This window comes from Phodopus roborovskii, unplaced genomic scaffold (assembly GCF_943737965.1).
Source record: "Phodopus roborovskii unplaced genomic scaffold, PHOROB, whole genome shotgun sequence".
In the NCBI taxonomy this organism is placed as follows: domain Eukaryota; kingdom Metazoa; phylum Chordata; class Mammalia; order Rodentia; family Cricetidae; genus Phodopus; species Phodopus roborovskii.
Window position 1 is genome coordinate 25,192,739 of NW_026126459.1, and position 68,542 is coordinate 25,261,280.

Sequence of the window (68,542 nt, forward strand, 5' to 3'; positions counted from 1 at the left end):
GTCTCTGCAGTTGTCAGATCTCCGAGTGGGATAAGAGCTCCGTAGGTAGGAAAGGAAGAAGACAAAAACAGCTAGCTGTCTGCTGCCCGCTCCACACTGGCACCATGGAACCAAATGGGTCCCAGCTGCGGAGAAGAAAAGGGCTGGGAGAGGAACAGAAGAAGGGCGCCTGTGGAGAAGGTGAGCCCCCACCCCGCCTTGCCACGCCAGCCTGAGGTACCCACCTCAGGCTTAGAGTTAGCTGTGCTGCTGAAACTTCCTTCCTTGCTCTCCTGGGAAGCCAGAGAGGGCATTTTCTGCACTGTTCCTCACACTACTGAGACTGACGATGGAGGAAAGAGATACTCAGAGCGTGGCCTTGCCTTCCTTAAGGTTGAATGGAGTACTTCCCCGTTTTTCTGGGCTCTTTGTTTCCAGCAATTGCATCAGGCTTTTTCTTGCCAATGGCCTCATTCACTGCACGTATCACTCCCCCTTTTTGTGGCTCTACTCATGATTCTAAATATTGATTGGGAACAGAGAGACTGGTGAGCATAGAGAGCATTTTCCAGATCAAGGTCAGCTCTGACTGGAGCCCTAACTCCTCCCTCTCATGTGTTCCTTTTGGTTCTTCCCCCTAGGAAACACTAAGACGCAGCGCAGAGCCCCAGACTTGGTGCAATGGACCCGACATATGGAGGTGAGGGGTCACAGAGGACAGGTCTGGGCTGGGGTTGTAGTTCAGTTGGTAGAGTGCTAACCTAGTATAATAAAGACTGGGCTTAGTCCTAGCACCACATAAACCCAATGTAACAGCATACAACTATAATCTCAGCGCTTGGGAAGTAGAGACAGGAGACTCAGAAGTTTGGGGTCATCCTGGGCTACATGAGACCCTAAGAAATAAAAGGTGCTGTGGCACACCCCTTTAGTCCCAGCACTTGGGAGGTAGAGGTGGGCAAATCTCTGAGTTAGAGTTTAAGGCCACTCCGGTCTATGTAACAAATGTAAGGACAGCCAAGGCTACACAGAGAAACCCTGTCTCAAAAAAAAAAAAGTTTTCAAGCTGACAGAATTAAGGTTAACTGGAAGGCAGTGTTGAGGCTTAAATCACTAGTTACTGCTTAGCTTTTTTTTTTAATAATCAGAGATAAAACCTCTTTTTTAAAAATTAATAGTAGTAGTGTGTGTGTGTGTGTGAGAGAGAGAGAGGGTTCAGGAACAAAATCAAGTCATAAGCTTGCACAGTAAATGTTTTAAATGCTTTTGCCTTCTGGGCCATCTCACCAGCCCCAGTTTTTGTATAAATATTTTAAAACCTCAATTAAATTTGTGGTAACATTGTTCAGATACTGCTAACCTAGATCCCGCTGCCTCCCCCCAATTTAAAAATAATCTGTCAAGTTTGTTTACATCCTATACATTAAAAAGAATCAGGCTAACAAGGTGATGGTGGCACATACTTTAATCCCAGCACTCAGGCAGAACTCTGAGTTCAAGGCCAGCCTGGTCTACAGAGAGAGTTCCAGGATAGCCAGTGCTACACAGAGAAACCCTGTCTCAAAAAACAAACAAACAAAACACAAAAAGAGGAAAATAATTGGGCTGAGATGGAGTTGTTTAAAACATAGGTCTTTGGGCAAGGACAGCTGGTGAGAGCTTACTGTTAGCCTAGGTAGAGTTCAGGGTTAGAGAGTGGGGGTTGAGAGGATTGAGAGACAGTTCCCTCCAGCTGTCATTCTTTTTTCTTCCTTTGGGATGAATCATTCACTCAAACTGGACTAGAACGTGTCACCCTCCTCTGAGTAGCTGGGATTACAGGCATATGCTACCACATTCAGCTTCTTCTGAGGTTCTTTGTCCTCACAGTTGCCCCAAGAAGACAGACAAAGGCTGGGGAAGCTCTGGGGCCATGCTTACCTCTTCCTGTTCCTAGCACTTAACACTACATGGTGCAGAGAGAAGCCCAGTAATTGTGTGACAAGAAAGGAATGGCTGACAGGAGGGACAATGGGCTCTAGCCTGGCTTTGTCATATAGGTTGTGAAGGCCCAGTTTCTGGAACAAGCACAGAGACAGCTGGCAGAGCTGTTGGATCAGGCCATGTGGGAGGCTGTGCAAGCCTACCCCCAAGACAGAACCTCTACTGCCCCAGATACCACAAACAAGTGAGTGTGAACACCTACACAGGTGCTCTTCCAGCTGTACCCCTGCCCCTTTGCCAGTCTTGGTGCCACCCTGGCTTCAGCATTCCATCTGCTCTCCTGATTACCTGGTCTTCACGGCACTGGCCTCCATCTTTCAGGTCTTGCTCTGCCCCAACCCTGACCTTCTCCTGCTACCACTACTGCTTGTTTTTACCTTCCACGGGGCTCTGCCCTCTACTCTCTTTCATTGGGGCCTGGTTCTGAAAACTGTCTCAATCTAGGACCCAGGAGTTATCCCATGTGAAACGGAAAGTTTTCATCACCCGAAAGTCACTGCTCGAGTAAGTTGGGGAGAGGACAGGGGACAAGAAGAAAAGCTTTGTCTGGGAGTCCCACAGAGATCACAGTTCTCATGCATAGGCTTCGATGGTCTGCAGGGAGGGTCTGGAGAGGCCTCTGCCTTAGTGTTATGGAAGGGGACAAATCAGCAGGCAGAGATGCCCCAGCTGCAGGCTTGCCCTCAGCTGGGAGTTCTGGATTCCTGAGCCCCACACCTAGGGTAAAGTCCTGAGCTCCTCTGCAGGCTGCTGAAGACCCTTCCACGCTGACCCTCAGGCTCCTTTCTTCCAGTGAGCTGATGGAGGTGCAGCATTTCCGAACCATCTACCACATGTTCATCGCGGGTTTATGTGTCTTGATCATCAGTACCCTGGCCATCGACTTCATTGATGAGGGCAGGTAGGTCCCTCCCACAGATACAATGACCTGATCAGATGCCCTGCCCTACCTCCCACAACTGTTTGAGCCTTCTTTCCCTAATCTTGGATGACCCACTTGCTCTCAAATGATTCTCCGTGGTAATCTTGCTTTAAAACAAATGTAAGTGCTCTCTCTCTCTTTCTCTCTCTCTCACACATACACTCTCTTGCTCTGCTCTCACTCTCAACTACTCAGTTCAGGTAACTTACACTGACTTTCTACCAAGGACAAACCCTGGGTCTAGATAAGTGAGGGTAAAACCCATTCCTACTTTTGAGCCACCTCCTAACTCTTAGAGGAGATCAACAGACACAATCCTCAGAGGAAGATCCTCCCTTGGAGGTCTGTATTTTCATGTTCTCAATCTATCCCAAAGACAGGCTTAAGAAGTTGTAAGTGGGAGAGGATGAAGGGACCACAGGTTCAGCTACAGCCCTTCCCTCTAGTAAAATGTCTACTATTAATTATGAGTAATATACATCTTTAATCCAAGCAGTCAGGCGGTTGAGGCAGGTGGATCTCCATGAGTTCAAGCCAGCTTGCTCTACATAGAAAGTTTCAAGTCAGCCAGGGCCATATAATACAAGGTTATCTCAAATGAAAAACAAAACAAAAAGAATGAGAGCATTATTATAGGGATTAAAATGTCTAGAAAAATAAAGCAAAAACAAACCTGTACCAGACTTTTTCATTTTGGTCACCAACTAGTTCCCAAATCATGACACAGAGACTTATTAGTTTTGAATCCTCGGACTAGCTTAGACACATTTCTGGCTAGCTCTTTTAACTTAAATGAACCTGTTTCTCTTCACCTTTTGACTCAGGCTTATTATCTTTCTTACTTCTGTATATCTTACTTTCAATGCCTCCTCTATGTCTGCTGGCTGGTGTCTGTCTGGCTTCTTGCCTATTCTCTCCTCCTCTATCATCTTTCTCCTCTAGAGCTTATTTTCTCTGCCAGCTAGCCCCACCTATCCTTTCTCCTGCCTAGCTATTGGCCATTCAGCTCTTTATTGGACCAATCAGGTGCCTTAGGCAGGCAAAGTGAAACAAATGCAATCTTTTCATAATTAAACAAATGCAGCAGAAACAAATGTAACATATCTTTGCCCAGTTAAAATAACATTCCACAACATAAACCCCTTTGTTTGCCTAGGTTACTGTCTTCCCTTCCTCTCTCCTAGGCTAATGCTGGAGTTTGACCTACTCATCTTTAGCTTCGGACAGCTGCCCTTGGCCCTGATGACCTGGGTTCCCATGTTCCTGTCCACACTGCTAGTGCCCTACCAGACCCTGAGGCTGTGGGCCAGGCCACGTGCTGGGTTCACCTGGATGCTGGGGGCTGGCCTGGGCTGTGTTCTGCTGGCTGCCCATGGAGCGATGCTCTGCATCCTCCCAGTCCATGTGGCAGTGAAGCATCAGCTTCCGCCTGCCTCGAAATGCGTGCTAGTCTTTGAGCAGGTGAGGACCCTGAGGAACTCTGAGACCAGGTCCACAGGGCACTGGTATAGCCTGGAGTTTGGTGAGCCTGTGACTCTGAGAAAAGTACAATGAGGTTGCTAGGTAACATTGACTCTGCAGAGAGCTGGTGAGGTGAAGACTGTCCCTGTCTCCCTTTACCCTTTGTCCTAACACTGTCTATGTTAAGCAATTTTTAAAGTCATACGACAAAAATAGGAAATGTTAGCCAGGCCATGGTTGTATACACTTTTAATCCCAGCACCTGGGAGGCGAAGCAGGTGGATCTCTGTGAGTTCAAGGGCAGCCTGGTCTACAGAGTGAGTTACAGGGCTACACAGAGAAAACCTGTCTAGATAAAACCAAAAATGGGAAGGAGAGAAGGAGGGAGGGAGGAAGAGAGGGAGGAAGGGGAGGAGAGGGGAGAGCAGGGGAGGGGAGGGGAGGGGAGAGGAGGGGAAGGGAAGGGAAGTAAAGGAGGAAGGAGAGAAATGTTGATCCCTGCCAGGCAGGTCTTGATTGGTTTTGCCTCTCTGGTAAATCTGAGTACAGAGAGGTCAACTGATTTTCGCAGAGCTACACAGCAATTTGTTCTCTTTCACTACAGGTCAGGTTCCTGATGAAAAGCTACTCCTTCCTGAGAGAGACTGTCCCTGGGATTCTTTGTGTTGTAGGTGAGGTGTCCTGCTGACCCATTGTGTTCTGGAACCTCCTGGCTGCTTGAATGAAACCAGAAGATGCAAAGCTCTGCTTTTGCTAGCTGTGTCCAGCAGACACAGACCTGACCCTGAGCTGGACTAAATGGCCTTGTCATGAGCATTCTCAGGCCTCTTCTGAGAGAACAACTCCATTATCCAGACCTTCTGGGCCTTTCTGGTTCCCAGACCCAATCTGGAAAGGCAGGGACAAGAGAACCTTCTTAGAGGAAATCAGGATAGAAGGGAAGGAGAATGGGCTGTGGCTGCCTAATCAAACTCTGGCACAGCAGGTCTGCAAAGGCAGTCTGCAATGTGATCATGTGATTGAGTTCAGCCCCTTTGAAGGCACACCCTGGACCCCTTCCCATGCTAACTCAGGTCTCTCCACCCTGTGCTAACACAGCCTTTTCATTCCTGCCCAGGTAAGGGTGGCAGTGCTCCTAGTTTCTCCAGCTACCTCTACTTCCTCTTCTGCCCTACACTCATCTACAGAGAGGTATACCCCAGGTGAGACCTTGCTGCCCCTCCCCAAATGCCCAGGCCTACTGAGGGTGGTGCCTTCTCTCACAGGTACTGGCCACTTGTTCAAAAGGAAGTGAAGGGAAAACAGGTTCTCCCTTCCGTTGCCCTGCACATTCCCATGATCCACTGTCCTGAGCAATCAACCCAGTTCTGTCCTCCACACTCCAGAAATGGTGTATGGTTGGGCCCCTTCAGTGATACTCAAACTAAATGTCTACTTACTGTGTTTGCTCTGGGAAATCCAAAGTGTTCTAGACCCCCGCAACCCCAGGGAATCCACTCTGGAAGGAGCCTCAGCGAGAGGGCTGAAGGCCTAAGCAGTGAATGACATAAAAGGAAGATAATCATGTTCTTCTATCTCTGCTGCAGGACACCTAGCATCAGGTGGAATTATGTGGCCAAGAACTTTGCCCAGGTCAGAAGATGGGGTAGAAGATGGCCAGCTATGATTCATGGTGCCTTGGAAGTAAGGGAGGCTGGGAAGGAGGTCAAAACCATGTGTCCTACTGTCTACAGGCCCTGGGCTGTGTGCTCTATGCCTGCTTCATCCTGGGCCGCCTTTGTGTCCCGGTCTTTGCCAATATGAGCCGGGAACCATTCAGCACTCGTGCCCTGCTTCTCTCCATCTTGCACGCCACAGGCCCAGGTAAGACCTTCATCATGCATCATGGTGGGGAAAGGCTGTGCCCTGCCCTGGGGAAATCCTTTCAGGACAGGCCTCACTCTGTCTTTCTGTGAATCCCTTACAGATCTGCCCCCTCCTGTCCATGTTCATTGCCACCATCTTCATGTAGCCTGGAAATCTAGCTCCCCACCACTTGTTCCCCCTCACCCCTTGGGCCTGGCTTTGCCGCCCAGATGAAGTCCCTCCTGCAAATTAATTACCCATGACCCTGCTGCAAAAACCCTTCCTAGCCGGGCACTGGTGAAGCACGCCTTTAGTCCCAGCACATGGGAGGCAGAGGCAGGCGGATGGCTATGAAGTTCGAGCCCAGCCTGGTTTACAGAGCGAGTTCCAGGACAGGCTCCACAACAATACAGAGAAACCCTGTCTCCAAAAACCAAAACCCAAAACCCAAAACCAAACAAAAAGCCCTTCCTGCCTTCCTTCTACACTGTGTAGCTTTGGAGCCTGTCCTGAAAGTCACTGTGTAGACCAGGCTGGTTTCAAACACACAGAGATCCACCTGTTCAGCCTCCCAAGTGCTAGAATTAAAGGCCTATGCCACCACTGCCCAGATTTCCTTCCTTCCTCCCTCCCTCCCTTTCTCCCTTTCTTCCTCCCTCCCTTCCTCTTTCTTTTTTATGTTTGTTTGCTTGTTTTTTAAACACCCCCTACCTAGGCTGGCCTTAAACTCAATTCTCTTGGCTCATTATTGCAAGTAGCTAGTTTTGCAGGCTTGCCATACCAGGCTTTTCTCTACTTTGCAGCTATGGAATCAGGCTCCTTTCCGGAGTCCCATGCTAAGCTGCTCCCCTTTCTGGGAAGCTTCTCTCTCCCCCTCTTTTCCTTTTCTAATTTTTCTTTTATTGCAGATACTTTGTATTTTTTTTTATTTATTTGAGATAGGGCCTTGCTATGTTGCTACCTTTAGCCCTTTGACTCATGTGATCCTCCTGTCTCAGTCTCTCCAGTAGTTGGGACTACAGGTACATTGACTCATAGCCAAAGTCCTTTTAGCTCACTCCGTATTCTGTATTTATCCTCTGGAACATCCCTGGTTGTCGTGATCATTAGTTCCTATTATACCCGACCTTGATCTGAACACGGGTTTCAGCTTCTGTGTGTCTGTCTCAGTATTATGAATTTCTAGAGGTCAGGGACATTGTGAGTCTATATTTCTGATTTTCAGGCATAAAGTAGATATTAAGCATACCAGCAAACATGTAAATTAAAGAATGCATGATGATGAGTGAATGAATGCTTGCTAAGTGTTGGGGCCCTGATGGCTGGGCAAAGGCTCTCAAGAGCCCAGGGCTGCGGGGCTGCACCTCTTGTCCTGCCCGCCAGGCATCTTCATGCTGCTCCTCATCTTCTTCGCCTTCCTGCACTGCTGGCTCAACGCCTTCGCCGAGATGCTGCGATTTGGAGACAGGATGTTCTACCGGGTGCGGCTTGGACTGGGGCCCACTGAAAGCAGTAGTTGGGGAAGTTGACCAAGGGGAGGGTAGCTACAGTGGATGTCACCTTCCAGTGCTTTTGGTCTCCTGCATGAGCACTGTGGGCCTCAGGGTGTGGGGACGATGCCACTCCTACACCTCTGAGCAGCAGGGCTGACTGCTTTTGTGTGGATGGTGTGTCAAGAACCTTTCTCTTGAGTGGATAGACAATGGGGAGGGCCCCAGACTGAAAGAGGGAGCTGGGAGAGTCTTGCTGTTTCTTTTTGGCCAACAGCCAGCCCTTCTGAGAGAATACAGATGGGGTGGGTGTGGGACACAGCAGTAGTTGGGGCCTGAGATCTCACCTCTATTCCTCCCCAAATCCACACCCTCCCTAGGACTGGTGGAACTCTACTTCCTTCTCCAACTACTACCGCACCTGGAACGTGGTGGTCCATGACTGGCTGTACAGCTACATATATCAAGATGGGCTATGGGTATGAGCTGTGCATACTCCTCCACTCTCACAGTCCCAGCAAGGGCACTTCCTTGGGTGCCCTCTCCTTCTATTTTGCCCCACTAAAGCTGTTCAGATACAAGGACAGATATGTGGAGCTTGCTAGCCAGTCATTCTGGCCTACTGGTGAGTTTCAGACATACAAGTCCTTGTCTCCAAAACACAAAAAGGCACCACTGTCCTCTGGCCTGCATATGCACTTGTACATAAAACATAAACATGCAGTCGGGTGTTGGTGGCGCACGCCTTTAGTCCCAGCACTCAGGAGGCAGAGACAGGTGGTTCTTCTCTGTGAGTTCAAGGCTGGCCTGGTCTACAGAATGAGTTCCAGGATAGACTCCAAAGCTACAGAGAAACCCTGTCTCAAATTAAAGAAAAAGAAAAAAAAAAAAAAAACATAAACATGCACACAAAAAATAAGGTTTGGGGACAGGTATGGTGGCACACGCCTTTAATCCCAGAACTCGAGAGGCAGGGGCAGGAGGATCTCCTTGATCTCAGGGCCAGTCTGGTCTACATATGGAGTTACAGGACATCTAGATAGAGAGACCCTGTTTCAAAAAAATAAATAATAATAGTAATAATAACAAGACTGGGGACATATCTTAATAGTAGAGCACTTTCCCAGCAGGCATAAGATCTTATCTCCAACACTGTCAAAATAAAAACGATAGTAATAATAATAAAATCATAGCTAAGGTCCACTAGATTAGAACAACAATCTTAAATGAGACTGATGTGGACCCTTCTGAACCCAAGTCCCACGTTTTTCCATTGGATCCCACTCCTTCCTGGCTTCTTAAAGAGGGAGGGACTCTTGGAGAAGGTGCCTGGCAGTCGCTCATTCTCTTTCCCGCCCACCAGCTCTTGGGCATGCGAGCCCGAAAGGTGGCCATGCTGGGAGTGTTCCTGGTATCTGCAGTTGTACATGAGTACATCTTCTGCTTCGTCCTGGGCTTCTTCTACCCAGTCATGCTGATGCAGTTCCTTGTGGTCGGGGGTGAGCTTAACCTCTGACCCGAGAGCAGAGGCATCTGGTGGGCGGGAGGAGGCCTGGCTGTTCTTGAGATGCTCAACTGTCCTGGAGTCTGCTGGGTCTGGGTGGCCTTGGGAGGCAACAGGCATATCCTGAGGTTTCTAGTTACAGAGAAGCATTTGACCAAGGGCTGTGGAGGGAATAGGGAAACCTTGGTGTGGCTGGGAAATACAACATAAGATTCAAAAAATGAGAGGCAAACTGAGCTTCCCCCAGTCCCTTGAGACCTTCAAGAGTTTCTGCATTCGAGATCTTGTCTGGGGAGGGAGGATTTCCTTTCTGTTACATCACTTCCCAGCCCCTAGCATGGAAGGCAAAAGGAGACTAGCATGGCGATGTGGAGCTGGGATGACAGCCTGTCTCCTACTCTAGGGATGCTGAACTTCACCATGAACGACAGGCACACAGGTCCAGCCTGGAACGTCCTCATGTGGACCTTGCTCTTTCTGGGCCAGGGCATCCAGGTCAGCCTATACTGTCAGGAGTGGTATGCTCGGCGACACTGTCCCTTGCCCCAGGTAAGGCAACAACCTCTCCCAGTCCCTCATCTGAGATAGGGAATCCAACAGCCAGCCCTTTCGGGCTCTGATTCAATAGATAAAGGGCATGGCTGGGGTAGGGGGACTCATAATCTAGACTCATAATGTGTGTTATCAGAAGTGACCTCACTCACAATCTACCCTTCCACCACGGCACAGACAACATTCTGGGGGCTGGTGACACCTCGATCTTGGTCCTGCCATCCCTAGAAGTCAAGGCACCACACTGTCCAGATGATGGTATCAGCTCTTCTCTACCTGCAAAGCCCAGGGCTGGGCTCCTTTACTGCACTCCCTACCCCATTCGGAGTCAGGGACTAGCACACATGACCTGCCAGGGGACTCAGGTACACACCTCTGTGGACATCTGACCACAGACTCAGTATGGGATGACTCATCAGCATCTGTGGACTGGGCACAGGTTACCTTCTTACCTAGGGCTTTCCACATGTGAGGCAACTCCGAGGAGCAAGGGCCACCAAATCTGAGAAGTGTCTGGTTCTTTCTACTGCTCCCCATGCAACAATAAAATCTTTGTCTCCCTTTTCACTCATTCTCGTTATTTGTTGAAAACCCACCTCATTATTGTTTTGTGAGTTTTTTGTTTTATTTCACTTTGTTTTTAGGCAGGGTCTTACTATTTACATCGAGGACCAGACTGAAACTTGCTATGTTGACCAGGATGGTTATAAACTCACTGAGATCCACCTGTCTCTGTCTTCCAAGTGCTGGGATCAGAGGTGTGTGCCATCACACCTGGGGAAAATGGACTTTGTGAATAAGTGGCCTTATAAACAACTATATGACAAACAGCCTTATGTACCTTTCATACACACACACACACACACACACAAACCACACACACAATTGAGTGTATATCTCTCTATCACTATATACTTCCAAATACTAAATGAATATTTTCTAACAAAACAAAACAAAAAAAAAAGTTAAAACATTGCTCTGTGAGGGGCTGGAGAGGTGTGTCACAGATTAAAAGTTTGTGCTGCTCTTATTATTGCAGCTCTAGGAGATCTTATGCCCTCTTCTGGCCTCTGTAGGCAATGCACTGCAGTGAATACACAGTATACTTACACACATACAAACACTTGATGAAAAATAAAAATAAGGCACATGAATGGTGTGCAGACACACATGCAGGCAAAACACCCATACACACAGAAATGAAATAAAATGAGGAGTAAGACTATGCACTCTTCTTGAAGAGGAGTTGAGTTTGGTTCCCAGTGTCACTCCAGCTTCAAGAGGATCTGACACCTCTGACCTCCACTCACCTGCAGATACCTACATGCAGACACACACACACACACACAACACACACACTCACATGTGCACATGAATAATTAGAATAATTAGACATAATGAAAACATTTTAAAATCTTTAAAAGATAAAACAAATTACAATGAATAAGATGAATAAACAAGACAAACATTTCCATACTGCCCACCTTCCCTTAGATAGCACATGTGGGAGTGTGAGGAATGTGCTATTGCTCATTCCCAGGTCCTGATGACCCTGGGTTTTGTCAAAAATTTTAAATTAAAATTTCACTTTATTATTTTATAGGGACGGGTATTTTGCCTGCATATATAGTTGTACACATGTTCACCTGCTGCCCATAGAGACCAAAAGAAGACCCCAGGTCCCCAGAACTGGAATTACAATGTTGCCATGTGGGCGCTGACAAATGAGCCTGGGTCATCAAAACAAAGTAGTCAGTGCTCTTAACCACTGAGCTCTCTTTCAGCCTTTTTGTCAACTTTTTAATCTTTGCCAATCTGACAAGAGTGAAATCATGTACATTGTTTCTATTTTATATTGCAATCATTAATTTAAAAAAAAAAATGGGAAGCTAACCAGGCAGTGGTGGTGCACACCTTTGATCCTAGCACTCCAGAGACAGAGGAAGACAAATCTCTGTGAGTTCAAAGCCAACCTGGTCTACAGGGTGAGTTCCAGGACAACAAGGGCTACACAGAGAAACACTGTGTCAAAAATCAAAACAAGGGCTGGAGAGATGGCTCAGCAGTTAAGAGCACTGGCTACTCTTCCAGAGGCACTGAGTTCAATTTCCAGCAATCACATGGTGGCTCACAGCCATCTGTAATGAGATCTAGTGCCCTCTTCTGGCATGCAGGCATACAGGCAGACAGAATACTGTGTATACAACAAACAAATAAATAAATCTTAAAACAAAACAAAACCAGAAGCCAACCCCAGCAGTGGGAAAGCTGAACCAGGAGGTTGGAAAGCTCCAGCCCAGCCAGAGTTAGAGAGCAAGATCCTGTCTCAAAAACTAAGTGAGGTCTGGCAAGATGGCATGCACTCATCAGTCTCAGCTTCCTGACAGTGTATATACCAGCTTCAGGCTCCTGCTTCTTCACTTCCTCACCAACATGGACAGTACCGTGTACTGTGGAACCCAGTAAACTCTTTTTTTCCTTAAGTCGCTTTTGTCAGAGGATTTTACCATAGCAACAGGAAAAGAAAGTAAGACTGAACATTTTCTTTAATATTTTATTATTTTATGTTTATTTTAACTATTATTTTTTAAATGTATAGTGTATTGTGTGTGTGTTTGCACACACGTGTGTAAAAGTGTATGTGCACAAGCACGAGTTCATTCATGACCAGGGTGTACTTGCGTAGGTCAGAGTGCAACTTGTCAGTCTATTAGCTCTTTCCACCATGTGGTTTCCTCAGGTAATGAACTCAGGATGTCACATTTACCAGCAAAGCCATCTTGGCAGCCCAAAAATGTATTCTTAATTATCATCTATCTATCTATCTATCTATCTATCTTATTGTTGGGTTTTGTTGTTGTTGATTTTTTTTTTTTTTTTTTTGAGACAAGGTTTCTCTGTGTAGCTTTGGAGCCTGTCCTGGAACTCGCTCTGTAGACCAGGCTGGTCTCAAACTCACAGAGATCTGCCTGCCTCTGCCTCCCAAATGCTGGGATTAAAGGTGTGAGCCACCACTGCTTATAGAGCCCAATCTCTCCTACCATGTGGATCTCAGGGACTGAACTCAAGCTGTCAAGCTTGGCCTCAGATACTTTTCTTTTGCCCTGACAGGTAAACACACGCCTTTTCCACTGTGTGAGAGTCTGGGTACCCTTGGTTTTTGGCTTCCCACTTGCAGTGTTCTCTGCCAAGCTAATCCATTCCCCTTTGTCAATAAATTGTTCTGTCTAGAAACTGGATGGTGATTTTCTTTAACCTCAGAATCCAAGTGTTTCCTGACTACATGTTTCTGCTTTCTTTTCTCTTCTGTGTCCCTCCAGTCTGTAAATTTGGATATTTCTCTGGGTCAGCAAGGTATTTTCCTACTCTGTAATTATTGTCTTTCCCCAACTTCTTTTCTTCTTCTGGAGCCAAAAACAATTAGGTGTCAGAGCTGTTGGTATTTTTCTAATTATTTCCATCTCCTCGTATTTGCTCTGTGCTTTGAAATATTTTTTCCACTTGTTCATCCAAGCCACTGATTTGAGTCTTGCCAGTAACCATTCTGTCTTTCAGTACATAATGGGGCCTTTTGTTATTGTTATTCAAAATAGCCATTTTATTTCCAGAAAGTGATGGAGTTTGGGGTCTTGGCCTTGGTTTTGCACACAACTTGAATATATTTAAGTGGTCCTGACTGCTTCTTAAGCAGTCAAACACTTCTCCTGGGTGGTCCCTATGCTTTCTAGTGGGCAGGAGCCAAAGCAACTGCATCTCTACAGAGCCACAACTCTGAGTCATTTTCTTCCAATATGCCCAAGGCCCTGACCTCTGCTCACAGGTTCCAAAGATCAATGACAGTGACAAAACCACATGTAACTGTCCACAGCAGACCTTCTCTCCACTAACCCTGAGATCAAGCCCTCACTCTCCTCTGGCACCAGCAGGGATGTGACTAAGGACAGGTGTTTGGAGACCCGAGTGGGAAAGGATGGAAATTCCGTTGAACAGGAGCTCTCAAGCCTGAAGAAACATTGTGGGACTCGTTAATATTGTGTTGACCTTTATCTCATCCCAACCTCAACGCAAGAGTTTCTGATTCACTAGCTCACTATGTCTGGAGTGAGATCAGAATTTACATTTCTAACGAGTGTGCAGGGCTAGACAATTTGATGATCTAGGGACCACACTTTAAGAATTATTGCTTGGCTGGGCGGGGGTGGTACATGCCTTTAATCCTAGCACTCAGGAGACAGATCTCTGTGAGTTTGAGGCCAGCCTGGCCTACAATGTGAATTCCAGGTCAGCCAGAGCTGTTACACACAGGAACTCTGTCTCAAAGAAAAAGAAACCACTGCTTCTGAGGCTGGATGGCTTAGTAGTTAAGAGTACTTGCTGCACAACCATGAAGACCTAGCTCAGATCCCAGAACCACATATCTGGGCAAATGTGATTGTAAATACCTGCATCTTCATGGAGATGGGAAGACTGGACCCGGAGGATCACCAGGGCAGGCTGGCTGCCAGCTTAGCCAAGAAACAAAGAGATTCGGTTCAGAGAGAGACCCTACCTCAAAGTAATAGGCAGAAAGTAGTGGAGGAGTATACCCTGCACCCTCATCTGACCTCTGCCCAGATATTTTCCAGTAAGTGGTGGTGGATGAGCATTAGAGACTGTGGCATTGGTTCTTTCTGTCATGTGCAGCTCAGGATTAAACTCAGATTGTCAGGCTTGCAGTAAGTGCCCCTCCACTTCAATGTCAGGCAGACATTGCTTCCTGGTTCCATGTCCAGTCCTTCAGTTTGTTTCTGGTACCAAGGTTTGTAAACTGTAGCAGTGGGCTTTGTGGAGCCATGCTTCCTCCTGACTAGCCTTTGTGATGGCAGATGAGCCCTGTGACAGAGCCAAGCAAGGGTCAACTGTTGTGGACTATTTGAGTTGTGAAACCCAGAGACTGTTAACAAAATCAACCTTGGATCAGGGGTAGGAGCCATTGACAAGTTGACAAAAATTAGCTAGAGAGTACAGGGGAACTGGTAAGATGCATAGAGAGATGCACAGGAAGGAGTAAGGAGGGACTTAAAGATTCTCCATCTTTCTTGGTTTGGAACGAGTGGAGAAATGCTCTCTTGATGAGTCTCCAACCAAAAAGAAAGGTCAGCTGGTTGCTTCTTGGCTTCTCTGATCTAGCAGGTTTTCACTCCAATATCTGACTCCCTAGTCTTTATTGTTAAATCGTAATTTAGATTAAGAAACAAACAACAACAAAAAACAACAGTAAATCCCATATAGGTCATAACCCAAGCAGGCCTGGATAACAATGGGTTGTGGTGGGTGGGAACCAATGTTCTGTCCTCCCACTCACTATCTGACCTAGTCTATAGGTTTGCCTACTTCTGACTGGAAGGAACTGGAAGGCCAGCTCCTCCTAGATTCAAGTAACTATTCACCCTATTTTCCCTGGCAAATTGCTCCCAACAGCACACAAATAGCACCCCTCCCCACCAAATCTCCTGACCCTACCTCCTACTCTCCTGACTCTCTTCCCCATCATGACCAATCTTCTACAATTATCTGTGATCCCTTTGGCTGTCTGCTCATTACTGTTCACCATTGTGAGGCTTTGAGTCTACGAAGGGCCTCTCCTATTTTATCATGGGGTATTGACTGTAGTCAAGCTATTATTGTTCTTCCCATTATAGAGACCTACTCTAACACATGACTGTACTCTGGATACTTTCATCTCAACTTGACACAACCTGACATCTGAAAGGGCTTCCAAGCCTGTAGGGTATTTTCTTAATTAGTGAATAATATGAAGGCTCAGCCCATTGTGGATGGTGCCATACTCCTGGGCTGATGATGATCCTGAGTCTATAAGAAAGCAGACTGAGCTGGGTTTGGTGGTGCACACCTTTAAGCCCAGCACTTGGGAGGCAGAAGCCAGCAGATCTCTGCAAGTTCAAGACCAGCCTGGTCTACAGATTGAGTTCCAGGACATCCTCTAAAGCCACGGGAAAAAAAAAAAGAAAAGAAAAGAAAAAAAAAAAGAAAAAAGAAAAGAAAAGAAAGAAAGAAAGAAAAAAGGAAACGAAAGAAAAGAAAAGAAAGGCTGAGGAAGCCATGAGGAGCAAGTCAGTAAGCAGCTCCCTTCATGGCCTCTGCATCAGTTCCTGCCTGCCCTGACTTCTCTCAGTGATAGACTGCCTGGAAGTGTAAGTGAAATAAACATTTACTTCCCCAAGATGCTTTGGCAATGGTGTTTACCACAGCACTAGTAACCCTAAGACAGAAATGGAAGGAATGTGGTAGTTCCAACGACAACAGCCCTCATAGGCTCACGTGTGAATACTTGGTTCCCAGTTGGTGGGACTGTGCGGGAAGGGAGGGGAGGTGTGGCCTTGTCGGAGGAGGTGTCAGTTGGGGGTGGGGTTTGAGGTTTCAAAAGCCTATGTCGTTCCCATTGGCCTTCTATCTGCCTCCTGGTTGTGGAGAACAAAGGAACTGAGGGGTTTCTTATACCTTTTAAATATATACAAAGTAGGTTTAAACCTCTAAGATGGCTTAGCAGATAAAATCACTTGGCACACCAGCTTGACAACCTGAGTTTGATTCCCAGGACCCATGTAAAGGGAGAAGACAACCAACTCCAGGAAGTTGTCCTCTGGCCTCATATGCATTGACAGTTTTTTTTTTTTTTTTCATTTATTCTTTATTTTGTTTATTCTGCAACTTTAATCACAGTTCACTTGTCAGTGTATTTAAAAGTATTTTAGCCAGGCATTAATGGCTCATGACTTTAATCCCAGCACTTGGTAGGCAGAGGCAGGCTGATCCCTGTGAGTTCAAGGCCAGCCAGGGCTACTTACTTTTGGAGCTCTGTTTCAAAAACAAAAAACAAATAGGGCTAGCGAGATGGCTCAGTGGTTAAGAGGACTGCCTGATCTTTCAGAGGACCCAGGTTCAATTCCCAGCACCCACATGGCAGATCACACCCAGTTCCAGGGGATCTGACACCCTCACACAGACATACATGCAGGCAAAACACCAATGAACATAAAATAAATGGAAATTAAAAAGAAATAAATACACACCAAAATATAATTGAATGTCAGCTTTATTTTCCTATTTCAAAAGTAAGTAGTATTTTTTGCATAATAAAGTGGAAAAGCACAAAAGGTCCAAGAGGTTTGATTTACAAACTGCCTATTATCCCATCCCAGGGAAAACTGCCAACTTTTGGCACAGTTCCATTCATCAGCATTTCCCTATGTATTTTTTTTTAGCATAACTCAGATACCATGATTATATAAATTCATATCCAGTTTTTTCAATATCATATTAATAGAAATTCTCTGTAAATATAATTTTAATTAAAAGAATATTTCCTTTTTTTTTTTTTTTTTTTTTTTTTTTGCTTGTTTTTTGAGATAAGGCTTTCTCTATACAGCCTTGGCTGTCTCGGAACTTCCTCTGTAGACCAGGCTGGACTTGAATTCAGAGATCCCACTGCCTCTGTTCCTAAGTGCTGGAATTAAAACTGTACTCCACCACACCCAGCTTAATGAAAATATATATCACAAAAACATACTGTAGTGTATTTAAACACCCTCCTAACAGCAAATACTCAGCTAGGAGAGTTAGTGTGAGGAAACACACACAGTCAAGGCCACTGTTTCCTAGAAAGGTTGCTTTTGAGAACCCAAGAGGCTATGCAAAACTTTGGTGAGGTGAGAGAGGGAGCAGCTCACAGGTCCTGGCCCAGACGCTCCAGCTCGCACAGAAGGAAGTCTATATCAGCCTGGGCCAGAGTGGGGTTGGCCACCACCATCCTGAAGAAGTTGGCCAGGGTCCCATGGGGCTGGTAGCCAATCATCATGGAGCCCTTCTTCACCATGCGCTCCTTGAGTGCTGGCGCCACCTGTGGCCAATGGAGGGAGTGCTGGAGCAGCTGTCTGCCTGCCTGGACCACCTGGTCCCAAAAGCTGTCTTCCCACATCCTGCCACCTTCGGTAGCAGACTCACTGCCCACACTCTTTTCCACCACATGTATCCTGAGTGACCATCTCTGTCGTCTTCTTTCTCCCACCGTCTCCTCTCTCCAAGAAAACTGGAGCCAGGAGCATCTCCAACCAGGCTCGTCCCTGATTCCCAGCGCTGCTCCCCCTGGATCTCAAGCCTTAACCCTCAGACACCTTCTCCCCTCTTTTAGCCTGACATAGTTTGACCTGTACTATGTGAAGTGTGGTCACTTAACAAAACACCTTGAACTTCCCAGGAAGGCAGGGCACTGGTGCCTTTCCAGATTGCTAAGGCATCCAGCACTAATCCATTCTTAGGGATAAGGACATAACATATCTCCCTGCCTCTAAGAGCATCACGTCTGGGGTGATCTTTCTGGGTTCTGTCCCCATCTCAGTGGCAAAGCTACTCCTGATCAGTCACACTGACGCCTATGTGCCGCACACTGGTGAGTTCCTCCAATAGCACCCTTCTGTCTCCTTACTTTCCAGAAACCTGTCTTTCTCTCCACCTGCACCCAATGAAAAGAGAAGACAAGAGGGTGCTCTCCTACACCTGCCATCTCAAGAGTGAGGCTGGGTCGTGCTATACCAGGCACAGCCAGCAGAGGGCAGAGACAACCAGTGGCTTAGTTCCCTGAATCAGGTCACCCAGAGGGCAAAGCCTACCTGAGATAGCCTTTTACTGTAATCTGGACTCTCCTTCTTCCCCCGCAGGCTAGGAGGCACAAACCAGAAGCACACATTGACGAACTCAGGCTGAGGGGAGGATGAGCAAGGCATGAGCTGAGGAAGGGCTTGTCCCCCATCTCCACTCCTGGACCTTTATGAGGCCTCATGGGGGGGTGGAGGCATGCAAAGGATCCAGGAGTCCTACCTCCATGATCAACTCAAATCCTTCCCGCTTTTTTATCTCCTCCACCAGGTACCTGGGAATAAAAGGGTAAGAAAGCACACATGGGGGAAAGGCAGGGGCAGGGAAACAGGAGACCCAAGAAGCACCAAGAAGACAATGGAGACTGGAAGAGGACAAGATCTGGGGTCCTTCCACACATACCGGGTGAGAGCAAAGGCCTGGTCGATGCGCCGCTCCAGCCCTTGCCCGCCCTGTGCCTTCCACATGAGCCACAGCTTCAGACAGTCCACACGGCGGCCACACTGCACCACCTTGTCTCCAGTGTCCAGAGCCACATCATAGAATTTGTCCTGCTGGAAGAGGTAGCTGGCCTGGGACCCGTGGCAGCGCTTGAGCAGGTTCTGTGGGGAGGCATCTGTCAGAGGCCTTCTAGCAGTGCTACATGGAGGAGTCTCAACTGAGCCCACCCTTCCTCTCCCTGCAGCTAGGCAGCACCGAGGACAGCTGCCAGCCAACCCTGACTTCTCTCTGGGCTGCTCCCAACATCAGAGCTCTTCCCAAATTCTGCCCAGGATCCCTCTGAGCACAACTACAAGCTAGAAACCCATTCTGCCACAGGAAAACGAGCCACTGGGACCGTGGTTATGGCTATAGGGTTAGGGTGGCCACAGAGACTTGGTTCAGTTGGGAGGGTGAAAGGAGCACATTCAGGCTGGGATTTCTCTGGGTGAGACAGAGAGAAGGATGGCTGGGGTGTGGGAGGAGGGCAGACCCACCGAGGTGTCCCGGAGAAGAAGAGCAGAGCACTGCAGCCCTGCACCGAGAAGCTTGTGAGGGTTCCAGGCCACAGAGTCAGCTCTGGGTGAGACAAAGTAAAGCGGAGTCAGTGGTTCCTCCTCCAACTGCCTAGTAGAACCTTCCTCCCCTCCAGACACCCAGTAAAAGGCCTACCCCTTCCCCAGCAGCCAGAAGAAGTCCCATGCCTGCCTTCCCTCTAATCCTCTATCAATCATCTTTCCAGATCCCACCTCACCCACTCCATTTCCTCAAGCCAGCCCTCCCTAGGCTCCCTAGTTTGTGACATTGTGAGGACCAAAGATTTGAAGGAAGGAATTCGGGGAGGAGACTGTGTGCACCTCTGGATCCCATCCAGGAGATGCCTGTGTGTCCGGGACAGCAGGACGCTCCCACCCCAGGCGGCCTGTGGAGCAGGAGGAACAGCGTGGGTCTTGGCCTCAGTGGAGCCCACCCTACCCCCTCGACCCGAGTCTCACTCACATCCACGTGTAACCATAATCCGTGATGCTGGCAAACATCAGCAATTGCATCCAGGGGGTCAAAGGCCCCTAGCACAGTGGTACCAGAGGTGGCACTGACCAGAAATGGCACAGAACCCTATTGCCAAAAGGTAGAGGAGAAAGAAGCTGCAGTCATCATTAAAGCTGTCGGTAAGCCCTAAGCTCTCTGCACCCCTGTCCCTAACACTGTATCCACCTCCTCTGCAGTCTGCAGGCGGGGACACTAGGAGTCACAGGTACAGCAGAACCTAGGTCTACCTATTTCCATGGTTTGTGTTCTTTCACTTTAATGTTGGGCTGGGGAGACAGCTCAGTCAGTAAAGTACTATCTTGCAAATATGTGGGCCTAAGTTCCATCCCTAGAATCTATGTAAAAAAATAAAACATACACACACACACACACACACACACACACACACACACACACACACACACACACCTTAAGCATAGTGGCATGAGCCAATAAACCCAGCTCTGGGGAAACAAAGATAGTTAGGCCCTGGGGCTTGCTGACCATTCAGCCTAGTTTAACTGGTGAACTCCAGGCAGTAAAAGGTCATCTCAAAAAGCAAGATGGAAGACTCCTGAGGAGCAACACTAGAGGTTGATGTTAGGGTGCCACATACACATCTCTACACATGGAAACCTCTACACATGCATATCGCTACACCTGTACACCTCTACACATGCACACCACTATATGTGCACACCTCTACACCTGTACACCTCTACACATGCACACAACTACACATACACACCACTACATGTGCACACTACACAAGCACGTAATGTATTACTGAAGAGCCAAATACTATTGAAAAGTTCCATACTATAAAAGTTCATACAGACATGAGATTAGTAATAAAAATAACCAACCAAACAAAGAACCACAGAGAAAAGCCCAAGCACAGATGGCTTCACTAATGAATTCTAGCACACATTTAAAAACTAAACACTACGTTGGAAAGACAGCTCAACAGTTAAGAGCACATTAGATGCTCTTCCAGAGGACCCAAATATACATAAAATAAAAATAAAATAAATCTCATAGCAATAAAAGCATTTTGGCTGCTCTTCCATAGGATCCAGGTTCAATTCCCAGGTTCAAGTTCCCACATGACAGCTTGTAACTATCTGTAACTCCAATCTCAGGAGATTCAATGCCCTCTTCTGGCCTCTTTGGGCACCGGCATACACATGGCACATGAATACACATACAGGCAAATCACACATACATATAAAATTAAAAAACAATAAGTATACAGTACCAGTTTACAAATATCTCCTCCCCCAAATCAGAATACACAAAACCAACTAGAACTGGAGATGGAGACAGTTCAGGGCAAGTGCATTTACCTAACATGCCTGAGGCCCTAAGTAGAATCTCCAAGACCAAACAAACGAAAAGCAAACAACAAAACACATTAGCCAACTGTGTGTGTACATAATGGAACATGAACACAAGAATGAAGCCAAGAGGCAGGCATGAGGATGCACACCTTTAATCCTAGCACTTGGGAAGTAGAGGCAGGCAGAGCTCTGTGAATCTGAGGACATGGAGAGTTCAGGGCAGCCAGAATTACATACCGAGACTCTCAAAATACAAAAGAAACTAAGAAAGTAGTCTTCTGTAACCAGGCCTGGTTCTAGCTGATAATCAAAGCTATTTAGGCAGCTGAGGAGGAGTGTCATGTTCAAAACTGGCCGGGGTACAAGGAGAAACCCTGTCTCAAAAAACATCAATCAATTAGTTAATGAATTAAAGCCCCAAAAGAGAGCTCTGGCTCTGGATAGTTCGGTGATGAAGCACTCTCTTGAACCATTCAATGCCCTAGATTCAATCACCAATACTAAACACATACACACAAAAACCAAGTTACAAAGAGTCAAAGACCTGCCAGGTGAGGCACCACACTGCAATTCTGGCACTTGGGATTTAGAGGCAGGGGGATCAGGAGTTCAAGACCAGCCTGGGTTACATGGGACTCTGTCTATAAAAAGAGACCTAAATGTAAGGATTTAAATTATACTGTGTGTAGTGATGCAGGCCTTTAATCTCAGCACTCAAGAGGCAGAGGCAAATGGGTATCTTTAAGTTCAAGGCCAGTGTGATGTGAGTTCCAGGTCATTGAGGGCTACATACTTAAGACACTGTATCAAAAAACAAAAACAGGCCAAGGCGGTGGTGGCACATACCTTTGATCCCAGCAGTAGGGAGGTAGAGACAGGTGGATTTCTGTGAGTTCAAGGCCAGCCTGGTCTACAGAGCAAGTTCCAGGACAGGCTCCAAAGCTACAGAGAAACCTTGACTAAAAAAGCAAAATTAAATAAACAAATAAATAAATATTAAAAAAACAATGAAAGCTAGAGAGATGGTTCAGAGGTTAAGAGCACTGGCAGCTCTTCCAAAGAACCTGGGTACCATTCCTAGCACCCACATGGCAGCTCACAACCATCTACACATGTGGGCAGAACACTGTATGCCTAATAAAGAAAGCTTTAAAAAATGTGAATTATAAGGAACTGGGCTCAGCAGTTATGAGCACACTTCCAGCAGACCTGAGTTTAATCCCAGCACCCACATTGATGACTTATAACTACCTGTAATTCTAGCTCCAGATGATCCAATGCCCCCTTCTGGCCCCCATGGACATGGCACTCACATACACACACACCCACACACAGACACAAAATTAAAAATAAAAATGAACCTTTAAAGTTTTTAAATAATTAAAAGTTTAAGATACTTATGATATAAAAAGAAACTTTGTGCTTTTTGGTTATGTTAGATAGGATATCCTAAGCACAAGGAACCAAGGCAGGGGTGGGGTGGGGTGGGGTGGGGAACAGGATGGCCAGGAGTAATGGTGTTTGCCACCATGTCTGATGATTTGTGTTTGACTCCTGAGCCTTACATGGTGGCAGGAGAGAACTGACTCGCAAAAGGTGTCTTCTGACCCCCACGTGCACGCTGTGACACGTGTACTCAAGAGGCTGAGACAGGAGGATCACTCAAACTACATACTGAGTTCAAAGCCAATGCACGCTGCACAGCAAAAACTTGTCTCTGAAAACAGCAGCGGCAGTGGACAGCAGCTAATCATGTCCATATAGTATATCCACATCCAGGAGCTATTCTAAGCACTCTGCACACTAATTAACTTAATCCCTACAGTGACCTCAAGCAGTGACTTCATTTCACAGAGGAAGAAACTGACCAAACAGACCTGCCATAATTTATCTTAGATACCAATGGATATCGAGTTGTTTTCATTTCATACTTTGCTCCGGCAAATGTCCTCACACACAGAATTCCCTGAGCTTGTGATAACTAACAATTCCCTGAGCAGAGGAACTCTGAATCTGCAGACAGATATACTTAAAACCTGTGCAAGGTACCAAACACACCCCACTTGGAAGTGAGAGAGAACGCCCCCTTGGCTCCCATGGCAGCAATGCTCATCAATGCCTGTGTGTCCTCTGCAGTGTCTCCCTGTACTGACGCTCAGTCCACAGAAACCTTCCACACTATATACGTTTCAGGCGCCTATCACCGTCCCCACAGGGTAGCTTAGGACTCCCTTACAAATTCAGAACCCAACCCACCTACAAGTCTCTGCAGAGTCCCCGACACTAACAGGTGTGGAAGTAAAGGAGAGGCCGAAGGACTATCTCTAGCAGGAAGAACCCAAACCACCTTTCCTGAAGGGATAGTAGAGTCTCCCTGCGACCCAGTGACCTCACTCACCTCAGCCTCAGCCAAACTGATCTGCCTCTCCAGATCCTCAGGGATCATTCTCCCTCTGAAAAAGGAAACTGAGTGAGTGGAGAAAGGGCAGGTACTCTAGACCAGGAGAGGTCACCTGACAGAGCTGGGTAAGGGAAGAGCAACACAGGGGCCAAGGTACAGGCTGAGACCTCAGAGCACAGGGTGGGGATGCTGGTGGGCACTGAGAAGCAGGAACAGCAACTCTGAAAGAATTGTAGACAGGAGAGGTGCACCAGGGGTAAGGGCCTGAGGCCAGAGCATTTTGGTAAGTAGGTGACACACTGTGCCAAGCTGGGTCAGGGCCATGTCGGCAGAAGGACCTTCACCTCTCATCAGCCTTGACCACTCGGACACTGTCAGTGCCAAGTCCCAGAAAAGCAGCTCCCTTACTGATGGAGTAGTGACACTGTGGAAGAATGCAGAGGGCAAGTTAGCATGACCTGGGCTGAGGTCCAGAAGGTGCTAAGGATGGGGAGGGCAGAGGCTGATAAAAGCCGTGTGAGCTGCACCTGATGGGACCCTGTGGCCAGAGCTTTCAAGTGTTCATGTGAAGGGATTATGTTGGATCTGAGTTAAGTAGACTGAGAGCTGGTGGGGCCTGAGACTGCATTTCTAGTAACTTCCCAGCTGATATCAGTGCTGCTGGACGGTGCACTATCCTCACAAGTGGAACCGGTGTCCACTGTGCTTGTCTTACACTAACTCCAGAATGGCAAAGTGAGTATACACACACATTTGGCTTCCTTGGAAGGAAGCACACCCCCTACAGGGCAGGGGAGGAGCTCCTGTAGGAAGGAGACTCGTAGGGTCTCTGTCTGAGCTGGCTGAAGATCAGACTCAGGATGGAGGGTTAGGCCTGTGACTCTTCCCTACCTCCTTTGATGTGAAAAGGGCCAAGGGTGGCAGTGCCCGGAGGCCTCTTTGCTTGCAGTCTGGGTAGCGCTGATAGCGGGCCAGGTTCATGGCATACATGTTTGAGATGGAACCACCTGTCATAGGGAGGGGGTGGTAGCAAGAGGGAGATGTGGTGAGTCAAGATTAGAGTTTCCTTCCCCTGATTTTTCCACTCAGAACTGATTAGAGAAGCAGGCATCACATTAGCTCCCAAGCCATGAATTTTCAGGATTCACAAATAGCACAGGGACCAGAACAGCCCCAGGATCAGAAGACATCGCAATACACCCTGAGCTGCATGGGGGTCACTTTCCCCACGAGAGCCTCCAGAACATTCTGGCCAACACCAGGACAAAGGGGACGAGGAAGCCTATCCATGGGCCAGGCCAGTGGAAACAGAGGAAACAGCTGTTGCCCTCCACACTAGCTCCACAGAATAAGAGAAAGTACAGGCAGTGGTCCCCTTACAAAGACCTAAGGGCAGCCCCCTTGTCACATACCAGGACAGAAGACCCCATCCCCAGAGTTCCAGCCCACCAGGGCACGGAGTTTCTTCAGCACCTCCTCTTCCATGAGTACGAACACAGGGGCAATCTCGTATGTATACCTGCCAGGGAACATCCGTGGAAAGGCGGGGGTGAGTCAGAGGGCACGGTGAGGTAAGGGTCCCAAGAGAGGAATCGGTGGGTGTCAAAGAACCAAAGAGGTCACACGAGAAAACAGTGGGGTCAGGAGGCAAGGGGAGGTTGGGGGACAGAAGCCCAAAGGACAGACAAGACGGAAAATATTCTGTCAAGACGCATTTGTAGAAAACAGTGGCAGGGGGCAGAAGCCATTCTCCTCTCCTACCCAGATGACTCCTCCCCAGCAAACCCAAGTCCTTTGTAGACAGAAGGGCCCTAGATGGCTCACTGGCTGGTGTTGAGGCTTTCTGTGATGATGCGCCCAGCCAGAGCATGGGGGTCTAACCCTGAGAAGAGCTGGTTGAAGAACCGGGGGTGACCTGGAGAAGGGGGAGCAGGCAGGGGTCTCAGGGTGGAGCTGGGCACTGGGGCCAGGAACCCCTCCCACCAGGTTCCCAGGCACACCAGTCTTGACACTGTAGTGAATCACAGCCCGGCAGAGCTCCAGGATCCGCTCCTGAGACTCGCCCTGACTCTGCAGCTCCAAATCCAGCAGCTGTTTGAGCTCTTCGGGCTCCTTCCATTCACAGACCTAGGAGGAGTGGCAGAGATGCAGATATCTTAGACTGTGGCCAAGATCCAGCCATAACGTAACAGAAATGAGGCATCACCAACTTGAAATCAAAATAGGTCAAGAATGTTTTCTTTAACAAGTATACACAAAGCAAGAGGAAATGAAGAACGTAGATCCAAAGTGTGGATCTTGAGGCATACAAGAGGCATGAATGATCTCATTGGGATCACGTGTTTACAGGATGACGACGGGCAGGAGGAAGAAGGACAAAGGACCCACCTTCTCTGAGGCACTGGTCCCTTTCCGAATGGCTTCATCTATAACAATTCCAAACACATCCCGCAGCAAGGTCTCCACAGCCACCGGATCCCCATCCAGGGCAGTGAGTGGTTTTGAGGCAGCCATCAGGATGAAATCTGCAAACAGAGTGGAACCCTTCCTCATTCAGCCTATGTGCCACACTAAGACCCAACAAGCAAGACCTTCTACCTGGTAAGGGGCCTGAGGGCCTAGCTAAGTACAGATGAGGGCAGGGGGCAGCTTCCAAGGAGAAAGCCAGTGGCAGCTAGAAGGAAGGCAAAGGCAACTGATACTAAGTAAGCAGGATCAGTGGCCACAGTCTACCTAGGGCAGATACATGACACTTACCTTTCTGCTCAGGTCTGTGTTTAGATGAGCTGGTGACAAGCCACACAATGAACTTTTCAGAATAATAGGACAAAGAAAGCAGAGGGAATAGGGTAAAGCCAGCCGTCACATGGCCATGGCATACTCTCATGACCCTTGCCCGAAAGAGAACTTTTACAGATTTGGGACAGGGACAGCTGGTTAAGTTCCCTGAATAATCATTAGCTGACAGAAGGGTGGGGGCATGAGCAGGTGGCACATTCATTTCAGGGAGTTGAGAAGGGATTCCCACTGTGACTCTAAGCTCCCAGGGAATGGGGGAAGACTGGAGGAAGGCAAGGGCACAGAGGCCCAGGAAAGTCCAGGAAGAGCCTGAGATGCGCAGGTTAAGCCATTCTACCTCTAAGGCTTTGCGAAATTATCCTAGTTTCTCCTAATTTTCTTCTCTCTCTCTCTCTCTCTCTCTCTCTCTCTCTCTCTCTCTCTCTCTCTCTCTCTCTCCCTCTCCCTTCCCTCCTCTCCCCCTCCCTCTGGAGACAAGGTTTCTCTGCATAGCCCTTGCTGTCCTAGAACTCATTCTATAGATGAGACCGGGAGAAAGCACCTGCCTCTGCCTTGTGAGTGCTGGGATTAAATGCATGCACTACCACCACACGGCTAATTTTCTTTTTCATCTTCTTTTTAAGGCTGCATGTATCCTAGGCTGATCTCCAACTTGATATGTGGCCAACAATAATTTTGAACTCATCTTCCTGCATCTACCTCTCAAGGGCTGAGATGAGCAAGGAATGAGCCACCATACCCAGTTTATGTCATCCTGGGACTCAGACCAAGGGCTTTGTATATGCTAGGCAAGCACTATACCAACTGAGTTACACCCATGCCCTAGCATCCCCTCTCCCCCTTATCTTCAGATGGAGCCTTAGACATAGCCCAGGCTTAAAACCCAAATCTTCCTGCTTCAGCTTCCAAGTACTGTGACTAACAGGCTTCTGTTATCAAGCCTCCTCTGTCCTGACTTCTGAAGTCCTCTCCCAGGAGGCCACGCTGAGGAAGCACTGTGTCACACAAGCATGATATCTTGACATCCATGCTAGGAATGCTGGAGGACATGCAACAACAATACCCCAAGGCCTGATGGATCCTGACCCTAAGTATGCTCAGAATTCAGAAAGAAATCCCAGGAGGCTGAAGTCTGGGAAGATCTGCAATGGAATTGAAGCTGAGACTTGTGTCTGGGTAGGAGAAACAGAGCAGGTAAAGAGCAGGTGAAAAGCACTTGAGATAGAAGGAAGAAGGCCATAAGTGAACATGGGGATGAGCAAAGCCAACACTGGCTAGCGGGGATGCGGGAGCAAAGGTGAGTGGATTATGGCAAGTCTCAAGCATCAACCAGACCCAGGAATCTCATTTTACCCTGCAGAAAATGCAGTGACTAAAGGACGTAAATTGATGCTGACAGCTAGTTGTACTGGTTCAAGTTTGCAAACACAACTGGAAGCAGAGGCAGGAGGATCATGGCAAGTTCCAGGCCAGTTAGCACTGCACACAAGGACAAAACAAAAACCATAGAACTGGAACGGGAAAGATAAGCTGGCACACAGCTTTGATCCCAGCACTTGGGAGGCAGAGGCAGATCTCTGTGAGTTTAAGGCCAGCTTGATCTACAGAGCTAGTTCCAGAACAGTCAGGGCTACACAGAGAAACCCTGTCTCAAAAAACAAAACAAAACACACATACACACACACACACACACACACACACACACACACACATTTAAAAAATTATTTTTTAAAAATTGATGCTTTCAGCTGGATGTGTGTGGGCCCAGTACTCCAACCCCAGTGCTTAGGAAGTTGAGACAGCAAGATCACTATGAGTTTGAGGCCAGCCAAAACTACACAGAAAGCCCCTGTGGAAAGATAGAAAGGAAGGGAGGGGGGGTAGAAGGGGAAGAATGGAAGGAAGGAAGGAAGGAAGGAAGGAAGGAAGGAAGGAAGGAAGCAGGCAGGCAAGCAAGCAAGCTAGTTAGCTGTGTGGTGATCTATGTCTTAACCTTAGCACCTGAGAGGCAGAGGTCCGCCTGGTCTACAAATCGAGTTCCAGGACAGCCAGAGCTGTTACACAAAGAAACCCTGTCTCAAAAAATGAGGAAATGAGGGGGTTGGGGAGAATGAATGAGAATAAAAACGATGCTCAGGATAGGCCAGGGGCCAGCCACACCAAGTCCTGTCACTCCCTGGGTTACGCGGATTCTGACAACGTCCCCACTGAAGGAAGTGGAAGGAGCAAAGGTGACATGCACTTTTGTACTTGGGTGACTGGAACAAACATGAAGGGAGAAACCCGAATGAAAGTGAGGAAGAGACTTCCAGGAAGTATCCATCCAAATGGAGGTTTCCTCTGACTAGAACGGGTAGGAGGGGAGCACCAACACTGAGGTTTGCAGAACCCCAGGAGAGGGCACGTGGATCGGGAACACAGCTGCCTTCCCGAGTGTGACTGTTCAAATATAATCTACTGTCAGCATTCACCAGGTCTCATATGAGCATTCACTGGGCATTCACTGGGTCAGGGGAAGGGGGACACTAGCTAGGACACAGGCAAAGAGAGGATCAGGTCTTCACAGGCACTCTGCCAGCTCCCCCACTGGGACAGTAGCAAACATGGAGTACAAAGGTCAAGAGACCAATTAGACAAGCAAACTGGGTGAACCACATTTTAAAAAGGGAACTGAGTTTCAGAGTATTTACTGCACATAATCCTTCTATGTGATGTTATATTATTTATGATTTATTAAAACTTGCCTGAGGGTACAGAAAGCAAAGCCAGCCACACCAGTTATCTATAGAAGCCAGGCAGTAGTGGTACACATCTTTAATACCACCACTTGGGAGGTAGAGGCAGTCAGATCTCTGTTAGTTCAAGACCACACTGAGCTACACAAATTGATCCAGTGTTAAGAGAAACAACTCACAAAGATGATCTCAGCACTTGGAATCACAGGCCTTTAATCCCAGCACTAGAAAGGTATTACAAAAGATATGAACAAGGTCTTTAGAAGTCAGTCTCAGGAGTCTCTGGATACTTTGAGGAAAGCATAGCAATCTGTGTGAATTTGAAGAGCAGTGAAGTCAGGAGCAGTTTGAGGATCAACACTTTATCTGAGCTGAGGTAGAGGTAAGAGCTAGTGGCCTGGCTGCTTTGCTTTTCTGACCCTCACTCAGCTTGAAGCTTGAATCCCAATATCAGTCTCTAGGTCTTTTATTTTTCTACATATTGCTTTTTCTCCACAATTAAAATATGGGTAATCTTACATTAGTACATACAGAGTTTCTTATTGTTCTTTAATATAACAGTTTCATGGAGATACATTTTACATAACCACAGAATACATCCCTTTATCCAGGGGTTTTAGTATTGCCACATATTTGAGGAAGCACCGACACTACCTAACTCTAGAACCTTTTCCTCATCCCAGGGATAAACTCATGGTCAGGCACTGGTTCCTCCCACCCAAATCTCCGGCAACTTCAAATCCCACTTTCCATCTCTACAGATTTGCCATGCTGTGCAGGTCACTTTAAAAGAAGCAAACAATATGTGGGGTTTTGTGACTGGCGTCTTTTACTTAGCAAACTGTCTTAAAGATTGTAGCATGAGCCAGTATTTCCTCCTTTTCATGACTGGTTCATACTCTTTGTAGGTACATTATGTACTTCATCTGACCATTTATAAGTTCCTAAATATTTCAGTCATTGCTGCCATTCGGCTACGATGAATAATGCTGCTATGAACGTTTGTGTACAAGTTTTTGTGTGGGCCTGTGTTTTCAGTTCCCTAGGACATACTTGGTGGAAAACTTCTGAGTCACATGCTAACTCTAGGTTTAACCTTTTGAGGAATTGCCAAATTGTTTTCAAAAATAGCTGCCCATTGACAGTTTCCACTATTAACGTATAAGGACACCAGTTTTTCCACCTTTGCAGAGACTTGTCACTGTCTGTCTTTTTTACTATAACCATATGCATGTTTGATAGGGGCCAACATTCATAAAACTTGTAGCAATGTACGAAAATGCTGGATCAGCAAGATGGCTTAAAAAGTTAAAGGTGCTTGCCACCAAGCCTGACCACCTGAATTTGATCCATGGACCCCACTTGATAGATGCAGAGAATCTGCAGAGGTCATCCTTTGACCTACACACACACACACACACACACACACACACACACACACACACACACACACACACACACACTAAATAAGTAAACATAGATTTTAAAAATTATTTAGAGGGCCACTAAGACAGCTACAGATGCTTGCCACCAAGTCTGATGATCTGAATTTGATGCCAGGAGTCCAAATGGTGGAAGGAAAGGACTGACTTGCAGAAGTTCTCTGACCTCCACCTGTGTGCCCCCAAAAATATATAGACACGCACACAGGTATACTCACTGAGCAAGTAAGTATAATTAAGAACTACATTTTTTAAATGTCTTAGTAAATGTCCAGGCTCTTAGCTTCAGCAAAACAGATTGACACACAACTTTTTAAGTTGAAGAATAAAAACTTTTGAAATTGAGGTGAGCCAGATGGTGGTAGTGCACACCTTTAATACCAGCACTGGGGAGGCAGATGCAAGCAGGTCTCTGTGAGTTCAATACCAACCTGGTCTACAAATGGAGTTCCAGGACAGGCTCCAAAACTACACAGAGAAACTGTCTCAAAAAACCAAAAAGACAGGAGACAGAAATGAATGCACCCTTTAGTCAACATGCTCAGTACTCAGCTAGCCCTCATCTATCTCAAACCAGGGAATGGTACCACCCACAATTGACAGGGTCCTATATCAATTAACAATCAAGGTAACACATCACAGACACATCCACAGGCCAATATGCTTTACACAATTCCTCAGAGGAGACTCTGCTATTCTAGGTTATATCAAGTTGACAAAGCCAACCAGCAGAACAGCACCCCTGAATTAAAAAAAAAAAAAAAAAATTATACAACAATCTCATCTTACTTATTCCATTAAAATAAGAAAAGATTGAGACAGGTCTGAGTATGGCAATGTGTATACCTTTACAGATCTTTGTAAGTTCAAGGCCAGCCTGGGCTTCATGATGAGACACTGTCCTAAAAAAATAAATAAATAAAGATGATGATGATGATAAAAAACTGTTAAGGAGGGGCTCAGGAAGTAGTTTTGTGATAGGCAACGCCCTCAGTTCAATCCCTAACACCACAAAACAAAAACAAAAAATTCCAAAGTATATACATTATCAGGCTCAAGGAATATCCCTTGTATATCATTCTATTTCCCAACTTCTTTATTCACTATCATCAAAGATCTAAGAGATGGCAAAGGGAACTAGACAGCTTGTTTCTATTATGCAACCCATGCTGGCTCTAGAAAGAATGGGTTCAGCTTGTTCAGCAAACATTGACTGACTGTCTACTTCTGCCGCTTGGCTGGCACTGCCCCAGGGACTATGTTTGTCCTTTGGGTTCCAGCTAGCAGCCAGCAAAGGAACCCATCATGCAGACTGAAGGCGAAATCATGTAATGGAGTGTCACAGGCACTCACACAGAAAGGCAGGACTGTGCAGTCTGGACAACTGGCCAGTCAAGACTTCCAGGTGAAAGCACAGATGATGTCCTTTGGGTGATGGTGGTGGGGACACACACTCATCAGGAATCATCAGAGCACTGTTTGCTTAAGTGATGGAGTAAGCCTGAGAGAGGCTGAATTAGGCACACTACACCAGAGGATGCCTGAGGGCAAAGAGATCTGGACAGTTAGCTACCTCCAAAAGTCCTTTTAAATAGGAAGTTAAACAACTGGAACCTTCATGATGGCACAGCAGTTAAGAACCTTTGCTCTCAAGCCTGTGAGTTCTTCCATCCCTGGACCTATACAGTAGAAGGGGAGAACTGACTCTCAAAACTGACCTCTGGCTTGGCACACCTTTAATCCCAGCATTTGGGAGGCAAGGACATGTGGATCTCTGTGTGTTCCTGGCCAACCTGGTCTACAAAGTGAATTCCAGGACAGGCTCCAAAGCTACTCACAGAAACCCTGTCTTGAAAAACAAAAACAAGAGAGGAAGAGAGGAAGGAAGTCTCCCTCCCCCCAAAAAAGGAGCTGTAGATTGGAGATATAGCTGTGTTAATAACAATTACTGTTCTTCGAACTCCAGATCCACCTGCCTCTGCCTCCTTCAGCAAATCCTACCGGCCTGCGCCACCAGGACCGGCAACAATTATTGTTCTTATAGAGATTTGGTTCCCAGCATAGAACCATCTATAACTCCAGTTCAAGGGGTCCCAACAGCCTCTTCTGGCCTCTCAGGGCACTGCACACAAGTGATGCCCATAAATACATTTACACAAAACATTTATTCACAATCAAATACTATGTCTAAAATGCAAGAAAATAGTTACCTAAGGATGTCCACTATTGAATTATTCCTGTTTTTTTTGTTGTTGTTTGTTTCTTCCCCAACACAGGGTACCATAAAGCCTGGCCTCAAACTCACTATGTAGCTGAGGATGACCCTGAAGTTCTGATCCTCCTGCTGAAGGGACTTTGCCAGCTCAAGCATGGCAAATATGGCTCTGGCAGGCCTTGACCTTCTCTCTCATTCCCTCTGCCTTGCTAAAATCTTAACAGTATATTCCTGAAGCTAGCCACCAAGGACCATTCCCTTATTTGGCCACTTCCTCCTCCTGGCTGACTACCAAGGTTCAGCTATCAAAGTATTGAAGTCTAGCAATCAAGAGCCCCCTTTGTCTCACCTGATGAACATGCTCAATTAAAATTAAACACCACATCCTAACATGCTCCCCTCTTTTTTCCCTAATTTTTCAGATAGGGTTACTCTGTGTAGCTTTGGTTATCTTGGATAACCTCTGTAGACCAGGATGGCCTCAAACTCAGAGATTCCCCTTTCTGGGATTAACCTCCCGAGTGCTGGGGTCAAAGGTGTGAGCTGCCATCATCACCTGGCAGCCTTGAATGGTTTTTGTTTTTTGACTTGAGACAGTCTCACCATGCTGTTCAGGCTTCTGACTCTCTAGGCTCAAGTGATTCTCTTTCTTCAACCTCTCAGGCAGCTGGGGCTATAGGTGTGTATCGTCTCACACAGCTTTTGTCATGAAACAATTCTTAAAACATGAACTCACTCAGATGTCAAACATGCACCCTCTGCTGGGTTGGTAACCGAACACTCAGGGTTGAGGCATAAGGAACTTAGGAGACTCTGGAGTTGGCATGAGCTACAGATTAAGGTCCTATCTCAAAAACAGGAAGTAAAATATACCGTATGGCTCATTACAGGTGATCTAAACATGCACTGGGTGAAGAAATATTTGTATGAACTCAGAAAAAGTGTCTCATGGTACAGAGTTCACCAAACTGGTAAGGCCTAGGTTGCGGTGGATAGTAGTAGAGAGTTCAGTAGCTGACAGCTTCTCCAGCATGTGCCAGGCCAGATTCCATCTATCCCCAGCACCAAATATACAACAGGGGTTGGAGAGATGGCTCAGCAGTTTAGAGCAATGGCTGCTCTTCCAGAGGACCTGGATTCAATTCACATCCACACATGATATATCACAACAGTCTGTCACTCCAGGTGGCTCATCAAATGTCTCGAATGCTGGTTTCTAGTATCCTACGCCCTCTTCTGGCCTCTAAGGACACCAGGCACTCAAGTGGTACACAGACATACAGGTAGGCAAAACATACATAGAAAAAAACTTTTAAATATATAATCATAACAATAATAAGGATGATTATCTTCTAGAAAAAAATAACCATTTTTAAATATTTTTGTATTCTGTAGACTGGCAATGGATAAGCTTTGACACTGGGTATTGTTGGCTGGTAGAACTTGCTATGTGGACCAGGCTGGCCTTGAGCTCACAGAGATCCACCTGTTCTGCCTTCCAGGTGCTAGCATGAAAGGTGTTTGTCACACTTCCTTACTTTAATTTTTAAAAACTTATTTATTTATTGTTTGTGCTTGAATTTGTCTGTTCAGGTTGAAGATCTTGTGCACACTTGGAGGTCAGAAGAAGGAACTGTATGTCCTGCCTACCACTATGGCTAGTCCTCTAGAAGCTGGGTCTCTCTTGCCACCTGCAGCTCCAATTCTCTGTTAGGTTGGAAACCAGCAAGATCCAGGGTCCTCCAGTCTCTACCCTCCTCAGAGCTGGGTTTACAGCCATATTCCCATGAGGCCAGGTTTGTTACTTGGTTAACAGGATCCAAGATTTCCTCAAGATTTCCCAGCAAACATTCTCCAGAGCCTTAATTTGTTAAAAAACAAACTAACAAAAAAACAACAACAAAATCATTCCTGGTGACATTTCTCTCCGTTTTATGTCAATTTTAGGACGATCCTAAGAGGACATGGACATTACTTAAATGGGTCTAAAATGAGCAGGTCTGTCTGTGGTTAGGAAGCCTTATCTTTTTTTTCATTATAAACTTTGTTTTCCCTTCGATAGTGCCTTGCAGTCTCTTAAACTCACCAGTGAGCAGCAGACAGAATAGAAACTAGCACTTAAGTGAAATTCACATTTCCTTCTGCTAATTGTACACTTCGAGTATTCCATCTTTTAGCAGGACCCTTCTCTAATACTAAAGTGCTCAAGGATGGGCTCAATGTTCCCCTTGTCAGATGTAGTTTGGCCCAGGGAGCAACATGCATGTCTAAGTCTCCCACAAGACTAGTCCACCGAAGGGAAAAAGAAGGCTTTTCCCGCAACGAAACCTAGACTAGATCACCTAGGATAGGGAGGCGAGAAACTAACAAGTATGGCTCGGGGCACAAGGTTGCACGACCGGAGCAGGACTGCTTTGGATATTTCGGGAACGTCTCCCAGACTCAAACTCGGATTGTGGTTGAGTGTGTACCGCAGGAGTGAGCAATCATTGACCTCCTCTCCCAGCCAACCTCACAGACTGCTGCAGGTCTGCGCCGGAGAGCGCAAACACAAAGCTGACCAAGTGAAATGAAAAAGATCAGGAGTACAAACTGTTCTAGTGTCTACCTGGGGCTCCGGACTTAGGAGCGACAGGAGAGAGAAGCAGCTCTTCCGGGAGCCAACCAGTTCACCTAGCGAACCTTTTCAAAGAACGCTCAGCCCCTGCGGACTCGCGGACAGAGCCCTGATGTCTACCCTCAGTCAAAATGGCGGCCACGGCGTCTATGCGAACGGCGCACGCGCGGCCCTTCGCACCACCCTCCTCCGGTCCTGCGACCGCCACCCCTCCCACTCGCCAGCTGCAGCACTCTACGCGTCCCCAGCCTCACCCCTTTTTGGCGGCCCCCCTCCTGTCCAGGCTGCCGAGCCCGGAAGTGGATGTGGCCGCTTAGCATAGAAGACGAGGGGGAGGGAGAAGTGCTTCCGGGGAAACGGGCCCCGGGTTGGTGTTTGTAAACTTGCCTCGGTCCCGGCGCGGGCAGCGGCGGCCGCGGACTTGGCACCGGGTGCTTGGGGCCTGGAGGAGGCGCCGCGCGGCGGAGGAGACGGCGAGAGGCCGCGCCTGGCAGGTAGGCGCGCGCCGCGGGGAGGCAGCGTCGAGCAGGCAGGCGGGCGGCGGCGCCTAGGCAGCTCGCAGGCCGTGGGGCCCCGCGCGCGCGAAGGGGGAGGGGAGCGCAGCGGAGGAGGGGCGCGCGGCGAAGGGAGGGAAGAAGGGGGCCGCGAGGGGAGGGCCGCCCCCGCCCCGCCCCGCTTCCCCCCTCCCCGCCGCCGCCGGGGTGAGGGGGCTCGCTGGGAGGGGACGCGGGCACGAGCAGGAGCGCGCAGGTCGCGCGCGGCTCGGCGGTCCCGGGCTCTACTCCGGGTCCGCGCGCTGCGGCTGCTCGTAGAGAGCATGCTCGCCCTCCACCTCCAGCCCTAGCCCCAGCTCCAGCTCCTCCGCAGCGAATTTACGTACCTTCGGGCAGACTCGGAGTAACGCTCACCTGTGGGCACTGCCAGTCGGCCCGGCTCAACGGTGGCCCCCGAGCTTCCCTCCAGCACGGTCGTGCCAGCGTCTGTGGAGTGCCAGCTTTGCAGGCCGGCCCACTCCGCACAAAAGCCCCAGAGGGCCTCCGCCCCCTTCTTCCGCTCCTAAGATGGCAAATCGGAGCACTTACTCTGTTGGCAGGTTCTCTTTATAAGAGACCCAACTTACTTATACTCCTGTTGGCTGCTCCTCTTGGCCCAGAAGGCCAGTTTCTTCTACTGACCTAGAAACAAAGCTCTTGACTCATGTCCTCCTTTTGAGCTTCAGAACACGCAGCAAATTAAGTTGAGAGAGTGTCACTCGTCGTATGGCCTTAGGATGTTACACTTAAAGGCTTCATCTCCCTTTCTGGTTTCAGGTTCCTGGAGCAGACCTAGAACTTCACCAAGAAAATTCACCTGGGAAACCAAGACTGATAGACTTTCATTCCTTCAGACAATAGGCAGAAGTCAGAGACCTCAGATTTTTGCAATACCTGTTTTCCCTTTGGAGGACACTAAATTCTTTGAGAAGACAAAGACAGTTCAATATGGCAACTGAACTCAAAGAACAGGAAGGAGCCATTACTGTGATTTGGTGACAGTTCTTCAAACAACTTAAGGAAAGCTGGATAAAGAACTTCTGAACTTTTGGGTTCGTTAGGTGAAAAACCAGCATGGCTCAGGTAAAAAGTTCACTCTAGAGTCCTCCTTCAAGATCATTCACTGGGAAGCCTGTTTGCAATGTCACTCTTGAATTCTGCCTTAGTCAACAGTATTGACCATCCCCAGTGAGCCGAGCTCTGTATTAAACACCAGGGGGAGATCTAGAGGAAGGAAAGGAGACAGGCCTCCCTGCCTTCAGGGAGCTTCCAGTCAAATGAAGGAGGTAGGCTATATACCACATCACAGGCACTGATGGGCCATTGGCAAAGCACCTTGTACTCAGGGTACTTCTGGTACGTGGAGTATTTGGGCATAAGGGAGTGAGTAGTCTGGTGAATGCTTCATTTGTTTTTCTTTTTCAACAGGAATTTTATTGAGCTCCTGTTCCATGCAAGGCATTGTGCTTGGAATACAAAGATGAATAAGATTGTCCTTGTCCCCAGTAAGCTTCCAGGCTAGTTGGGGGGAGGGGAAGGGATGGAAAGACAGTCTATTACTTATTTTTATATTCACAATGCCTTGCATAAAGGGCTGGCTGATAGCAGAACCTCTCCATCTGTTGATTTAAAGGTGTTTGCAATGATAGAAGGATGATGCTGCAAAGTGGAACTTCTGCCTGGATGGGAAAAAGAAAATGACTTTTGAAGGATGCATAGGATTTTGCTAGATAAATAAGCAGAGAAGGGCATTCAGACAGAGGTTTAGAGGCTGGGAAGATGTGATGAGGTTCAGGGTACGACAGGTGGTTAGATAGTTAGGGGGCAAAGGGTTAAATGGGACATCATTGGAGACACAGGGTTCATAATGATAGATGGGGGAGTTTGTTTTCTGGAGAAGTCAGCAGAGTGTGGCCCAAGGGCATTTTGTGCCTTCCTGAGGAATTAGATGTTATTCTCTAGTGAGTAGGAACTGTATAAAGAATGTTAGACAGCAGAGTAATGTCTTCAGAAGATAGTTGTTACTTTGAAGATGGGAGATTGGAAGGACAAGATGGCCAGAGGGACTTACTGCTATAGTCTTCTGAGTGGAAAGCTGCATGCTTCTCTGAGCTTTCTTTGAGGACACCTCCTGTACCAGTCTCACAAGGATGGCAGCCTGATTGTGGTAGGATTGGCTCTCTTCCAAGAGCTGCATCGTGAACAGCTACCTCCAGGGCAGAGTAGAGCTTTTGGATTTCATGTTTCTTTGTCTATGTGCAGCTAGGTTAACAGCGTGGTGTTGACTGTTCTGCTAAAGCATTTTACATCAGTCTCTCGACCCTGTGAGGGTAGCCATTCTATTCTGACAGGCATTTCACATTTGAAGAAAGCAAGGCTTCAAATGTAGAGACTTGCCCAGAATTACACAACCCAAACAGCAGAGCTAAGATTTTTAACTTTGGACTATCTTGAGTAGGAAAAGTGTATGTTCTGGAGTACTAGTTTAATAAAGTCAGTTCAAGGACTGTGGTGGTAAAAAGGGGTTATTTTTTAAAGCACCCTTGTTTAATGTTTATTAGCTTTATGTAGAGCACACATAAATGAAACAAATTGGAGTGCAAGTGTGGTGGCACATGCTTTTAATCCCAGCACTTGGAAGGCAGAGGCAGGTGCATCTCGGAGTTCAAGGCCAACCTGGTCTGCAAATTAAGTTTCAGGACAGCCAGGGTTACACAAAGAAACTCTGTCTAGAAAAAACAAAATAGGGCCTGGAGAGATGGCTCAGGAGTTAAGAGCACTGGCTGCTCTTCCAGAGGATCTGGGTTCAATTCCCAGCACCCACATAGCAGCTCACAACTATCTGTAACTCCAGTTCCAGGGGATCCAACACCCTCACGCAGATAGATCTGCAGGCAAAACACCAAATGCATGGCCTAAGTGGTAAAAAGAAACTATATATTCAACTCCAGAATTCAGGTGTTTTTCTGTTTGCTGTGACTGACATCACTTCAGAATTTAAAAATCTAAAGTGAAAAACAACCTGATAGAAAATGAGTTGGCACCAGCAAGGTCTACCCATTTGAAAGTGGCTTTGAATCTCAGCACTATTGGGGGTCATGTTGCTTAGCTGTTAAAAGCACTCCTGCTCTTCCAGAGGACCCCAATTCAGGTCCCAGTACTCACATCAGCCAGCTCACAGCTAACTTCAACTCTAGGGTTCTGACACCCCCTTCTGGTCTCCTTGGCCACCTGCCCACATGTGGTACATGCATGTGTTCATACACACACATAAAAATAGTAATAAACAAAATCTCTGTCCCTTCTCTTTCACCACTCCCTTCCCCCAATAAAACCTTCCAAGTAAAAATAAATGAATCAATAAAATTTTAAAAACTAACAGAGTGGTCAGCAGGATGGTTCAGCAGATGAAGGAAACTGCTGTCAACCTGACAACCTGAATTAGCTCCCCAGAAGCCACATGGTGGAGGGAGAGGACCAACTCCTACAAGTACTGCTCTGACCTCCACTGTGATGCTGGCATGAGCACACACAAATAAATAGATAGGTAAATAATAAAAATAAAAGAATTTGGAAGGAGGACATTGCTAGAACGCTTCAACATCTGTGAGTCAGACAGACAAACCTCATACCTACAGTTAAAGCTCAGAAATGCCTTAGGTAATATGTAGCCACACACACTATTTGGTGCAGTAACCACAAGTACTAACTCTGTGTTTCATTGCTGCAGGATGCAAAGGGGGCATTAGTTCTTGGTGAGATGGAAAGGACTTGAAGGAAGCAAGGCTTGACAGTGAGGGAGTTATTCCCTGGAGAGAATTTTGTTGCTGAGTGTAAATTGGTAGATGTGTTGAGGATAGTGGCTTGTTTTTGTCCTGCCCTGCCAGGTGACCTGACACCTCATCTCCTTTCAACTTAGGCAAGTCTTCTGGCTTGTGAAGGCCTAGCAGGTGTGAGTTTGGTTCCCACTGCAGCCAGCAAGAAGATGATGCTGAGCCAGATTGCCAGCAAGCAAGCCGAAAATGGCGAGCGGGCAGGTAGCCCTGACGTGCTGAGATGCTCGAGTCAGGTACAGCACTGGAGTCCTTTGTGGTACTTGGGGGTCAGGTTGCCAGAGCTCCCTGCCAAGAGGCACCAACTGCAATTCCTTCCCGCTTTGTTTTGGTGTTCTGTTTAGGGAAGTGTGGAACTGGGGTCCAGGTGGGAAAGAATGAGTGTGGGTGTTTGGAGAGCTAAGGAAGGTGCTTGTACCTACAAACGCCTAGACCAGGAAAAGCGAAGAGGAAGTGGATTGAGGAGAGGAAGCAGGTGGTTTGCTCTCCTTTATAAACTATCAAGAAACAGCGTTTGGTTTCTCATCTTGTGTTCTGAGACAGACTGTAAGTTTAGATTTGCTTTGTCTTCAAAGGGCCACCGAAAAGACAGTGATAAATCCCGGAACCGCAAAGATGATGACAGCTTGGCTGAGGCTTCTCATTCAAAAAAGACTGTTAAAAAGGCAGGTAATGGGGTCAGCCCCAGACTCATGCAGTTTGGTAATGGGGTCACCTCCTTTTCTTATCATGGTGACTCATGTTTTCCCCCTAGTGAGTTTGTGCCCTGATTGAATCCAGGGTCACTGACAGTTGCTGTCCACCCTTGCTGACCATTCTTGGTACAGGTGGAGATGGATTGTGATGTGTGCTCTTGTAGCAGAGCAGGCCAATCCCAGCTTACTCATCCTGAGTGTTAGCTGGTGCTAGCAGCTGTCTCACCCAGTCCATCTTCCTCCCCTCCTGGCTCTTAGCCTAAGGGATATAACAGGAGACAGCACCTTTCACGGTATCAGAGAGGTTCTTGGCCAGCGGCTCGAATTGGACCCATAGTAGAATAGTCTCTAGGAAGAGGGCAGAGAGATACCTCCATGACATGCCTGATTGTTGCCCCCAGGTGGTGGTAGTGGAACAAAATGGCTCTTTTCAAGTAAAGATTCCCAAAAATTTTATTTGTGAACACTGCTTTGGAGCTTTTAGGAGCAGTTACCACCTCAAGAGGCACATCCTTATCCACACAGGTAAGTCTCTTATCTGTATTAAAGTTTGTGTTCATATGAGGAGAATAGCCTGTAGCTTGTATTCCAGCCAGGTTTGTTTTCTAGGAAAGCATTAGAAATGGAGGCAGAGGATTAGATGAATGATGCAGAGGGATTGCATGGCTTGTGGTTTGCTATCAGTGAGACCACCATTTACATGTTTATGATCACTAAGGTGTCTGGAAGGCTACTGGAATGTATAGTCCCTACCATAAATTTGTCTTGGTACTCACTTCTTTTTTGCCTCTGGGCCAGGTGAGAAACCGTTTGAGTGTGATGTATGTGATATGCGTTTCATCCAGAAGTACCACCTTGAACGCCACAAGCGTGTACATAGTGGTGAAAAGCCTTACCAGTGCGAACGATGTCATCAGGTAAGGTTTGCCTACCATCCACCCTGGAACAGCAACACATATAAATTTTTCCTTCTCCAAGAAGTAGGGCCAGAAGCTTGGCAGTGGTGGTGTATGCCTTTAGTCCCAGCACTTGGGAGGCAGAGGCAGGAGGATCTCTGAGTTCGAGGCCAACCCGGTGGTCTACAAAGCTACACAGAGAAGCTCTGTCTCCAATAATGGGGGGGGGGACAACACGAGAGGACGACACGAGAGAGACACACACACACACACACACACACACACACACACGACAATGGTGAAGGGCCAGTCTTTTCCTGGCTAACAGAGGGGCCTCCACAATACAGTTAGCACCTCAGAAAGAGGCGCATCTCTGGCCTTATGAGGCTAACCATGGGGAGTGCTTGTTAGAATGTCATATTATCATTTATTTTTATTTGGTTTGGTTTAGATGTTTTTGTTTTCATTTTGTTTTGTTTTCCCTCAAACAGGGTCTCACTACATAGCTCTGGCTGTCCTGGAACTCACTATGTAGACCAGGCTGGCCTCAAACTCATAGAGATCTGCCTAATAATATCATTTCTTGAGTTCCTATTTTATGCCAGGTACTGTGCTGGGCATATTTTGACCTCATTATCTCCTTAGGGTAGCTCTGTTGTCCTCATTTCACATAATGGGGAAATTGAAGTTCAGGAAGTTAACTTTCCCCACACGGTAAGTAAAAGTACAGTAGATATTTAGTCCAAATTCAAAGCATCTGCACTGTGGAGGAAGCAATGTCATCTCTGCCCGGGGGGTCCGGTATCTGATCTGATAAGAATGTAAGTGTGAAGACCAGGCAAGACAAGAAAGGAAATGAGAAGTGATAGCAACTGACATTTCCTGGATGCTCTGTTCTCTCTTAACACTGAAGTCCACAATTACAGAGAATCTTTAGAATGCTAGGATGAGAGCTGCTACTGATGGTGATGGCATGTGGCCCTAACCCATTGTCCAAGAGGCATCTTCTACTGCCATAGAAAGTTTGAGTCCAGACTGCACAGTGTGAGCTTTTGTCACAAAGCCAAAACACTAGAATGCAACGCCATGAGGGACCTGAGTTTGGTAGCACACGTCATAATCCTAGCACTCAGGAGAAGCAGAACAAGAGGATCACAAGTCTAGGCCAGCCTCAGTTAAGCAGCAAAGCCTGTCTCAAAGAAATATAAGGTTTTCCACCCTGTCCTTGGGCCCAAAAAGTGTACACACCTTAAGATAAATATGTCATGAGAAGCTAGTGGTGTGCATCTCAGTGGTGAGTCTTGCCAAGTATGTCTTCCCCTTGGGGTTGATCACCATTCTGACAAATGAAAATTTGATGGAAGCAGCTACACTGTGTTGGATGCTGTAACCTGGTCCTTCAGATAAACACAGGTTTGGGGCTATTAGGTAATTTGCTTATTGTCACATGACTAAATGACAGAACCAGCATTCCAAGCCCAGGCCCTCTGCTCCAGCACTGGCTTGTTAACATTTAGTATTGTGTACATAGTATAGCACAAGTGTGGCGGTCAGAGGAGCTCCTTCTATTATGTTGGTTCTAGAAGTCAAACTCAGGTCATCAGGCTTGGCAGCAAGGGCCTTTACCTGATGAGCCATCTCATCATCCTCCCCACCTCCCCTTTTTTGAGATGGGGTCTTAGGTAGTCCACACTGGCTTCCAACTTTATGTGTAACCAAGGATGACCTTGAATGTTTGGTCTTCCTGCCTTCAGCTCCCAAGTACTGGAATCAAAGGTGTGCACCACCATGCCCAGTTTATAGGGTATTGAGTATCAAATCTGGGGCTTCGTGTGTACAACAAAAGCAGTCTACCAGCTGAGCTGCATCCCTGGCCCCTACAACCAGCATTGGTTCTTGTTTGTTTGAGACAGGGTCTGTCTACATAGCCTTGGCTGTCCTAAAGCTCACTATGTAGACCAGGCTAGACTCAGACTCACAGAGATCCATCTGCTTCTCTGCCTCCTGAGTTCTGAGATTAAGGGCATGTACCACCATACCCAGCAGCATAGATGTTCCTACTGTGCAGATGCTGAGGGGACAAGAACATAGCACAGCCTTCTCTTCGAGGAAGGAACCTACTAACAGGCAACTAAATTTCTCTTGGAGCTTACTCCTCTCACTCTCTTCACAGTGTTTTTCTCGGACAGACCGACTACTCAGACACAAACGGATGTGCCAAGGATGCCAGTCCAAGACATCTGATGGTCAGTTTTCTCTATAGACACGGGAGCCCTAGGTGGTGGGAGTGATGAGAGGAGTCCACCCAAGAGCACGCCCCTCTGCTCTGTTGGCCCCACCACCGCTCCCTCTGAACCTGTCCCCCTTCCTGGAGGAGTGGCCCCAGGTGAGCAGAAGAGAGAGCATCAGAGGACAGCAGCTCCAGAGCCTCAGCTCTGTAAATAGTCTGTGACTATGCGTATCTCGGGAAAGTTCCTACGGCATTCCTGGGCAGGGGAGCTGGTCCCTGGACCCTTAGCTGAGGTCATAGGTGGGGACTCAAAGGTACAGGACCAAGACTCAAGTGTTCCCACAACCTTGGACTGGAACTGGCAGCTGAAACAAAAAGGACTGAGGAGGGGCATTTATTTGTTCTGCTCTTGTTTTTGTTTATCCAAAAGCAATTACAGCAGGTAAACAGAGGACACAGGTAATCTGGAGATGCAAAGTCCTTTTAAGCAAAGCAAGGACTGTGGCTGGTCCAGCCATTTTTTGTTACCGTAGGCCTTTGGTGTTCCACATCCCTGCTTGGGCTGGCAGCTCAGCTTACTCGGACTTCTTAAACACTGTGAGGACAAAAGGAGAAACATGGGGGGGGGGGGCGATGGGGTTGGACAAGAAGAGTGGGCATACCTTTTTATCTCCTCACGAAGAGCAGTGTTGTGCCCATGGGTGCTCTCGTGGTTTACACAACACCTTTGTCAGATGGGGTCAGCTCAAGTGCCTTTTGGAGGAAACTTGGGTGGGGTAGCCCGTGCAGCTCTTTTTTCTGGGCAGTTGGTCTTGGTTATAGTTTGTGGCTACCTCACTGTCCTTGACTCCAAAAACCAGGCAGCAGTTGAGCAGGGAGTTGTGGGCATTAAAATGTGCTGTCTTAGAGCAACCAGGGATAGTGCAAAGTTTGCTAATGACTGTTAGAGGAGCAAGCATGGTGGCCCTGATGTGACTTGTGTGATAGAACCCCTTCCTGCCAAGTCCTGTGACTGTATTCAAGTAGTTGGAGTGAAAGTCTGGTCTTCAGTCCCAAAGAACATGATCTTGGCACAGAGGAAGGACACATAATGTCTGTTTTATTCTTGACTTTACTCTGTTCTAGACCTCCATCTTGTCTACCTTAAAAGAGCGATGAGGTGTGCGTCTCTGTCTGATTTGTCAGTGATGTATGTGTTTGCTTGGAAGGGATGAAAATTATTGAGCCAAATTTATTCAGCCACCAACTTTAGAGGACTGAAAGCATAGAAAAGCCTCCCTGCCCAGACCTGAAGGGTGCCTGCCTCCCAGAGGTTGCTGAGAACAAAGGAAATGAGGGGTTTTGTTCCAGAAGAATTTTTTGGGTTTTTGTTGTTTAGATCGATTGAACAGTGAGCTTCTTAAGAGTGTGTCTAAGCCAAGGCTTATGGACATGTATTTTCTAAAGTGAAATAACTCCCTTCCCGATAAAGAAAGGATCCTCAAGGGAGGTTTTGAGATTCCAGTGAGCACTACCCCACCCCAGGGGACTTAATTCAGGTGTAATCATGGAGACTGACTTGAGCACACACATAACTGTAGCTGTGGGTAGGAATCAGAGATGGCAGCCTCCAAGAAGAAGTTCTTGCCTAACAAAGAGGGCCAGGCAGCAACATACTATTGGCTATGACCTCTTCCAGTATGTTGAGGGATGGTACCTCATACCTCTTGGGTTGAAGTACTTCAGGGAAAAAGAAGGGAAGATGTTGCAACCTTCACCTTGACAATGACAGCACCTGAGAGCCTTGGGTGAAGTGTCTGAGGCATGTTCACTGCCATGTGTTCTAGCTTCGTGCTGTCCCCACTGTTTGACATGCTCTAAAACCTGTGCCCCAGTCCTTGATCCATCATGTGATCTCTGGCATCTTTGTGCATATAAAACAGATCCTTTCAAGTTAGGGGATTCTGCCGGGCTGGGATTTTTTTGTCATTCAACTTCCGGAAAGGATTATTCCTTTCCTAAATACTTTTGGGAATGGGAACCCTCCCTGCTGCTTGAAGATGATCTGTTTGTGAGGAGAGGTAGGAGAGTGACCCATGTTTCTACATGTATGAATGTATGTACTGGGTCACGGCAGGCCCTGTAGACGTTGGCTTCCTGCTGAGTGAAAGCTGGAAGAGAACTTGGGAATGTGTGTATAGATGGCCCAACCAGAACCATACTGCCAAGGCCTGGGGGTGAGAATCTCAGACTGACAGTGTGGTTGAGAACAGACAAGCTCTGGGGGACACCCAAGGGCCCAGGAACCACATCTCTACCCCAGGGAAACCACAGACGGCTGCAAAGGCTCCTGGGCCTGACGCTGCACCTCTCCCGAGGTGGTGTGCTAGCACTGGACAGATGTCTCAGGTGTGTGTAGAGGGAAATGAAAAGAGGGCAGGTGCTCAGAGATGAAAATGTGAATGTGGGGTTGGGTGGGGAGAGTAATCCCAGTCCCTGGGTGGCTCCTGCACCAGCCCTGCCAGCCTGCCCTTGCTGGTACCCGCCCTTCCACCCATCCCCACCAGCCTCCTGTCACCACTTAGCTACTGATTGTGCACCATGGCTTGATCCATGGAGGGTTAGATGAGTGGCGTTCCGCCACAGGTTCACCCTCTCCCAGTTCCTTCTGCCTCTGCTGTGGCCCTGGGCTTTTATCTTCAATTCCCTCCTACCATGCTCCACTTTTTTTTTTTTTTTTAAATATACTTATTTTGCTATGGGGGAGGGGACTATCAAATGAACAAGATCACTTTTAAATGGTAGTTTTTATAAGATGTTATAAACTTGTATCTTTTTACCATGAAAGTGCAGTGTATGTTCCTTCGTGATATATTTAGGATATTTAAATAAAAAGAATGGCTCTTTTCTACAATCCATCTCCTCTTTGAGAAGACTTGATGTGTTGGGGGCACTTTACCACCAAAGGCCAGAGTGGTTTTAATGGACTCCTTTCCTATGTAACCACCCTACAACTTGTAACAGGGCAAACTGTCCTGTTAAAACACCTTCTCTCCATAGAGAGCAACAAGAAGAGGCAAAAGGGTATCATTTTTGCTGAAAAAAAGGCTTACAACAGCCTGACAAGATGAGGTCTGAGTCTGTCTAGGTAAGGTCCCTTAGAAGGTGATAGATAACTCCAACATCAGCATCACCTGATATCCAATGGCCCAGGTGTTCCCGGGTCACACAACACAAACACACCTGTCCTCCTGTGACCTGAGACCTGGGCTAGGCTAGGCGGTCTGCTTTTGTTTTGTTTTTTTGTGGGTTTTTTGTTTTGTTTTTCTTCGGGTGAAGCAAAGTGGAGGCTGTAGTCTGAGGCAAGGCTTTATTATGGGAGAACCCTTCATGAGGTAGGGAATGGTCACAGCTGTGGGAAGCAGCCCTCTGACAGGCCCTGCCCTGCTGTCCCCCCCCCCCCCCACTGTCTCCAAGAGAAGAATCCTGAGAGAGTGCTGCCTGGGTCAGAGAGAGGGACCAGGACCGTTTGTTCCTTGGAAGCGGGGGTTGATAGTGGTTGTGATGGCACTTTTGTAGAGAGGATTGCTATCCTGTGGAAAAACATTGTGAGCTGTAAGGAAAATAGGCTCTCCCCATTGCCTAGAACTGTTAGGCCAACCTAGAACTTAAGTCAAATTCTAGACGGCCTGGTTATACTGAGGGAGGGACATGGGTGGGGGAGCTTCGTAGCTGGTTACAGGTTAGGGAAGAGAACCCACCAGGGAAGTCGAGTAAGGAAAGCCTAGCCTGTGGTAATAGGAGCTGGCCTCACCTGCTTCCAGTTGAGTTGCTGCCTCTCCTTCTCAAAGCGGCTGTACTCGCGGCGATCGTAGATTTCAACAGAGAGCCGATAAGCCAGGACTAGCCCTAGTCCTGCTGCCACAATGCCGCCTATGCAGCCCAATATGATGGTACGGGTGTGATCTACTCCCTCTGGTGGGCCAAGGTGGAAGAGCTGATCCACAGTTAACCAAAGAGTGTCCAGCCTCCCCTCCCTGTCACTAAAACCAGGACCCAGCAGAGCCCAAGGTTGTCTGCCTTCCTAGGACCTTAGTCTCATCCCCTTGCCCTAGGTTTGCAGCTCCACTTCAAACTCATTGCCCTTACTTTCATTCACATCCCTAATTCTGAGGCTCTGCGCACTTACTCTCTTGGGGTCTCACTCTGAGTATGACTCCTTCAGCCACATTCTCCACCAGGAAGAAGAACAGCTGGTTGTCTAGTGTCCTCTCTTTGCACCAGCCATCATCCAAATTAGGGACCGAGGCCAAGGTCACGTTCACATCGGCACAGGCCACACTGCAATTGGCTGCCAGGGAACCAGTGCCAAAGGCCCCACACTCTGCACAATCCCTGTCCAATGAATGTCAGTGAGTTCCCATCTGGGCAGCACCCCAAGGAGAGCAGGCAGGCAGGAGTTCTTAGCAAGCTCACTGTGTCCCAACTCCCAAGATGAAAGACTCGAGGCCTCACCTGTATTGCTCACATGGTGACTTGCAGCCGAGGCACTGGTCACACAGAGCCCCATAGTAGCCATCCTGGCACTGGCAACGGTTGCATTTGCAGTGTCCATGCCCGCTGCAGAGCCCTCCTTTGGGACTGACACAACTGTCCACATTCTCACTACACTCACATGCTTTGCCCGTGCGGTTGGCGTGACAGTGACACACTCCACATTGGCAGTGTCCAAAGCCTGAGGAAGAACCATGCACAGGGTGGTCACCATTCTCACACACAGTTGGCCCAGCATGCCACTATAATCCATCTCAGCTGTGCCAGGCACGTCCTCTACCTCATACCACAATCTCTGAAATTTGCCCTCAGTGTCTAGGATGCCCTCTTACCCCTCTCTTCTCCCAAAAACTCTAGGTACCTCCACAGAGGATGCCCTCATGCCGTTCACAGCTGGCATCATCACACTCGCACAGACGCCCAGAGCTCTGTCCGCTGCAGCTGCAACGTCCACATTGACATCGTCCCTTCCCGCTGCATAGGGGCCCTGTCCCATTGGAGGCCCGGCAGCCAGATTCCAAATCTGGAGAGGACAGTTCAGCCTCAGAGCACTCACATAGCTGACCAAGGCGGCCAGGGGCACAGCTGGGAAGGGAAAGCAGAGAGATGGGTCAGTTTGACCATGTCTGGCCTGTCTCTCAAGAGCCTCTAGGCCAGTGATTCTCAATCTGTGAGTAGTGACCTTTGAGGGGTTGCATTAGACCATGGGAAAACACAGATAGTTACATTACAATTCACAACAGCAAAATTACAGCTGTGAAATAGCAACAAAAATCATTTTATGAATGGGGGTCACCAAAATAGGAGGAACTATTAAAAGAGTCATAGCATTAGGAAGGTCGAGAACTACTACTATAGGCCCATGTTCTCAAGGGAGACGGTTAGTGTACCAAGGGTAGAGTGAGGGAAGAGTGGAGGGATTCTGGTCAAGGTGAAGGCCTTGGCATATATGGGAAACTTCTTCGGGTCATGACATTCAGGTGGAGTCATAAGATGTGTAGGACACTCCAGGAGGCAGAAAGCAAAGGAGGGGGACTACAAGGAGAGGGTCACGGGAGCTAATGGAAGGCATAAAGCCAGCCCTCACCTGCATATCCCGCATCGGAGGTCCCCCTGGCCATTGCTGCAGTAGGGAGCGTGGAGCTGGGTGTCACTACAGTTACAGTCACACAATGTGTGTAACTCCACAATTAATTCCTCTGAGAAACCAAGGGCCCAGAACCGTAGGAGATGGGGCTCTGGGAGGCAGTGAGTGGCTTGAAGAGTAACCCAGAAGTCTACCTGAAGATAGAAGGACCAGACAAAGCTATACACACCTTCATGTGTGTGCACACACACTGTAAGCTATATACACTCTCAAGTGTGCATACACATATACACCCTAAGCTATACACACCCTCATATGTGCACACACACCCCTAAGCTATACACACTGTCATGTGTATACACACACACACACACACCCTAAGCCCACTGACCATACAGTAAATTAAGAATGAGTGGAAGCCTATCCCTCCTCCCTGCTTCTGTTCCCATTTTTATGTATCTATCCCTGCTGGCTGGCTCTTACCGTCTGGTTGACTCGTACATTACTGCACTGTCCCCGGTCCCCAGCCTCACCATCCTTCTTCTCAGGATCCGAACAGTAAGATTCAAAAGAGATGTTTACTCCAGGAGGCAGTGAGGAATGTTCAAGAGTCACTGTGGATGACAGGCTCTGTGGAAAGGGAGAGAGGAGGTAGTCATGTGACAGCTGTTGTCCCCCCCACACACACACTTTCTACCCTCTCAGTTGCTCCTAGTTCTGCTTATATCTGGCTCCCTTGCTCCCTTGCACCCTGGGGCTCGTCCCATCCTTCCAGCTAGAAGTCATTCCTGAAAGAAGGACCATCTCAGCACTTAGGAGGCAGAGGCAGTAGGATCTCTGTGAGTTCAAGGTTAGCCTGGTCTACAAAGCTACACTGAGAAACCGTCTCAAAAAAACAAAAACTACCATATGAAATTGAGAGGGAAAAGTGGTGGAGGTGTAATGGGGAATTAGAGGGATAAGAATGACGAGGCAGATTTGATCCAAACATATATGTGTGAATATTAAATATGTTTTAATTTTTATGTGTTATGGGTGTTTTGCCTGCATGTATATCTGTGCACCGTGTGCATGCAGTCCCCATAAAGGCCAGAAGAGGGCATCAGATGATGTGAAACCATATTGATAGTTGTGAGCCAACATGTGGGTGCTTGGAACCAAACCAGGTCCTCCGGAAGAGCGGCCATTGCTCTTAAATATTGAGCCATTGCTCCAGTTTCCCTTAAATATATATCAGTATCTGAGTGTTTGCCTAACACAAGCGGGGCCTTAGGCACAATCCTCCATATGGCAAAAAATATGGCAAAAAATGATTAAATATACTTGAATTTATGAATGTGAATATATGAACTGCTAATGGTGGCCATGTGCAAACAGTAGGGAAGGGTTGTGAAATGGTAGAACTCAAAGTGATTGTGCCCTTAGTTATGCCCTGCCACCTGCAAGCCACTGCCCACCCTGGAAGCTCCCTCACATCATAAGCATCCATGATGAGCTGCACCACATTGCTGGAATCTTCGCTCAGCTCCCCAACAGCTGACTTGGGAATCAGTTGACTCAGCTCCTGTGTTATGAGGAGGGGAGGGAAGTATGAATAAAGCTTTAAGAGAATGGGCTCCTGGGGGTCTGGAAGAGGTTATGTGGGAAGAACAAGTAGGGTGGGGGGATTAAGAAAAAATGGGATGGGCTGGGAGGCCTTTACTCAGAGGTCTTACCTGATAGACAGGCAGTGTTGCGCCAGTAACAGCAAATATAGGCTGGATGTTCGCTGCAGTGAGAGCCTGGGCTACTTGACCCACAGAGGGGTAGTCCTGAGGTAGGGAAGGGAACAGATGACTGTAGCTCATCTCCCTTTAGTGTGCCACATGTTATCAGGCAAAAAGAAACAAACAAAACAGCCAGGACCCGGTTCTACCAGTAGGGGGGACCCCTGAAGGATAGACAGACCAAGGAGGTGAGAGTTAATGGTGCAGGTTCCTTGTCGGGGCAGCTGGGGACGGAGAGGAGATGACCAGTGTTAGAGTGTGCCTTCCAGCGAGGAGTATAAGAGTTCTGAAAGAAGCGGTGCTGATCAGATAGGGAGGAGGGTTGGGGTGAGAGAGGACTCACAAACTCTGCACTGTGGACGTAGACGCCATTGCTGTCCAAATGGCAGCGCCCATCACTGGGCATGAAAATGCCACCCAGTTTCCCATCCCCAGCTGTGTGGAATGTGTCATCTGAAGTGAACACCAGAAGTCGGGACACGTTTCTCCAGCCAATCTGCTCCTGAGGGGAAAGGAAGCAGCCTGTATACCTGGGTATGGCACTTGAGCCATCCCAGTAAAAGAAATTGGCAGGACCATTCTACATTCTACGTCAGTTTGTTTGTCCCCCTGTCTCTAATTCCCTGCTCCAAGCTTTCTGAATCCTCTCCCCAAACAAATTGGCTGTTAGTGGGGCCCCTCTTGTGAATTAGGAAAAGTGCCTCTGTCTCAAGATAAGTAAACTACTCAGGCTACCAGATCACTGCAGAGATAAACATGCAGACCAGTAAGATGATATGAATGTACCCTCTGATTATGCACCACACATCTATCACAGGCAGCCCACAGTTCCTGCAACTCAGACCTTTACCCCATTTCCTCACCTGGCAGAGGGCAGCCTGCAAAATGGCATCAAAGCCGCCTTCAGGTGAGTCCAGGTTGCCAGAGATATTCTGGCGTCCCACCTCTCTCTCAAAGGCTTGAGCATCCCCAGTGAGGGACAGCACATGGTGAAAGCTGAAGGGTGGCTGGCAACGCTCCAGCCGACTGGGACATGGATGCTGAAGCCTGGAGGGCACTGTGCTTACAAAGGGCAGCACTGTTTTGTCCACGAAGGAGCCAAAACCTGAGAGCAGGGAGCAATGAGGCCATTTCAAAGGTCACAAGGCACCAGCAGTATGTATTCGTCACTGTTAAATACTCAGACAGGAGAGGGCACCTAGAAGGCAGGGACCCAAAGCCTGGCAAGGACTGTGGCATCACCAGCTCAAGAAGGTGCAAATAGAGGAGATGAAGAGGAGGACACAACAGGGGCAAGCCAGGCTTCCTGAAGGCTAAGGAACTCAGGGTCAAAGGTGTAAGAGCAGCAGGTTGCAATTGAGGGGGAGCTTTGAGCAAAGGGGGGAAATCATTACAGAATGTGAAACAGGAACATTGTATCTAGGTTGTCCAAAAGCCAGGTCGGCAGCTGTCTGTCTGAACTCTCTCTTAGATTCTGAGCCGTAGTTAGCCCTCTGTACAGCAAGAGTCCTCCTATGATCAACCCGAAATCCTTTGAGCTTACAACTAAGTGAGTGTCTCTTGGGAGAGATGTCAAGATCCAATGGCCTGATTGAGTCTGTTAAACACTGGGAGAGTCTAAGGCGATGATGGTGGAAGCTAAAAGCAGTGACCAGGGCTGGTAGGGTCACGCTGCTCGCTCACCTATGCGCACAGAATGGGTGACCTCCTGCAACCGGACCAGCAGGGCGTGCCCGAGCTGGCGCACGAGTTCCAAGTCATCCTTCATAGAGTAGCTCAAATCCATAAGGTAGTACAGGTCCACCGGGTATCCCGCAGCTCGGAGGAAACGGACCCGGAGTTTCTGTGGCTCCCCTGACGGAGAAAGGGGAGGCTTGACTCAGCAGCCCAGTGCACTCTAGGCCCAGTCCAGACTGCCACCCCACGCCGCCCGAGACCCACCTGGTCGCAGTGTGACCCGGACCCGCTGCGGGGCCAGCTGGGTAGCCCCCTCGCCGCGGTCTCCCTGGCTGAGCGGCTTGTTCTCCAGCACCTCCTGGTGGCCGCGTGGCTCCTCCAGTTCCTGCGCGGGGCACCCGCGGGCCAGCAGCTCCTCTCGCCGCGCACAGCGCCTTTCCTCTGCCTCCCCAGAGGCGGTGAAGTTCTGTGCCCCAGGAGGAGGTGCATTGGAACCCCAGCCCCCACAACCCTTCAGCCTGACTACCAACAAACACCACCCTGCAAACACTGCTGCTTGCAATCCACCGGCTCTGTTCTCAGCCGGCTTCCTGAGCCCTGATTTATTCTTACTATCCGCTTACCTCCACAGCTACTGTAGAATGTAGATAACCCCTCTTCACCATCGTCCCACTTCCTGTAGCAGTTTCCTCCACCACCTATCCCCATCACCCCACCCCACCCACCCCCACCCATCTCCTGATCTCAACTCCCCTTTCCTGCAGCCACCCAACTATATCCCCTCTCATTTTAGAGCCACAGACTTCCTGTTGAGATCTCAGAGACCTCAAGGTTACAGAAAAAGGAGTTCGTAGTCCAACTTCCCCAGTATGATCAGGTCAAAATGGGAAGGGGGTCAGTCACACCCAGTTTCTGGGAAGGAGGAGGATAGAGACAGAAAAAGGCATGCACGCGAACACACACACACACACACACACACACACACACACACACACACACACACAATGTCTGGTACCCTGCACTGACTGGGAAGCCACAGGGGAAGGAAATGGTTAGGGTGGCTTCTCAGTGGCCATGGGTGCCAGCCCCTCATCTAGGGATTGGAGGAGGCAGACACAGACCAGCAGTTGTTCTTAGAACCCCTTTTATGTTGCTGCCTAGGACCTCTGCTTCCTTGCCTCCCACAGAGTCTATGTCTTCCAGTTTCTCTATCACTAGTTCCAGCAGCTGGAACTATGGCTTCCTATTAGTGTGCCCTATCTCTTAGCAAAGCCTGCACTGATTGAACTCACTCCATCTTCCTGTGAGAGACACTGTAGCTCCTGATCCTCTAAAGCTCCTCACAGAAGACCTGCCTGCTTCTGTTTCTGAGTGGTGAGATTAAAGGCATGCACCACTATCCCCGACCTGTGTGTAATTCTTAGTTCTCAATGTGGTGGTGAGATGAGGCCTTTGGGAGGTGTTTGGGTTTAGTCATGAGTGTGGGACCCTCATGATCAGATGTGCCCTTTTAAGATATGACAGCTGGCTCCATGCTTAAGAACACGTACTGTTCTTTCAGAGAACTCAAGTTCAGTTCCCAACACCTACAGGTGGTTAACAACTAGTAACTCTGATTCCAAGGTATCCAGCACTCTCTTCTAACCTCCATTGGTGCCTGCACACCCTTGGTGTACATCCACACACCCGTGCCCACACACAGGTGCACACTCACACACCCATACACATATGTGTATATCCACACACACATTTGCACATCCACACACCTTTCACACATATGGTACACATAAAATGAATAAATATTTTTTAAAAAGAATTGACAGCAGAGGACCCCCCCACTCTGCAAACCCCAACTCCCATGTAATAACATAGCAAGAAGGTAGTCCATTTGTAAGCCAGGAAAAAATCCCTCCAAGGAGAACCAAATGAGCCATCATTTTGCTTATGAATTCCCCAGTCTCTCAGATCACAAGAAATATTTTTCTGTTATTTAAGACAGTCAGTCAATGACATTTTGTCACAGAACACTTAACTGGCCAGTGCATACATAAGCATGAATTTCTACAGGAATATTCTCCTCTGAGCTCATGAGTTACAGGTTCTTTCATGTACGCACTGAAACTTGCACACACATGAGTCATGCATCCACACATGTGTATGTTCAGGCCGTCCACACATAGACAACCCCAGGGCCATAGACACATCTTTACCAGTTGCTTGCACCATGCACAGCTGGGGTGTGAGAGGAGGCACTTCTGGCAGGAAGGAGCTGGCTGGCAGGGTCCCAACTGAGACAAATCAGTGTGTCCCCATTCTGAGGCCTCCTTTGAAAATGTGACTCTGGTGTCCGACTGACTCTCACCTCCACACAGAAGCAGCAGGAAAATGAGAGTGGTTGATGAATCCACCATGGCCTGCAGTAGGATATAAAGACAGGCACGTCTGGGAGTCCTCGGGCAGGGCCCGAGCTCTAGTCATCTAAACTTAGCTGTGGTTGCCGTGCTGAACTTTACCCCAACTCCATATTTCTCCCACATCCCCCTAGGGATTCAGCAGTTTTGTTTTGTTTTTTCAGAATGGTCCAAAGTGACAGGTGCCAGAGCAGGGGAGGGGTCTCAGAAACCTGTGTTCCTCTGTATAGACTTCAGGTATCCAGGGTGGATAGAATTGCAGAGACAACTCAGTGGTTAAGGACACTGGCTGCTCATCCAGAGGATGCCCTCCCATCCTGTGCTCCATTCCCAGCACCCACATGGCATGCCAGCTCCCAACTTTCTGTAACTCCAGTTCCAAGGGATCCAACAGCCTCTTTGGCCTCCAAGAGCACCAGGCACACAGTGGTGCACAGACACACAAACAGTAAAAACACCCATAGTCATAAAATGAAAATAAGCAAAGTCTTTTTTTTTTTTTTTTTTTTTTTTTTTTTTTAATGGGGGCAGGGGATGCACTGTTTTTCTAGAGAATCTGAGTCCTGTTTCCATCCTACTTCAGGTAGATTTCAACGACCTGTAGCTCCATCTCAGGAGCATCTGACACCTCTGGGGTCTATGGGCACCTGGACTCATGTGCACATACCTACACACAAGTACACACACACACATTTTTTAAAAAGCCAGAAGTAGTAGCACTTGGAAGGCAGGGGCAGAGGGAATCTCTGTGAGTTTGTAGCCAGCTTGGTCTACAAAGAAAGTTCCAGGACAGGCAGGGCTATCTAGGAGACCTCTCTCAAAACAAATAAAAAGGAAGAGAAGGAGGAAGGGAGGGAGGGTCTGGAGCAGTAAAGACACAAATCATGTCATCAACGTATCAAGCTGAAGTAAAGGTAGAACCAAATGGGAATTATCAGCCTCTATCCCATCCAGATCCTTCAGTGACTCTATAGCATGTCACTCACTCCCCCACTACCCCCACCTCTGTCTACACATCTGTAAAATGGAGGAATAATTCAGCCTTGAAGTCTGAATAAGCAAACAGAGAATGGAAAGAAGAGGGATGGTCAGGGAAGGTGGTCCCACAGAGTGGACCCAGTAGTCTTGTTGATGTTGGAATTTATATTTCACACCTTGTGTGTCCCTGGTGTCCTTGGAGGGCAGAAGAGAGAGTTGGATCCCCTTGAACTGAAGTTATAGATAGCAACGAGTTGCCATGAGAAGCAAAGTACTTGAGGAGAGCAAGTGCTCTTAACCCATGGGCCATCTTTCCAGCCTGATATTTTCAGTTTAGTTTTGTCTTGCGTTTTATACTTATTTGTTTAAATGGTAGCAGGTAGTATGCACATGTCATAGCATGTGGGTGGAGGTCAGATGACAACTGTGGGACAGGTCATCAGGCTCAGCTATACGCTTCTTTACTTCTAAGCTAGAGCTCCAGTTGCTTTTCTATTATTGCTTTGGTTTTGGTGTTTTGGAGACACCTGAAACTCACTGTAGAGCCTAGGCTTGGCTTGAACCCAAGGCAGTCCTGCTGGTTTTCCCTTTCAGGTGTTAGGAATACAGGTGTGAGTCAAAATTTCTGTGGCTTGGAGTGTAGTTCAGTGGTAGAAAGTGTGACTATTCGCGAGTTACTAGATTACACTGCAAAAATTAGTTAATTTTAAAAATTGAACAGGCCTGCTGGGTGGTGATGGCAATCCCAATACTAGGGAGGCAGAGGCAGGCAGATCTCTGTGAGTTAGAAGCCAGCCTGATCTACACAGTAAGTTCCAGGACATCCAGAGCCACACAGAAAAACCCTGTGTCAAATAAATAAATAAATAAATATTGAACAGGCAATCTATCACTGTGATTCAAAAATATAAATGTTAGATGTGGCAGTATGTACCTTCCATCCCAACATAGGGAGGTGGGAAGAAGGCGAACAGGGACCCAAAGCCAGCCTAGACTACATGAGATGCAAAAGAGTTTTATTTAATTAATTAACCAAAAATAAAGCCTTCAAGGCCAGTCTGGTCTACAGAGCAAGCTCTAGAACAAATAGGGCTACACAGAGAAACCCTGTCTTGAAAAAACTAAATAAATAAACAGTGCCACATTAATCAAAATAATGTGGTCCTGACATAAAAACAGGTGTATAAACCAGGCGGTGGCACACACCTTTAATCCTGGCACTCAGGAAACAGAGGCAGGCAGATCTCAGTGAGTTTGAGGCCAGCCTAGTCTACAAAGTAAGTTCCAGGACAGCCAGGGCTACACAGAGAAATCTTATCTAAAAAAACAAAACAAAACAAACAAAACCAAACAAACAACCCCCCCAAAAAATAAAAACAAACTAGGTGTATGAATTAATGGGCTAGAGTTGAGGCTACAAGCCCAGTTGTGATGGCATTCAAGAGGCAGAGGCAGGGAGAATCTCCATGAGTTCAAAGTCATCTGGTGTACATAAGGACTTCCAGGCCAGCTGAGGCTTAATAGAGAAATTCTGTCTGTAAGGAAAAAAGAGAGAGAGAGGAGGAGGAGAAAGGGCAGGAAGAAAATAGAAAGGAAGGAAGGAAATGTGAAGGAAGGAAGGATGGAAGAAAGGAAGGAAGAATATAGAAAATTGATTTTTGAAAAGGGAACCAAACCATTCAATAGAGGGAAAAATGGCCTTCAACAGTGCTAGGGTGACTAGATTATCCATATATACAAAAATAAATGGAAAACAGATTTTTAAGTGTTTATTCTATGTGTATGGGTGCTTTTTGAGGTGTTTTGTTTTGTTTTGGTTTTGGTTTTTCAAGACAGGATTTCTCTATGATTTTGGAGGCTGTACTGGAACTAGCTTTTGTAGACCAGGCTGGTCTCGAACTCACAGAGATCTGCCTGCCTCTGCCTCCCGAGTGCTGGGATTAAAGACATGTGCCACCACCATCCTGCATGTCTCAAAATTCTTAATTTAATTTAGAACAAAGAATTCCCATATCAATTCCTATTGTATGGGTAAACTCAGTAGCAGTTAACCGGCACTGTGATAATAAGCATTACATTTGGGGTCTAATGAATGTGGCTCAATAGTACAGCTTTGCCTAGCATATTTAAAATCTCTCATTTCAATTTTCAATTCTCAACTCCACATAAAAACTTAATAATTTCTTTTTTACCTTTATTTTACATTTTTTCATTGAATTTATTCTTTTTATGTGTATGTTCCTGCATGTATATATCTTTGCACAACATGTGTGCTTATGCCCTTGGAGGCCAAGAGGTCATCAGCTCCCTTGAAACCGGAGTTATGGATGATTGTTAACCAATTTGTGGATGCAGGGAATCAAACTGGGTCTTCTGAAAGAGCAACAAGTGCTCTTAACCACTGAGCCATCTCTCCAACCTCAAAAACTTAATAGTGTCTATTTGGCCAATATTACAAATAAAGACACAGGAAAACACACGCCTCATCATGTCACATGTGTGTAAATGACTCTCTAGGAAGCCTCTGGAAGATTTGTAGTACCAGCAGGCAGCCATCATTTATTTGCAACATTGGTAAGTGTTCACAACATATGCTCCTTATGGAGTGTGTTCCCATGGTCACCAGCATCATTCTACAAGAGTCTGCCAGAAAGCAGCCTGGGTCCAGACACAGGTACTCACATTCTACAGGGGTCTGGGGAAGGGTGGGGTACTGAGCCGTTGAACACCCATCCTGCTCACAACCCCATGTGACCTCAGGTGGGTGTAGTATGTACGTTACAGAGCTTCTGCTCTCAGGGAGAGGCTGACCCCAGGTTTAGCCTCAGCAAAACCTCAGACCTTCGTGCTCGCTGTGCTGTGGTCAGGGAAGCTCAAGACTGCAGTACACAGCTTAGCTTTGACTCATATCAAAGATAGGGTTCTGCTGACACCCCCATTCCTAGGACAGAGACCCCAAGTCCACTCATCTCTCCTAAAGGGGGCCTCTGAACTCATGCATGGCCTCCCCCACCCTTCTCAATTCTGTCCCTTTCTTCCTTCCTTGCAATCTTGCCACCTGCATTTGTCTCTCCCCTTGCTGTTATTATTATTATTATACCACTCTGCTGTTTTCTCTGGTTCACAATTCTTTTTCTCTCAGAAGCGAAAAGAACTTTCCATCTCAGGTCCCTCCTTACAAAGAAAAGACTAAAGTCACCTAGCAATGAGCCCCCAGAGCATAGGGTCCTTGGCTGAGGAAAAACAAAGCAAAAAATAAAACAAAACAAAACAAAAAAACCACACAACTTCTTTTGAAGCTAAGTTTCTCAATTTAGTCCCTGATGTCCTGGAATTCAATACGTAGGTCAGGCTGGCCTTGAACTCACAGAGATCTGCCTACCTCTGCTTCCCAAGTGCTGGGATTAAAGGCCATGCTCAGCCCTAACCAAATAATTCTTATTCCAATTCTGGACTCAATTGTCATTCCACTATACCCCATAATGACTCTCAATCAGAGGTATGTTTCGCCTGTTATGATTCCTTATGAATCTAAGTATAAAAGTTTTTAGGTTATGGGGGATCAAGTTCACTCAAGCTTCGCCAGCCCATCAGTAATTAAGTTACGATTGTGACTATGCTTTGACAGTAGTACTAAATCTATTGGGAACACAGGTTTCAGTAGCCCCAGAATGCGGATTCTATGGCTAAGATGCCATAGAGTGGAAAAAGCATCAATCTGCAAGGCCAGCAGCCAGGGACAGGAGACCATGCTGGTGCAAGCTTTGGCCCATGGAAGTCACTCACTCACAGCATCTGGGTCTATCTCCTTCCCTCCTTCTGGCTCCACTGGGGAAACTAATGGATGAGCAGCAGGAGGCTGTGATACCAGATAAGGAGATAATGGGGACAGTAGGAATGCAGAAAGAGGCTCAGAGCCGCTCTCAAGACTGGACTGGGCACTGGGGAGTCCAGGTCACAGCCTTTTCCCCAAGAGGTAGGCCTGGGTGAGGAGAGGAGGCAGGAGGCGGGGTGGGCTGGTGCCCTGGTGGTACTCACAGGTGCATTCGGAGCAGCCCTTCCTCGGTGGTGACAGTAGCAGCAGCCTTTGTGTACAGATCTAGAGGCTGCAGAGGAGGAAGTGACACGCCCTGGGTGGGGGACTCTTGGAGGGTGGTTGATCTAGCAGAAGGTGGAGCAGATAGGAGTGGGCTGGGTAAAGTGAGGACCTAGAAGGCCCCATCTACTGAGCATTCCTCGTGTGCTAAACTACCAAGTTACAATCAAGGGTCACAAGAACCACATCAGATAGTGGCAGCGCCATGCCCCCGTCTCAGTCTCAGACACAGAGATTGAGGCTGGGAGACCAAGGAGAGACGAACTTTGCAAAATGTCACACCAGGCACCATTGTGATGTTGCGGTGGCTAAAGAAACAAACCTCCATCTTAGGCGTTTTAGACATCCACCTTGGGGCCCACTAGCCTAGCCATTGGTCTCTGACTCCAGTCCCTAGAAGATAAGTTCACAGCAGCCCCGACTGCTTCCCACCCAGAAATGTGCAGCCAGGACCATCTATTTGTTAAGACAGGAATAACTGCCCCTTTGCTTTTGTCACCTGCTCATGTGGACATTCAAGGACTATTTTGAGGTCCCCTTGACCGCCTAATCCTGGCAGAGCAAAACAGCTCTTGGCTTGCTTATGGTTTTCACCTTTAGAAATCCACCATCCCTCACTCCACTTGGAGTGGCTGTTGCTAATGTGGCTTGGAGATTGCAGTCCTGGTTGCAATATCAAAGCATTTAATGAATTGTAATCTGGATGTGTTGGAGGTCTTGTCCCAGGAATCTCAAACTCGTACGTGTCACAGCTGAACTACTTGGACTCTGGAGCCAACCTGCCTGGGTTGAAATCCTGGCTTTTTCTTCTTTAATAGGAAGCGGTAAAACTCATTAGCTGTAGTCACTAACCCAGCGGTTCTCAATCTGTGGGTCATGACCCCATTGGGGTGCATGGCCCCTTTCCCAGGTGTTGTCTAAGACCATTGAAGCACACGGGTATTTACATGGTGATTCATAACAGTAGCAAAATTACAGTTGTGAAGTAGCAATGAAAGTAACTTTATGGTTGTGGGGGTCACCACAACGTGAACTATACTAAAGGGTCACAACACTGGGAAGGGACCACTGCTTTAACCCTTCCAATGGCTGCCTTTCCACCTGCACTCGGATTGTGGTAAGAATGGGATGGCAAGAGAACAGGGTAGGGTGGGCATGCAGCTCAGGGTTCAGATGCTTGCCTAGCTTTCAAGAGGTCTGAGGTCCAGTCCCCATCACTGAGGAAAGAGGGAGGAATGAGTCTTAGGGAGTAAGAAGTCAAAGCTTTATGAGACAACGTCTAGACAGTTGGAAAGTTGGAGAGAGGCACTGGGTGAGGTTTGAATGTGCAACAGGAGGTCCAGAAGCCAGGGCAATAGAAGGGCCGGGAAAGAGTGAAGGAAATGGGAAGGCAGAGTGCAGGGCTGAGGCAGGATAAAGCCTGTAGGGAGAATGGGTTGTGAAATACAAATGAGATTTTCTCCAGACCCACAGCTGACCACTGAGAGTACTGAAAGGAACCTGGTGGAGATTCCCAACAGGAAGCAGCATTCCTTGGTGGACAAGCACTAGTGCCTGTCAGTCAGCTGAGCGAAAGTATTCCTATCACAATAGATGCTCCAGAAAGAGAAGCCTCTGGGAGAGACAAGTGGACTGAAGGGGCTCCCGGGTGGGCCTTAGCCAGCTTCAGGCGATGAGACAACCAGACCTTCTCTTCCGCCCGCCCTTCCCCCTCCACCAGTGGTTACCATGACAATGCCCTCTTTTCCTCTGGCCCTGTGGTTTCCTCTAAATCTTCTTTCACTTTCTTCTTCTGCTTTTCCCCCTCCTCTGCCGGCCTCCTCTGTTCCACACCCACCTCCTTCCCATATGCTCAGGTCACTGATAGAAGAGATCCAAGAGCAAGGTAAGCAAAACACTGTCCCAAGGCAGAGTTGGGGGCTGTGGGGGGAGTCACAGAGCGAAAGGCCGGGTGGTAGAGTTAAGACCCGCAGAAGGTAGCGATCATTAGGTGACACGGTGACTGGAGGGCTATGGAAGGAGTGGGGGGTTGCAGGGTGAAGAGGAGCCTCGAATGAGTGGGTCACAAAATGATAGTGAGGGCACAGAGGATGCAAGAGCCCCCTAAGAGCTAGTTCAATAAATACTGAGCCAGGAGTGGTGGCACAGACTTGTAATCACAACATTCAGGAGGCTGCCGTAGGATTATTAGGTGGAGGCCAATTCGATATACAGTGAGACCCTGTCTCAAATAAACAAATCCTAAAAACACTATAGTTTAGATGTGGGGCTGCAGTTCTCTTCCAAGCCTAGGGATAATGTGCAAAACATGAAATTTCAGGAGATCCCTTCCCAGAGCAGAGCAAGTACACACTTAAGCATCATGAGCCCATTAGGATCCCACTGAAGGTAAGAACTCATTGGTGGCTGGAGTGGGCCCCCGCAGCTCCCAACCCTCCCTTGCTACTGTCACTGGACATATTTTGTTATTTTCTTTTCTCCCCTAGGAAAACTATGAAGTCCATTAGCAGCTCCACCGCCCCACCCAGCTCCTTCTCCAGGTCAGCAGGTCACTTCCCTGACTTGGTGACTTGGTCTAGAGGGGGCCACATCCCGTGTGTGAGTTTCCATCACTTTATTTTGCAAAAATAGAAAACTCAGCCATATGCGATACAGCGGGGTGGGAGGGGAGATGTAAACAGAGGGGACGGGACAGCACCCTGACCCCCAGAGAAAAGGGGGGCCTGCAGGAATCTTATTTGGCAGCTAAATACAAACAAGGGGCACTTGGGGGAAGAAAGGAGGGGTCACAGAGGCCCTGGGCTCCCCCTCCCAAGACCCCTGGAGGAAGGGGTCATTCCAGGGTGTAAACAAAAGCTAATAAATAAATAGAGGCTTCCTCTGGGTCACGGTGGATCAGCTAAGCAGCATCTCCCCTCCCCAGGCCAAGCTGCTCTGGGGGGTCAAGGGTAGAAGGCACTAGAAGAGGGATCCCTGGCCCCTCTGTAGTGTAGGAGGGTCCCTGCCTCGTGGCTGAGATGGGGGCAGGAAGCCAAGGCACGAGACAGGGCTAAGGGAGGGGCTTGTAAAATGGAGGGCCCAGCATGAGCTATACCTCAGCAGAAAGGTACAGAAAGGGCTAACGCTTCTCCCTTCACCCTCAGTCCCCACCCCAGAAACGCAGGGTCCAGCCTGCCTCTATACCTGGCAGGAAGAGGGGGCACAGGGGCAGTGTGCATGGCAGGTTCATCACACAGCGTTAGGCACCCAGGGTAGGGCCCAAGGGTGGGCTCAGCCCTCCTTGAGAGCCCCCTTTTGGTCTCTAGTGTTCCTGTTTGCTCTCAGAAGCCCAAGCACCTGGCAGAGGATGGGGCTGTAGTAAGGCAGGGTTTCCTCCTGCCTGGGGAGCCTATGGCCTGAATCGGACAGGCAGTGCTGAGATTTTAGAGTCCAGACCCAGGTTCACCCCTCCTCCGGTTCTTCTGGTAGGTGCAGAGCAGTCCTCCAGGACTGTAGAGGGAGCCAGTTAGAACAGGACAGGGATGGACACAGGCACCCCTAGAAACTTTGGCAAAACAATGAGCTCATGGGAAAGGTGGGGAGTGGGCAGGGCAGGTCCTCCCCCAGTCACTAGTGGTGTCTGGGGAATGGTCAGTCTGCTGCCTGGAGCCCAGCCCCACAGTGGGGTAGGTCAGGGGCCCTGGTCAGGTTGGGGACTTTGGCCTGCTTTGCCCTGGCCCCCTGGAGCTTCATCCTCACTGGAAGCCTTGGGGTGGGGGCCAGGCTTCGAGGAGTCGTCCTCAAACATTTCAGGGTTCTCCAGCATCTCTCGGATCAGGGGGGGCATCGGGCCTGGAATCTCCATCTTTAGGGTAATGGCTCTTTCTGCTCCTACGAAGACAGGCAAAGAGGCTTGGAAGAGCAGAAGCACATGGGTAGAAACCCTGTCCCAAACTTCCTTGATTTGACTTCCCTGGAACTCACAAGTGTTCCTGGGCCAGACGGGGTAGCACTTCCCAGTACCTAGCTCACTCTCTCCTTTCATGTGGTTCCTAGGTGTCCTCAACCTGCCTAGAGCTTCTACCTGAACATTATGCAGCCTATTTTCTCATTATTTCAGGCTTTCTCTTTTTCTTTGCTCCTTTTTTTAGGGATAGGATCTTACAATGTAGTCCTAGCTATCTTGGAACTCTGTCAGCTAACCTCAAACCTACAGCCGTCCTTGGGGTAGGAGGATGATGTCAAAGCATCAGTCTTGTTATACTGATCTGGTTGGCCTTGAACTTGAAGCAATCCTCTTGCCCCAGCCTCCTGTGTACTGGAATCATAGCCATGCACTACAAGTTTTTCAGATGCATTTTCTTTTTAGTTTTCTGAGACAGGGTTTCTCTGTGTAGCCCTGGTTGTCCTAGATCTCACTCCGTAGAGCAGGCTGGCCTCAAACTCACGGAGATCCACCTGCCTCTACTTCAGGAATTCTGGGATTGAAGGCCTGTGCCACCAATGCCCAGCATCTTTTTAAAACTGCACTGTGGGTCTGTGAGATGGCAGATGGCTCAAGATAATATGCTTAAACAAGCACAAGCCCAAAAACCTGAGTTTGGTCCAAGAACCTACATAAAAGTGAAGAGAACCAACTTTACAGAGTTGCCTTCTGGCCTCCACACACATACTATGGCACACATGTCACACACACAATAATAAGTAAAACATTTTTAGGGCCAGTAAGATAGCATTTGTCACCAAGCCTGGCAACCCAAGGACCTACAATGTAGAAGGGAAACTGACTCCTGTAAGTTACCCTCTGACCTCTACATCATACAATGACAAGAACGCCCCACCATATACAATCAATCAATAAATAAATGAGTAAATATAAAAACAATTTTTTGAAGACCACACTGCATGCAACTGTGAGCCCCATGACACAGTACAGCAGCCAGGCTCCAATGTCTAGAACTTTCTGGCTATTCCAAGAATAGGCCAGTTCTTAATAACTTTTATAACAGATAATGTTCACCAAATACTCATGTTACAGGCATACTTCTGAGCCAGCACTGCTCAAGAGAACTCTGTAATGATGGAAACATACAGGCTAACTTTGAACCCATGAACTCAAAGTAATCCTCCTGCCTCAGCTTCTCTAATACTGAAATGGTAGGCATGAACCACCACCCATCATGCATGGCTCCATGCCAGGCTCTCAATTCCCATCTCAAAGTACACTACGTGGTGAGTTCATTTAGTTCTTACAATAAGCTTTTGAAGTAGGATTAATTTTATAACCCAACCAGTTTCCAAACAGAAAAATAAGGAGGGCTAGGGTGTCGCTATGAGTAAAGTATTTGCCCAATACATACAGGGCTTGGAGTCCCACCCTCAGCAACACACACACACACACACACACACCAGCAACCAAACCAAAACCAGAAAAGAATCTGTCCAAAATCTCTCCAGGAGGATATAATCAAGCTAGGACTCCATTCAGGAGTTCTTAGGCCTTCTCTCTTCCTGCCTGTGCCTGCCCACCTGTGTGACTCAGGAGCCCTGCAGATCTGGGAAGGGGGCTGACTCATAACTCACCCTTGGTGCTGATGCCACGGAGGTCAGTGATTTTCATGAGCATCCTTGGAAACATGTAGGGTTGACTGGGCCTCCGTCGCCGGGCGTAAAGCCTTAGGGCTTCCAGCAATGGCTCCTGCAGCTTATCCACTTTCTCAGGTTCCTCCAGGTCCATGCGGTCTATATAAGTACAATGGGATGAGATAAGGAAGGACACAGTGGCAGGTGGCTGACTCCCAACAGACCCTCTTCTGAGAGCCTCAGAGTCAGACTGTTTTATCAGCCTCTTCACTGTTGTCCCTGGGACCCCCAGGTTATCTCCCCTGATGTTAGGCCTGCCCTTACCTATAACCACTCAGCAAGGACCTCCTGCTCTTGTCTAACATTCCTACTAGATTCTCATCTCAGCATTGTGGCCAGGGTTTCTGAGTTCCCTAGACTCTGCCTCCTTCTTCTGTCCTTAGCTTGGTTAGTCAGCAAGGCTATATATGATCTGAGAAGTCTATGGGATGGGGTCAGTGTTGACAATCCCAAGGGAAGAGACCCTCATGCTTTCCCACCTGGTCAGAGAACCTGTGGATGAAATGTGGTGGAAAAGGAAGCCCATGCAGAAAGACACCAGGGGGCGCCCCCGCACCTCCACAGATGAGGCAGATGGCACTGAGCAGCCCTGTCTCTGTGTCATCCATCTCCAGGGGCAGAAGCTGCCCAGCAAAGGCAAAGACGAGGTCTGTAAGGGGCCCAAAGCCAGCATTGTGCATCTGGGTACGGTTCAGGGTCAGCCCATCTGAGAACGTCATGGTGTCTTGCTCTGGGGTATACCTTGTACAGATTCGAAGCATCTGCAGGTTGGGGGTAATGACAATGCTTAGTTAGTGCTGCCCCTGAGGAAAAGTTCTTAAGTAAGTTTGGTGCCCAGTAAGTAAATCCTGAACCTAAAGGAGTAAGGCAGAAGGGTGGAACTCTGAGATTGAAAAGGGGAGGTTAGGTAAATCAGGAGGCAAAGGCTAAGACAAAAAGAGCTTTGGTAGACAAGCAAAGAGGTGGCAGAAAATGGTAAAACTGGTCCAGAACTCATAGGCCTAACTCACTAGGATGTCCAGGCAGGCAGCCTTGAGCAGAGTGATCTGGTCAGCAATGCTGAGTCCTGTAAAACCAGGCAACCGCTTAGCAAACTCTACGATCTTGATGATGCATTTGGTGGCCAGCTCACTGAACTTGTCCCACAGCCCCAGGTCCAGCTGGACCCGGTGGTCTGCACTGGAGTTCTGCAGGGAGTAAAGATGAGTTTGAATGTGAAGGCTTCCCTTGGGACCTCTCCCCACTACAGATGACCACAGCGCTGCCCATTCCTGAGGCAGGCACACAACACCCTCACCCAGCCTGTGCCCACTCCTCAGCGCCCAGCCTGTGCCCATTCCTCACCGTGGTGTACTTGCCCAGCTGGCAGAGTGAGGGGAATGTCTCCTGGTGGGCTTTGCTGACCTTGGTGATGAGCTCTTCTAACTGCGGACTCAGTTCATAGCTGTCAGGTGAGCCCTCTTCCTTTACCTCTTTTTTCTTCTTGTTTCGGTCATTTCTTACAGCTTGGAGTTGGAGACAAAGCGAAGGGTCAGGATCCTCACAGTCTCCTTTTAGATGTCCTCTCTCACCCTAGTTTAATGTGCTCAATTCTCAGTAAGAATATATATTTCTTCCCTGGAACTGTAATTAGTGCCTTAATTTCCCTATCTCCTACATAAGCTCCTATTTCCAGGCTGGTTTGCCCCTGCCCCACCCAGGGCCTGTAGCCATGCTCCCTCCCCAGGCCAATTTGGCTCCATCCTGCCCTTCCGGTTGCCCTGCAGGAGCTGGGGATTGAGGGGGGGCAGGATATGCAGGCAGGATATCCACTTATAGCCTTGGCAGCACAATGGTGGGGGGGGGATGGAAAGGAGGGGCCAGCCTGGAGCCATCTCAGGATCTGTCCTGTGAAAGAACAGAGGAGAGGGACCAGACCAACCCTCCTGCCCACTAGACAGAATGAATAAAACCCTAGTGCCCAGGTTTCAGAAGAATGCTCAAGAAAGGGGAGAATAGTAAAGGCTGTGGCCTATGGGGAGCCAATCTAATAGGACTGGTCTTGGAGAAGAAAACAGCTACATGCAGGCTAGGTCTGAGAGTCAGGGAAGATGGAAAGCAATGGGGAACGACCACAGGATAGGACAGGATGGGAGAGAACCTACCTTCCTTGGACATGCCAACTTCGAAACACTTTTGTAGCCGGCAGTACTGGCAGCGATTCCTGGTTACCTTGTTGATGATACAATTTTTGTCACGGTGACATGTATACACCATATTTTTCTGGATGCTTCGCCTGAAGAAGCCCTGCATTTGGGATCAGGAAGAGTGTCACTGAAACAGGACGCTGGGCTAGGAAAACCGATATTTCTTACAATAAAGGTGGCCCTAGGCCTGACCCAATCTGTTTTCTTGTTTGTTTTGATTTTTTTCGAGACAGGGTTTCAGTGTAGCTTTGTAAACCAGGCTGGCTTTGAACTCACAGAGATCTGTCTGCCTGCCTCTGCCTTCCTCTGCTGGGATTGAAGGCTGGGATTAAAGGCGTGCACCACAGTTGCCTGGCTTTGTTTTGTTTGTTGTTTGTGGCAGGAGGAGTGCTGGAGAATGCATGCTAGAAAGCATTCTATCACTGAGCTGTATCCTTAGCCCCTCACCCAATCTGTCAATCATCCATACACAGAGCAGTCCCTCATCCCACATGAGACAAAACTCATGTGAACATAGCACTTGGGACGCCCATCTTTAAAATACCTCTTC

General features: G+C 47.9%; 5 protein-coding genes across 18 annotated transcripts in view; 2 read left to right on the forward strand and 3 right to left on the reverse strand.

Moving 5' to 3' along the window:
- The window catches only part of Soat2 (sterol O-acyltransferase 2), a 10,245-nt gene extending 152 nt beyond the window's left edge, over positions 1-10,093 (forward strand). Inside the window, exons 1-15 of the mRNA XM_051190017.1 lie at positions 1-180; positions 621-679; positions 2,019-2,146; positions 2,407-2,466; positions 2,756-2,863; positions 4,069-4,345; positions 4,950-5,016; positions 5,463-5,547; positions 5,932-5,977; positions 6,079-6,208; positions 7,574-7,671; positions 8,061-8,159; positions 9,044-9,179; positions 9,588-9,733; positions 9,914-10,093. The exon at positions 1-180 is cut by the window's left edge and continues 152 nt beyond it. Of these exons, the coding sequence (XP_051045974.1) occupies positions 105-180; positions 621-679; positions 2,019-2,146; positions 2,407-2,466; positions 2,756-2,863; positions 4,069-4,345; positions 4,950-5,016; positions 5,463-5,547; positions 5,932-5,977; positions 6,079-6,208; positions 7,574-7,671; positions 8,061-8,159; positions 9,044-9,179; positions 9,588-9,733; positions 9,914-9,964 (1,566 nt within the window). The 5' untranslated portion in view covers positions 1-104 and the 3' untranslated portion in view covers positions 9,965-10,093. The remainder of the gene's footprint in view (positions 181-620; positions 680-2,018; positions 2,147-2,406; positions 2,467-2,755; positions 2,864-4,068; positions 4,346-4,949; positions 5,017-5,462; positions 5,548-5,931; positions 5,978-6,078; positions 6,209-7,573; positions 7,672-8,060; positions 8,160-9,043; positions 9,180-9,587; positions 9,734-9,913) is intronic.
- Positions 10,094-16,816: 6,723 nt separating this feature from the next.
- Csad (cysteine sulfinic acid decarboxylase) lies at positions 16,817-36,658 on the reverse strand. Of its 5 annotated transcripts, none has more exons than XM_051189996.1 (16): positions 36,330-36,658; positions 31,464-31,519; positions 26,030-26,166; positions 25,642-25,768; positions 25,466-25,556; positions 25,054-25,160; positions 24,533-24,648; positions 23,986-24,065; positions 23,639-23,693; positions 19,871-19,987; positions 19,729-19,793; positions 19,369-19,450; positions 18,794-18,993; positions 18,614-18,665; positions 18,406-18,495; positions 16,817-17,636 (listed from the first exon to the last, which is right to left on the reverse strand). In XM_051189996.1, the coding sequence occupies exons 3-16, from the start codon at positions 26,153-26,155 to the stop codon at positions 17,463-17,465; spliced, it is 1,482 nt and encodes a 493-aa protein (XP_051045953.1). In that variant the 5' UTR covers positions 26,156-26,166; positions 31,464-31,519; positions 36,330-36,658; the 3' UTR covers positions 16,817-17,462. The 5 variants fall into 5 exon arrangements, with proteins under 5 accessions (XP_051045953.1, XP_051045954.1, XP_051045951.1 ...); XM_051189997.1 differs by lacking the exon at positions 36,330-36,658 and adding an exon at positions 35,837-35,941; XM_051189994.1 differs by lacking the exon at positions 31,464-31,519.
- Positions 35,794-44,257, forward strand: Znf740 (zinc finger protein 740). Of its 5 annotated transcripts, XM_051190012.1 has the most exons (8): positions 35,794-35,943; positions 36,760-37,268; positions 37,411-37,487; positions 39,902-40,051; positions 40,391-40,480; positions 40,912-41,035; positions 41,309-41,427; positions 43,580-44,257. In XM_051190012.1, exons 4-8 carry the CDS (start codon positions 39,968-39,970, stop codon positions 43,667-43,669), a joined length of 507 nt encoding a protein of 168 aa, XP_051045969.1. In that variant the 5' UTR covers positions 35,794-35,943; positions 36,760-37,268; positions 37,411-37,487; positions 39,902-39,967; the 3' UTR covers positions 43,670-44,257. The 5 variants fall into 5 exon arrangements, with proteins under 5 accessions (XP_051045969.1, XP_051045970.1, XP_051045968.1 ...); XM_051190013.1 differs by lacking the exon at positions 37,411-37,487 and having other exon boundaries at positions 39,870-40,051; XM_051190011.1 differs by lacking the exon at positions 37,411-37,487.
- A 2,714-nt stretch (positions 44,258-46,971) lies between these two features.
- On the reverse strand, positions 46,972-60,258 carry Itgb7 (integrin subunit beta 7). The gene is made up of 15 exons (XM_051189992.1): positions 60,127-60,258; positions 54,910-55,113; positions 52,964-53,165; positions 52,706-52,876; positions 51,886-52,127; positions 51,366-51,524; positions 50,972-51,067; positions 50,731-50,820; positions 49,740-49,886; positions 49,257-49,450; positions 48,531-48,754; positions 48,131-48,350; positions 47,805-48,010; positions 47,430-47,590; positions 46,972-47,208 (listed from the first exon to the last, which is right to left on the reverse strand). Exons 2-15 carry the CDS (start codon positions 55,108-55,110, stop codon positions 47,122-47,124), a joined length of 2,400 nt encoding a protein of 799 aa, XP_051045949.1. The 5' UTR covers positions 55,111-55,113; positions 60,127-60,258; the 3' UTR covers positions 46,972-47,121.
- A 2,525-nt stretch (positions 60,259-62,783) lies between these two features.
- Positions 62,784-68,542, reverse strand: part of Rarg (retinoic acid receptor gamma) — a 22,330-nt gene continuing 16,571 nt past the window's right edge. For 5 of the 6 annotated variants that reach the window (XM_051190003.1, XM_051190001.1, XM_051190002.1 and 2 more), the window contains 6 exons: positions 67,951-68,092; positions 67,151-67,311; positions 66,817-66,993; positions 66,363-66,567; positions 65,747-65,905; positions 62,784-64,054 (listed from right to left, as the gene is read on the reverse strand). In XM_051190003.1, the coding sequence (XP_051045960.1) occupies positions 63,855-64,054; positions 65,747-65,905; positions 66,363-66,567; positions 66,817-66,993; positions 67,151-67,311; positions 67,951-68,092 (1,044 nt within the window). In that variant the 3' untranslated portion in view covers positions 62,784-63,854. Of the gene's footprint in view, positions 64,055-65,746; positions 65,906-66,285; positions 66,568-66,816; positions 66,994-67,150; positions 67,312-67,950; positions 68,093-68,542 lie in introns of those variants that run through there. The other variant, XM_051190004.1, reaches the window with a different exon arrangement.

Coding starts and splice junctions, on each gene's coding strand:
- Csad (XM_051189993.1), bottom strand. CDS start 26,528: ATGAGAGTATGCCATGGCCATGTGACGGCTGGCTTTACCCTATTCCCT. Junction 25,557..25,641: donor TCACTACAGTGTCAAGACTG/GTGTGCCTGGGA, acceptor CCCCTTCTCCAG/GTCACCCCCGGTTCTTCAAC. Junction 25,161..25,465: donor GAAAGCCTCAACACCAGCCA/GTGAGCCATCTA, acceptor GTTCCCTGGCAG/GTATACATACGAGATTGCCC.
- Itgb7 (XM_051189992.1), bottom strand. CDS start 55,110: ATGGTGGATTCATCAACCACTCTCATTTTCCTGCTGCTTCTGTGTGGA. Junction 48,351..48,530: donor TGAGGGCATCCTCTGTGGAG/GTACCTAGAGTT, acceptor GTTCTTCCTCAG/GCTTTGGACACTGCCAATGT. Junction 47,591..47,804: donor CAGAGTGAGACCCCAAGAGA/GTAAGTGCGCAG, acceptor TTGGCCCACCAG/AGGGAGTAGATCACACCCGT.
- Znf740 (XM_051190011.1), top strand. Junction 40,052..40,390: donor TGCTGAGATGCTCGAGTCAG/GTACAGCACTGG, acceptor TTGTCTTCAAAG/GGCCACCGAAAAGACAGTGA. Junction 41,428..43,579: donor AGTGCGAACGATGTCATCAG/GTAAGGTTTGCC, acceptor CTCTCTTCACAG/TGTTTTTCTCGGACAGACCG.